The sequence below is a fragment of the Pseudophryne corroboree genome, chromosome 2, assembly GCF_028390025.1.
Source record: "Pseudophryne corroboree isolate aPseCor3 chromosome 2, aPseCor3.hap2, whole genome shotgun sequence".
Classification (NCBI taxonomy): Eukaryota; Metazoa; Chordata; class Amphibia; order Anura; family Myobatrachidae; genus Pseudophryne; species Pseudophryne corroboree.
In genome coordinates, this window is record NC_086445.1 from 72,003,072 (window position 1) to 72,075,160 (window position 72,089).

Here is a 72,089-nt window from a genome sequence, read left to right on the forward strand (position 1 = left end):
GGAGAGAATCATATGCAGTGACAGTAGACGACATGTCCGTAATCGTTGTCAGGTCCTTCAGTCCGGACCAGATGTCAGCATCAGCAGTCGCTCCAGACTGCCCTGCATCACCGCCAGCGGGTGGGCTCGGAATTCTGAGCCTTTTCCTCGCACCCCCAGTTGCGGGAGAATGTGAAGGAGGAGATGTTGACAGGTCGCGTTCCGCTTGACTTGACAATTTTCTCACCAGCAGGTCTTTGAACCCCAGCAGACTTGTGTCTGCCGGAAAGAGAGATCCAAGGTAGGTTTTAAATCTAGGATCGAGCACGGTGGCCAAAATGTAGTGCTCTGATTTCAACAGATTGACCACCCGTGAATCCTTGTTAAGCGAATTAAGGGCTCCATCCACAAGTCCCACATGCCTAGCGGAATCGCTCCCTTTTAGCTCCTCCTTCAATGCCTCCAGCTTCTTCTGCAAAAGCCTGATGAGGGGAATGACCTCACTCAGGCTGGCAGTGTCTGAACTGACTTCACGTGTGGCAAGTTCAAAAGGTTGCAGAACCTTGCACAACGTTGAAATCATTCTCCACTGCGCTTGAGACAGGTACATTCCACCTCCTATATCGTGCTCAATTGTATAGGCTTGAATGGCCTTTTGCTGCTCCTCCAACCTCTGAAGCATATATAGGGTTGAATTCCACCTCGTTACCACTTCTTGCTTCAGATGATGGCAGGGCAGGTTCAGGCGTTTTTGGTGGTGCTCCAGTCTTCTGTACGTGGTGCCTGTACGCCGAAAGTGTCCCGCAATTCTTCTGGCCACCGACAGCATCTCTTGCACGCCCCAGTCATTTTTTAAAAAATTCTGCACCACCAAATTCAAGGTATGTGCAAAACATGGGACGTGCTGGAATTTGCCCATATTTAATGCACACACAATATTGCTGGCGTTGTCCGATGCCACAAATCCCCAGGAGAGTCCAATTGGGGTAAGCCATTCTGCGATGATCTTCCTCAGTTGCCGTAAGAGGTTTTCAGCTGTGTGCGTATTCTGGAAACCGGTGATACAAAGCGTAGCCTGCCTAGGAAAGAGTTGGCGTTTGCGAGATGCTGCTACTGGTGCCGCCGCTGCTGTTCTTGCGGCGGGAGTCCATACATCTACCCAGTGGGCTGTCACAGTCATATAGTCCTGACCCTGCCCTGCTCCACTTGTCCACATGTCCGTGGTTAAGTGGACATTGGGTACAACTGCATTTTTTAGGACACTGGTGAGTCTTTTTCTGACGTCCGTGTACATTCTCGGTATCGCCTGCCTAGAGAAGTGGAACCTAGATGGTATTTGGTAACGGGGGCACACTACCTCAAGAAATTGAACAAAAGATATGGGTGCAGGGAGTTGGCGCTGGAAGGGGTAGGAAATGGAGCTGATGATTCAGCTGGGAAAATATGGGTATTTTTGAAAAAATGAAGAAAGATACTTATCTGGGTATTTTCAGTGTGTTTCTAATTTCTGAGGGAAGGATGACGTTTCCTCCACGGATAATGCAGTCAAACGGCGTGGTATTATGAAAAACACAAAGTAGCAAATTTTGAGTTTTTGGGAAGTCTCAATTGGGATGATGTACACTTTTTTCTTACAAGTGGGAGGATCTTTGGTAGGTGAATCGTACCTCACTTACACTAAGTGGGTGTGGTTTAAAGCACACAAAGGTTTCTTTAAAAAGAGAGACTTCTCGAAACGCGTTGGCTGGGAGGAGGGACTTGGTCCACCTGGATTGGAAACCTGCACGACCGGGGAAAGGTACGACCGTCTCAATTATTTAAGTTTCTTTGGTACCGGGCCAGTGAGCTATTGTGGATAGTCCTACCGGTTTCCCTGTCTGACGGTTCCTCCCTCGTGGCCAATACTGTCCCTGTATTTTATTTTATTTGTTTTCATTTACTTGTTTTTATCCAATAAACCCTTTTTAAATATGGGCGGCTGAATCAGCATTCTGATTGAATAAAAGAAACCTTGATGTGCAGACTGAATACGTGCTTTACAGTGAGTACCGGTACGCAGTACAGCTTACAAAGATACCTTGATGTGTTTATACCTACATCCTTTATTGTAAATTAGGTACGCTGAAAATTCCAGCATCCCTTTTGAGAAACCTTTATGTGCTTTAAACCACACCCTTTCGGATTATTCTCTGGGATTAATCCAGTGGTGCAAGAGAGAGGCAGCAGGTATATTCACTCATCAGGAGCGCCTCATTCATTCTACCAAATCTTTGTTCAAATTGTTCCATACCTCAAGAAATTGTCTAGTTCCCTGTGAACTAACGGCGGATACCGGACGCACGTCTAACACCAACATAGTTGTCAAGGCCTCAGTTATCCGCTTTGCAACAGGATGACTGCTGTGATATTTCATCTTCCTCGCAAAGGACTGTTGGACAGTCAATTGCTTGGTGGAAGTAGTAAAAGTGGGCTTACGACTTCCCCTCTGGGATGACCATCGACTCCCAGCAGCAACAACAGCAGCGCCAGCAGCAGTAGGCGTTACACGCAAGGATGCATCGGAGGAATCCCAGGCAGGAGAGGACTCATCAGAATTGCCAGTGACATGGCCTGCAGGACTATTGGCATTCCTGGGGAAGGAGGAAATTGACACTGAGGGAGTTGGTGGGGTGGTTTGCGTGAGCTTGGTTACAAGAGGAAGGGATTTACTGGTCAGTGGACTGCTTCCGCTGTCGCCCAAAGTTTTTGAACTTGTCACTGACTTATTATGAATGCGCTGCAGGTGACGTATAAGGGAGGATGTTCCGAGGTGGTTAACGTCCTTACCCCTACTTATTACAGCTTGACAAAGGCAACACACGGCTTGACAAATGTTGTCCGCATTTCTGTTGAAATACTTCCACACCGAAGAGCTGATTTTTTTGGTATTTTCACCAGGCATGTCAACGGCCATATTCCTCCCACGGACAACAGGTGTCTCCCCGGGTGCCTGACTTAAACAAACCACCTCACCATCAGAATCCTCCTTGTCAATTTCCTCCCCAGTGCCAGCAACACCCATATCCTCCTCATCCTGGTGTACTTCAACACTGACATCTTCAATCTGACTATTAGGAACTGGACTGCGGGTGCTCCTTCCAGCACTTGCAGGGGGCGTGCAAATGGTGGAAGGCGCATGCTCTTCACGTCCAGTGTTGGGAAGGTCAGGCATCGCAACCGACACAATTGGACTCTCCTTGTGGATTTGGGATTTCGAAGAACGCACAGTTCTTTGCGGTGCTTTTGCCAGCTTGAGTCTTTTCATTTTTCTAGCGAGAGGCTGAGTGCTTCCATCCTCATGTGAAGCTGAACCACTAGCCATGAACATAGGCCAGGGCCTCAGCCGTTCCTTGCCACTCCGTGTGGTAAATGGCATATTGGCAAGTTTACGCTTCTCCTCCGACAATTTTATTTTAGATTTTGGAGTCCTTTTTTTACTGATATTTGGTGTTTTGGATTTTACATGCTCTGTACTAAGACATTGGGCATCCGCCTTGGCAGACGACGTTGATGGCATTTCATCGTCTCGGCCATGACTAGTGGCAGCAGCTTCAGCACGAGGTGGAAGTGGATCTTGATCTTTCCCTATTTTTGGAACCTCAACATTTTTGTTCTCCATATTTTAATAGGCACAACTAAAAGGCACCTCAGGTAAACAATGGAGATGGATGGATACTAGTATACAATTATGGATGGACGAGCGACTGCCGACACAGAGGTAGCTACAGCCGTGGACTACCGTACTGTGTCTGCTGCTAATATAGACTGGATGATAATGAGATGAAATTAATATATATATATATATATAATATCACTAGTACTGCAGCCGGACAGGTATATATATTTATTATGTAATGACGGACCTGCTGGACACTGTCAGCTCAGCACCGCAGACTGCTACAGTAAGCTACTATAGTAGTATGTATCAAGAAGAAAGAAAAAAAAAACCACGGGTAGGTGGTATACAATTATGGATGGACGAGCGACTGCCGACACAGAGGTAGCTACAGCCGTGGACTACCGTACTGTGTCTGCTGCTAATATAGACTGGATGATAATGAGATGAAATTAATATATATATATATAATATCACTACACTAGTACTGCAGCCGGACAGGTATATATATTTATTATGTAATGACTGATGACGGACCTGCTGGACACTGTCAGCTCAGCACCGCAGACTGCTACAGTAAGCTACTATAGTAGTATGTATCAAGAAGAAAGAAAAAAAAAAACCACGGGTAGGTGGTATACAATTATGGATGGACGAGCGACTGCCGACACAGAGGTAGCTACAGCCGTGGACTACCGTACTGTGTCTGCTGCTAATATAGACTGGATGATAATGAGATGAAATTAATATATATATATATAATATCACTAGTACTGCAGCCGGACAGGTATATATATTTATTATGTAATGACGGACCTGCTGGACACTGTCAGCTCAGCACCGCAGACTGCTACAGTAAGCTACTATAGTAGTATGTATCAAGAAGAAAGAAAAAAAAAAACCACGGGTAGGTGGTATACAATTATGGATGGACGAGCGACTGCCGACACAGAGGTAGCTAAAGCCGTGGACTACCGTACTGTGTCTGCTGCTAATATAGACTGGATGATAATGAGATGAAATTAATATATATATATATATATAATATCACTAGTACTGCAGCCGGACAGGTATATATATTTATTATGTAATGACGGACCTGCTGGACACTGTCAGCTCAGCACCGCAGACTGCTACAGTAAGCTACTATAGTAGTATGTATCAAGAAGAAAGAAAAAAAAAACCACGGGTAGGTGGTATACAATTATGGATGGACGAGCGACTGCCGACACAGAGGTAGCTACAGCCGTGGACTACCCTACTGTGTCTGCTGCTAATATAGACTGGATGATAATGAGATGAAATTAATATATATATATATAATATCACTACACTAGTACTGCAGCCGGACAGGTATATATATTTATTATGTAATGACTGATGACGGACCTGATGGACACTGTCAGCTCAGCACCGCAGACTGCTACAGTAAGCTACTATAGTATGTATCAAGAAGAAAGAAAAAAAAAAACACGGGTAGGTGGTATACAATTATATATATATATACAATTATATATATATATTAAACTGGTGGTGATTAATTAAACTGGTGGTCAGGTCACTGGTCACACTATCAGCAACTTGCAAGTAGTACTCCTAAGCAGACAATCACAATATACTGGTGGTCAGTGTGGTCACAATGGCAGTGTGGCTGGCACTCTGGCAGCAAAAGTGTGCACTGTACGTTAAAATATGTACTCCTGCTCTCAGACTCTAACTGCTCCCCACTGTCTCCCCCACAAGTCAGATATACATATACAGTCACACTACACTTCAGCAAGTAGTAGTACTCCTAAAAATGCTCCCCAAAATTACTAAATACTGTGTCTCTCTCTACTCTAGTAGTCTCTTCTCTATAAACGGAGAGGACGCCAGCCACGTCCTCTCCCTATCAATCTCAATGCACGTGTGAAAATGGCGGCGACGCGCGGCTCCTTATATAGAATCCGAGTCTCGCGAGAATCCGACAGCGGGATGATGACGTTCGGGCGCGCTCGGGTTAACCGAGCAAGGCGGGAGGATCCGAGTCGCTCGGACCCGTGAGAAAAAAAGCTGAAGTTCGGGCGGGTTCGGATTCCGAGGAACCGAACCCGCTCATCTCTAAGCAAAAGCCCTGCTGCCAGGACAGGAGCTCTTTTGAGCAGTACTGCAAACGAATTGTGGCACTGTAGTTTCATCCTCCTTCTCCCAAGGAGAGGACCGGTGGGCTGATTGGTGTGTGGGGCCGCCTGTCATCTGTGGCCCCGCCTACCCCACCATCGCGTCACTAACTTAATGTACTTTGCCTTGAGTGCTGCGGCCGCCAGCCGCTAACAGGAGATAAGGTCCCGCCCCCACACCACCCGGCTGTCAGGAAGAGGAAGAGGTGTGCACATCGCGCGGACCTCAGAGGAAGAGACGGTGCGGCCACAGTGGATCCAGCAGGGTTGGTGAGTATGAGTCTTGTCTAATCTCTCTGACCTCTGCCTGCAAACGAAGTGCTCTTGTGATGGAACAGTTCTTTCACTCCCCACCACCCCGCCCCACCCACGTCACCCCCGCCCGCGGTATACTGTGAGTAACAGACACTGCTGTGCAGTGTAATGCGAGTATTGGATGATACTGGGCGTTGTAATGTAAGTAACAGACATCGCTGTGCGGTGTAATGTAAGTAATGGATGCATCTCTGCGGTGTAATGTGAGTAATGGATGCGTCTCTGCAGTGTAATTTGAGTAATGGACGCCTCTGTGCGGTGCAATGTGAGTAATGGATGCCTCTGTGCGGTATAATGTGAGTAATGGATGCCACTGTGCGGTGTAATGTGAGTAATGGATGCCTCTCTGCGGTATAATGTGAGTAACAGACACTACTGTGCGGTGTAATGTGAGTATTGGATGACACTGGGCGTTGTAAAGTAAGTAACAGACATCGCTGTGCGGTGTAATGTGAGTAATGGACGCGTCTTTGCGGTGTAATGTGAGTAATGGACGCCTCTGTGCGGTATAATGTGAGTAATGGACGCCTCTGTGTGGTATAATGTGAGTAATGGACGCCTCTGTCCGGTGTAATGTGAGTAATGAACGCCTCTGTGCGGTATAATGTGAGTAATGGACGCGTCTATGTGGTGTAATGTGAGTAATGGACGTATCTCTGCGCTGTAATGTGAGTAATGGACGCGTCCCTGCTGTGTAATGTGAGTAAAGGACGTCTCTGTGTTGTGTAATGTGAGTAATGGACGCGTCTCTGCGGTGTAATGTGAGTAATGGACGCCTCTGTGCGTTATAATGTGAGTAATGGACGCGTCTATGTGGTGGAATGTGAGTAATGGACGCGTCTCTGCAGTGTAATGTGAGTAATGGATGCCTCTGTGCGGTATAATGTGAGTAATGGACGCCTCTGTGCGGTATAATGTGAGTAATGGACGCGTCTATGTGGTATAATGTGAGTAATGGACGCCTCTGTCCGGTGTAATGTGAATAATGGACGCGTCTATGTGGTGTAATGTGAGTAATGAACGCATCTCTGCGGTGTAATGTGAGTAATGGACGCGTCTCTGCAGTGTAATGTGAGTAATGGACGTCTCTGTGTTGTGTAATGTGAGTAATGGACGCGTCTCTGCAGTGTAATGTGAGTAATGGACGCCTCTGTGCGGTATAATGTGAGTAATGGACGCGTCTATGTGGTGTAATGTGAGTAATGGACGCGTCTCTGCGGTGTAATGTGAGTAATGGACGCCTCTGTGCGGTATAATGTGAGTAATGGACGCCTCTGTGTGGTATAATGTGAGTAATGGACGCGTCTATGTGGTATAATGTGAGTAATGGACGCCTCTGTCCAGTGCAATGTGAATAATGGACACCTCTGTGCGGTATAATGTGAGTAATGGACGCGTCTATGTGGTGTATTGTGAGTAATGGACGCATCTCTGCAGTGTAATGTGAGTAATGGACGCGTCTCTGCGGTGTTATGTGAGTAATGGACGCCTCTGTGTGGTATAATGTGAGTAATGGACGCCTCTGTCCGGTGTAATGTGAATAATGGACGCGTCTATGTGGTGTAATGTGAGTAATGGACGCATCTCTGCGGTGTAATGAGAGTAATGGACGCGTCTCTGCGGTGTAATGTGAGTAATGGACGTCTCTGTGTTGTGTAATGTGAGTAATGGACGCGTCTCTGCGGTGTAATGTGAGTAATGGACGTCTCTGTGCGGTATAATGTGAGTAATGGACGCGTCTATGTGGTGTAATGTGAGTAATGGACGCGTCTCTGCGGTGTAATGTGAGTAATGGACGCCTCTGTGCGGTATAATGTGAGTAATGGACGCCTTTGTGCGGTATAATGTGAGTAATGGACGCGTCTATGTGGTATAATGTGAGTAATGGACGCCTCTGTCCGATGTAATGTGAATAATGGACACCTCTGTGCGGTATAATGTGAGTAATGGACGCGTCTATGTGGTGTATTGTGAGTAATGGACGCATCTCTGCAGTGTAATGTGAGTAATGGACGCGTCTCTGCGGTGTTATGTGAGTAATGGACGCCTCTGTGTTGTGTAATGTGAGTAATGGACGCGTCTCTGCGGTGCAATGTGAGTAATGGACGCCTCTGTGCGGTATAATGTGAGTAATGGACGCCTCTGTGTGGTATAATGTGAGTAATGGATGCGTCTATGTGGTGTAATGTGAGTAATGGACGCGTCTCTGCGGTGTTATGTGAGTAATGGACGCCTCTGTGTTGTGTAATGTGAGTAATGGACGCGTCTCTGCGGTGCAATGTGAGTAATGGACGCCTCTGTGCGGTATAATGTGAGTAATGGACGCCTCTGTGCGGTATAATGTGAGTAATGGATGCGTCTATGCGGTGTGATGTGAGTAATGGACGCCTCTGTGCGGTATAATGTGACTACGCTGTAATGTGAATAATGTGACGCCGCTGTATGGTGTAACGTGAGTAACGGAGGACGCTGGGTGTTATAATGTGAATAATGGACACCACAGAGCATTGCAATGTGAGTAACAGACATCACTGGGCGCTCTAATGTGAGCAACAGACATCACTGGGTGCTGTAATGTGAGTAACAGACCTCACTGGGCGCTGTAATGTGAGTAACGGACATCACTGGGTGCTGTAATGTGAGTAACAGACATCACTGGGCGCTGTAATGTGAGTAACAGACCTCACTGGGCGCTGTAATGTGAGTAACAGACATCACTGGGCGCTCTAATGTGAGTAACAGACGTCGCTGGGCGCAGTAATGTGAGTAACAAACATCACTGGGTGCTGTAATGTGAGTAACAGACCTCACTGGGCGCTGTAATGTGAGTAACAGACATCACTGGGTGCTGTAATGTGAGTAACGGACATCACTGGGCGCTGTAATGTGAGTAACAGACATCACTGGGCGCTGTAATGTGAGTAACAGACCTCACTGGGTGCTGTAATGTGAGTAACAGACATCACTGGGCGCTCTAATGTGAGTAACAGACATCACTGGGTGCTGTAATGTGAGTAACGGACATCACTGGGCGCTGTAATGTGAGTAACAGACATCACTGGGCGCTGTAATGTGAGTAACAGACCTCACTGGGCGCTGTAATGTGAGTAACAGACGTCGCTGGGCGCAGTAATGTGAGTAACAAACATCACTGGGTGCTCTAATGTGAGTAACAGACCTCACTGGGCGCTGTAATGTGAGTAACAGACATCACTGGGCGCTCTAATGTGAGCAACAGACATCACTGGGTGCTGTAATGTGAGTAACAGACCTCACTGGGCGCTGTATTGTGAGTAACAGACATCACTGGGTGCTGTAATGTGAGTAACGGACATCACTGGGCGCTGTAATGTGAGTAACAGACATCACTGGGCGCTGTAATGTGAGTAACAGACCTCACTGGGCGCTGTAATGTGAGTAACAGACATCACTGGGCGCTCTAATGTGAGTAACAGACATCACTGGGTGCTGTAATGTGAGTAACGGACATCACTGGGCGCTGTAATGTGAGTAACAGACATCACTGGGCGCTGTAATGTGAGTAACAGACCTCACTGGGCGCTGTAATGTGAGTAACAGACGTCGCTGGGCGCAGTAATGTGAGTAACAAACATCACTGGGTGCTCTAATGTGAGTAACAGACCTCACTGGGCGCTGTAATGTGAGTAACAGACATCACTGGGTGCTCTAATGTGAGCAACAGACATCACTGGGTGCTGTAATGTGAGTAACAGACCTCACTGGGCGCTGTATTGTGAGTAACAGACATCACTGGGCGCTCTAATGTGAGTAACAGACGTCGCTGGGCGCTGTAATGTGAGTAACAGACATCACTGGGCGCTGTAATGTGAGTAACAGACATCACTGGGCGCTGTAATGTGAGTAACAGACCTCACTGGGCGCTGTAATGTGAGTAACAGACATCACTGGGCGCTGTAATGTGAGTAACAGACATCACTGGGCGCTGGAATGTGAGTAACAGACATCACTGGGCGCTGCAATGTGAGTAACAGACATCACTGGGCGCTGTAATGTGAGTAACAGACATCACTGGGCGCTGCAATGTGAGTAACAGACATCACTGGGCGCTGCAATGTGAGTAACAGACATCACTGGGCGCTCTAATGTGAGTAACAGACATCACTGGGTGCTCTGATGTGAGTAACAGACATCACTGGGCGCTCTAATGTGAGTAACAGACATCACTGGGCGCTCTAATGTGAGTAACAGACATCACTGGACGCTGTAATGTGAGTAACAGACATCACTGGGCGCTGTAATGTGAGTAACAGACATCACTGGGCGCTCTAATGTGAGTAACAGACATCACTGGGCGCTCTAATGTGAGTAACAGACATCACTGGGCGCTCTAATGTGAGTAACAGACATCACTGGGCGCTCTAATGTGAGTAACGGACGTCGCTGGGCGCTGTAATATGAGTAACGAATGCTTCTGGGTGACGTAATGTGCATAAAGGATGCCACAGTGTGCTTTAATGTGACAGTGCTGTGCGGTGTAATGTGAATAATGTGACAGTGCTGTGCGGTGTAATGTGAATAATGTGACAGTGCTGTGCGGTGTAATGTGAATAATGTGACAGTGCTGTGCGGTGTAATGTGAATAATGTGACAGTGCTGTGCGGTGTAATGTGAATAATGTGACAGTGCTGTGCGGTGTAATGTGAACAACGGATGCCGCTGTGCGGTTTAATGTAAGTAACGAACGTCGCTGGGCGCTGTCATAAATAAATCTATCTACACACAGGGATGGGGGGAGATGTACTAAGCCTTGAAAAGTGATAAATTTAACGGTGATAATGTACCAGCCAATCAGCTCCTAACTGCCATGTTACACGCTGGGATTGAGAAATGACAGTTAGGAGCTGGTTGTTTGGTACTTTATCACCATGAAATTTATCACTTTTCAAGGCTTAGTACATCTGGCCCAAATAATTATCCAGTAAAGGAGCGCAGCACACCACACTCATTTCTTTTATTTAAAACCACTCAGTCCTGACTCAGAGCCGCTGAGGTTACCATACCACAAACAGACTGAGACCTCCCGCAATCAGCACCAGGTGAACTGCAGCTATTGGTTACAAGGGGGCTACCTAATCTGAATGTGACCACACAGACTGATCCCTCCTAACAGACCTCGGTCAAGCGGTCACACTCTGCTTAGAACAGCCCTATTATTTGAACAGCTTCACACTGTTCCTGCAAGTTACTGCCCCCCATACATCAACGGCCGTGATTCTCCAATCCGTCGCCACCGCCGATCTGCGATCCATTGAGAAATTGGGGAAATGACACGTTAAAAAAATACCTGATTTGCCGATCCCGACTGTTTTTTAGTAGGGAAGTGTGAGGTGTATCCAAACTGATGGCTAAATGTATTTTCTCATACGTCCTAGAGGATGCTGGGGTTACATCAAGAACCATGGGGTATTGACGGGATCCGCAGGAGACATGGGCACTTTAAAACTTTCAAATGGTGTGACCTGGCTCCTCCCTCTATGCCCCTCCTCCAGACTCCAGTTTAGATTCTGTGCCCAGTGAGACTGGATGCACTCTGAGGAGCTCTACTGAGTTTCTCTGAAAAGACTTTATGTTGTTCGTGGGACTGAGGGGAGAGAAGCAGACCTACTTCTGTGAGTTTCAAGGCTCTGCTTCTTTGGCTACAGGACACCATTAGCTCCTGAGGGTCTGAACGCTAGGTACGCCTAGATGCTCGTTCCCAGAGCCGCCGTCACCCCCCTTGCAGAGCCAGAAGTCAGAAGACAGGTGAGTAGAAGAAGATCAGAAGACTTCAGTGACGGCTTTTGAGGTACCGCACAGCGGCAGCGCTGCGCGCCATGCTCCCACAAACGCAGGCACTGTAGGGTGCAGGGCACGGGGGGGGGGGGGGGGCGGGGGCGCCCTGGGCAGCATATAAATCCTCAATACAGACTGGCAAACGATAATATGAGTGCCTAGGCACTATATCCAACCCCCGCCAGTATAAATATATTAAAGAAATAGCGGGGCTGAAGCGCGCCATTAAGTGGCGGGGCTTCCCCTCACAGCTCACATCAGCGCCATTTTCTCTCCACAGAGACGCTGGTCCTTCCAAAAAGACACTACTGTACAGAACAGGGTGAAAAACGTAGGGGGGACACAGATGGCTGGTGCAATATAAGTGAATAAAAAAGCACTATATATATATATATATATATATATATATATATAAAAGCGGTGAGCTGGTAAACTCCGTTTGTGGTTCCCTGACAGAATTTACTGAGGTCTATCCCTTATAGCCAGTGTCGACATGTATGAGGCTGCGTGCTCTGCCACAAACGGCTGTGGATATGACCCTGTCGGCACCACCGACTCCTGATGGTACTTGGTACATGTAAAAAAGTGTCTACAGGTCGGTAGATGTATGTTTTTCCCAAAAGAAAACTATGTGGGGGACACAGACGTGTGTGGGTGACCCTGTCGGCACCACCAATATCTGACTGGGTAGAAAAATTTGCATGAAAATATGATGCATGTCAGAAAGGGCTATACCTATATGTATATATGTATAGTAAGGTTACGTAAATCTGTCGCACACACACAGACGTAGTAATATTTATAGAGGGTGTCATATTCATAGAAATATTCCCCTCAGACCCCTTGGGGTCGCAAAAATGGTTTATTTGCCCAGTTACTACTCCCTGATGTCGACACGAATACTGTTTCTTAGGTCGACAGTAAGGTTTCCTGATTAGATCCACAATTTACTGTTCAGCATTCAGTACATGTTTCATACACATTATGAACGTATTAACGTCACTAGGGACCCTGCTGTACCTGATACAAGGATATATGTATATATTAGATATATCTGTGTGTATGTGGATGGATAAATGTATATACTGTATATATATTTATATATATAGAACTGTACAATGAATGCTGTGGTAAAGTTACTCATGTGCTGAGCGCTCTGTTAAAAAAACCCTGGGTCAGCCCTGACAAAGTGCTTTCAAATCCTCAAGAGGATTCCAAGTGTTTATTCTTTTCCCGCCGAGGATAGAATAAAATGTGAGTCGCCCCCTGTTCTGCACGGGGCCCTGTCACAAAGCCAGCAGATCGTATGCAGGATGCTACGTTATATTCTAGTTATGTGTCCACACGTGCGTTACTTAGACCTGCCATTACATATGCATGGGGCAGTAGTAGTATTCAAAAATGGTCGGTTACCTTGTCATCCGATATATATATATATATATCCTGGGGAGAGATGGGATACTCCTTACGTTGAGTCATATCAAGGACCCTGCAGCATACTTTCGTGCGACTGCAAGGGATATAGAACTCTTGGGTTTGCGGGCCAATTCCATGGCGGTCTCGGCTAGGAGGGCGTTGTGGATTCACCAATGGAATGCTGATGCTGACTCCGAGAAGAAAGGGAGTCTCTTCCCTATGAAGGTGAAGCCTGGTTTGGTGACGGCCTATTAAATTCGATCTCGGCAGATGCTGTTGGTAAGTCTACCTTCTTGCCCTATGTTCCCTCACAACGGATGATGAAGCATCATTGTCGGATGCAGTCATTTCGGGCCAATAGATACAGATTTCTCCTTTTTCTTGGCAGGTGGAGGTAGGAGAAAAGGGAAGAGGTCAGCAGCCTCTTCAAGATCACAGGTGCAGAAATCATCCTCTGTTTCTGCCACATCCACCGCATGACGCTGGGACTCTCTTGCGGGAGCCCACACAGCTGGGGACATGTCTAAAACTCTTTAGTCAGTCCTGGAACGGACTTGAACCCGTGGGTTTTAAGAATAGTGTCCCAAGAGTGCATACTAGAGTTTCCAGACGTTTCCCCTCACCGATTATTCAAATCGGCCTTTCCGATTCTTCTCCGGACAGGGAGGTAGTATGCGACGCAATACAAGGGTTGAGTCAGGATCAGGTCATTTTCCTGGTTTCCCCTGTCACAATAGGGAGAAGGCTGTTGTTCAAGCCTCTTCGTGCTCCCGAAACAAGAAGGATCGGTCAAACCAGTCCTAAATCTGAAATCCCTCAATTTCTACTTAAAGAAATTAAAATCCAAGATGGAATCTCTCAGGGCAGTGATCTCCAATCTGGAAAAAGGATATAGGAGGTATAATTACGGTTTGTCCTCCGCATTAGGTTTACCTGAGGTTTGCAATTCAGGATTGTCATTACCAATTTCACCAGGGGGATGGCGGTAATGATGGTTCTCCTTCGCTAGTAAGGAGTCACAATTATCCCGTACTGGGACGGTCTCCTGTTAACGGCGAGATCAAGAGATCAGTTGGTGCAAAATGTGGCACTCTCCCTGATAGTTCTTCAACAACATGGTTGGCTCATGACCTTGCCAGAACCACTGTCGGTCCCAACGACGCGGTTGTCGGTTTTGGGAATAATACTGGATACAGAATAACAGAGAGTTTTCTCTTCCAGTGGAAAAGGCTCTGAAGATCCAGAGTCTGGTCAGACCAGCAAGAGTGTCGATCCATCAAAACATTTGGCTGCTGGAAAAGATGGTTGCGGCCTAAGAGGCCATTCAGTTGGCAGGTTCCATGCCAGGGTGGTCTAGTGGGACCTGTTGGACAAGTGGTCCGGTTCCCGCCTACACATACACCGGAGGATAATCCTGTCTTCCAAGACCAGAATCTCACTCCTGGGGTGGCTGCGCAGTTCTCACCTCCTAGAGGGGCGCAGGATCGGGATCCAGGACTGGATCCTAGTGACCACGGATGCATACCTCCGAGGCTGGGGGGCAGTCACACAGGGGGAAAAAACTTCCAAGGAAGATGGTCAAGTTAGGAAACTTGTCACCACATAAACGGTCTAGAGTTAAGGGACGTTTACAACGGTTTTCAACGAACATAACACAGAGTAGTAATGGCAGCAGCCACAATGATATGGGGGAAAAAAACATACAAGCGCTCTGTCAGCGAGGTTCGTTCCAAGAGTGGACAACTGGGAAGAAGAAGTCTTCCTCAGCAGGAAGAATGGAGCCTCCAGCAAGAGGTCTTCACAGAAGTGACAAGTCATTGGGGAAATCCTCAAGTAGACAGGATGGCGTCTCGGCTCAACAAGAAGCTTCAGAGATATTGTTCCAGGTCGAGAGACCCTCAAGCAATAGCAGTGGATGCCCTAGTGACACCGTGGGTGTTTCGGTCGGTGTACGTGTTTCCTCCGCTTCCAATCATTCCAAAAGTGATGAAGATCATAAGAAGAACAAAGGTTCAAGCGATCCTCATTGTTCCAGATTGGCCAAGAGGGCTTAGTATCTAGATCTTCAGGAATTACTCATAGGAGATCCCTGGCCTCTTCCTCTGAGGGAGGATCTGTTACAGTAGGGGCCGTGCATGTTCCAAGACACCGCTAATTCGTTTGACGTCTTGGAGGTTGAACGCCGGATCCTAGCCCGAAAGGGTATTCCTAAGGAAGTCATCCCTACTCTTATTCAGGCCAGAAAAGGAGTAACGTCTAAACATTACCACCGTATTTGGAGAAAATACGTGTCTTGGTGTAAATCCTAGAAGGCTCCTACATAAGGATTTCAATTAGGACGTTTTCTCAGTTTTCTACAAGCCGGTGTGGATGTGGGCCGAAAGCTGGGCTCAATTAAAAGTTCGAATTTCGGCTTTATCAGTTTTCTTCCAAACACAATTGGCCTCACTTCCAGAAGTTGAGACTGTCGTGAAAGGCGTATTGCACATCCAACCTCCTTTTGTGCCCCCTGTGGCACCATAGGATCTTAACGTGGTGTTGCAGTTCCTTCAATCTCATTGGTTTGAACCTTTATAGGAGGTAGAGTTGAAATTCCTTACTTGGAAAGTGGTCATGCTGTTGGCTTTGGCATCCGCACGGCGGGTATCTGAATTGGCGGCCTTGTCTCACAAGAGCCTTTATTTGATCTTCCATGAAGATAGAGCAGAATAGAGGACTCGTCAACAGTTTTCTGCCGAAAGTGGTTTCATCGTTCCACTTGAACCAAACTATTGTGGTACCAGTGGCTACTGACGCCTTGCTGGAATCGAAGCCTCTCGATGTAATAAAAGCCTTGCAGTTTTATGTCGCCACAACGGCTCAATTTCAGAAAACAGAGGCTCTGTTTTTCTTGTATGCTCACATTAAAATTGGGGCTTCTGCTTCCAAGCAGTCTATTGCGCGCTGAATCTGTCACACGATTCAGCAGGCTCATTCTACGGCTGGATTGCCGTTACCGATATCGGTGAAGGCCCATTCTACCAGGAAGGTGGGCTCGTCCTGGGCGGCTGCCCAGGGGTCTCGGCATTACAACTTTGCTGAGCAGCTACTTGGTCGGGTACAACACCTTTGCGAAGTTCTACAAGTTTGATACCCTGGATAATGAGGACCTCATGTTTGGTCCATCGGTGCTGCAGAGTCATCCGCACTCTCCCGCCCGTTCTAGAGCTTTGGTATAAACCCCATGGTTCTTGATGTAACCCCAGCATCCTCTACGACGTATGAGAAAATAGGATTTTAATACCTACCGGTAAATCCTTTTCTCTTAGTCTGTAGAGGATGCTGGGCGCCCGTCCCAGTGTGTACTGTATCTGCAGTTATTGGCTGTGATTCCACACAGGTTGTGTTATGTTTTTGTCAGCATATTTCTGCAAATTCTTCATGCCGTTAGCTTGTGTTCTGTTGAATGCCACGTTCTTTGGCATGCTTGAGGTGTGAGCTGGTAAAATGCTCACCGTGGTTTAACAATAAATCCTTTCCTCGAAATGTCCGTCTCCCTGGGCACAGTTCCTTAAACTGGAGTCTGGAGGAGGGGCATAGAGGGAGGAGCAAGGTCACACCATTTGAAAGTCTTAAAGTGCCCATGTCTCCTGCGGATCCCGTCTATACCCCATGGTTCTTGATGTAACCCCAGCATCCTCTACGGACTAAGAGAAAAGGATTTACCGGTAGGTATTAAAATCCTATTATACATGCCACTCTAACACTACCTGCTTCGCCTCATTAACGAGGCGAAGTAAGAACTGACATCAACAAGATGTATTAACATCTTGTCTGCCTAGTGCTCCCTCCTCCAACGATGTTCCCCTAAGCACACAGCGCATCAGCTCAGTGCTGACGCACTGTGTCTCCATGTCCGGCCGGCTCCACTGTGCATGCGCGGTATCTCAGACTCACGCGAGATCCCCTACGCAGTCCGGAGCCGGCACCCGTGAAAGGATTTGCCCTTATATTCTTTAACCCTCGATGTGATGGCCTCTTAGACGTCTGGAGTATGAACTTTTAGCCACAAGGTACATGCACAACACAAGCAGTAAAAATTCACACTGTTTATTATGAAGTTAACAAAAGTATATAAGACAATGCATATGGGTGTAACTGACATGTCGTTACACTCCCATTGGCTCGTTAATAGTTACCAGGCAGAACAGAAAAGGCGGATGTCCATATATGGGTTTTCTACAAGTTTCTCAAACATTTAACAAAGTTTTTGTAACACAGTATATTTGGGTAGAAAGAACAAGTTTCATCTGGTATGGAACTGACCTTGGATGCCAGACCCACACAGGCCTGGTATCTGTATGAGAGACAAAGGCACCTAGCACAGGGCAGCACGCATCCATGCAAACACATAAGAGTTCATATAGCATGTTTTAACCCTTCACTAGGGAAATAGAAATATTCACTTTTACACTGTAACTATTATAAGGAAATTGATCATATAAAAAGTAATATTTACAAAGCACAGAAGAGTTAACCCTTCAATCCCCTCTTAGAATCATGATTATTATATGACATGATTCTTGAGTGAGGCTCCTTTCTTGTTCCTCCAGTTCTTGAGATATTGGACATAATCGTCGGGTCCCTCACTATCAGAGGAGGTGACAGGACTGGTGGTTATATCATAGTACATCAGGGCCTTATCAATGCCTTTGGAGGTAAGTTTCTTTCCACAGGGAATTACACAATAAACTATAATGCCTACAAGAATTAAGGTTACAAGTATGAATATGCTTATTTGCACAAGAGCCTGTTTCCAATTTTCAAACCATCCAAAATATTGGCTCCATGGGTTATCAATACCTGAATTTTTCTTAAGTTCTATGGATAAGGTTTCTAACTTGTTTATGGCTAAAGTAACCTTACCATTGGGACCAGTGTTGTCAGGAATATATGTACAACAGCCTTCCACCTTACTAATGTAAACACATGTACCGCCTTTTTCTGCTAGGATCATGTCAAGGGCCATTCTATTTTGAAATGTCATTTGGGAAGTGGCTTCTAGCTGTTCAGCTATACCTTTAAGAGCATCTTTGGTATCATTAACAAATCTTTGTTGATTATAATATATATAATTAATCCAGGCTACGTTTTTATTTACAGTTACTATAGGAAACAATGACTCAAAACCCGCAGCCACCTCATCTCTAGCTTTGAACTCATTTGGAACACCTCTTGGGACCCCTATAGCATCAATGTATACGTGGGGGTCAAAGCTACCTCCTGGGAGTGCTCTTTTCTTTCGATTAACAGGAGTATTAGAGGGAGGAGTGGGGTCATCGGTGATCATTAAAAAGGCTGAAAAAACAATTTTCCCGTTCTAGGGGTATATTAAGGGGCACTGTACCTAGGTGGGGCCTAGATTTGCCACAGACATAACAGTTGCTTTTATTGTGTTTGTTGTCAGCAAGTTTAGGGAACATGAAATAATCAAGGATGTATGTGGCTACGTGTGTATTGGAGGAATTGTACCACAAGGTGGGGACCCCATCTGTTTGTGTGATGTCGACTTCACATATTGTGAGGTGAATGAGGGCCAGTAGGGCTATCGAGATAGTCCCCAGGATAGAGATAGGGGGCAGGTTCTTCATCCTCTTCTGTTCTTCTTTCTTCGCTAGGTGGGAGGTCAGGGCTGTCTGCCCCGGTTCGTACCTCACTGGAATCACTTGCTTCCCTCTCTAGGTCTGGTCTAGGAACCTTTTTTACTCGGGATGCATGGATCCAGGCAGGACTTTCCTCTGTCAGGACTGCTGTTCGGGTAACTGCTACGACCTCTGTCTCTGGACCATAGGTGAAGTCTCCTGGGCTCTTGTTCCTGGGGAGCACCTTCACCACGACTCTGTCTCCGACTTTAAAGGGGTGTGTAGGTTCCTGTGGATTCAAAGGGTTTTTACAAACAACCTCATGTTCAATTTCATTCAGTTTTGTTATCAGGGACCTGACATACTCTTCCCTGATGAGTTCTAGATCTCCTTCCTGTATTACTAGTGGTTTCTTAGCCCAGGGTGTAGGAAAAGGGTCTACCCATTAGTATTTCAAAGGGTGAGTATCCTAGAGTTTTCTGTGGGGTATTCAAGATGCTGGTGTTTAGCTTTATTAGGGTTGTTCCTGAGGCAAGTGATGCATCTGCTAACATACTGGTCCACAAGTGATTTGGCATTAGTAACATAAAAATCATTGGTTAGTAGGAGGAGTGTTGTGGCTTCACCACGGTGACCAACACCACGGCACTGGGCAACGAGCAAAGGGGCACTGGACTGGGGTATACAGGGTTTCCCCTCTTTGCAGATTAATCCTGATTTAGGATTTTTTCTGCAGAATTGGGTAAGTTCAGTCGGAGAGATCAGCATTAGTCGCAGCAGCTTGAAGTTGAGTGAGCAGATGGACGTTGTCAAGGGAGGGACATGCTCTAGTGAGTGCAATGAGTTCTGCAGCTTGCGCGGACTGATAAGGTATTGGTAGGGTTTCCAACACAGTATCAGGGAGGGTGACAATGGCATAGCCAGCCTGGTATGTATTGTCATTGGGCCTACTACAGGAGCCGTCAACAAAAACTATGTCTGCGCCTGGTATGGGAACGGGAGACATGTCAAGTCTGGGAGAAGTTTCAGCTTCAATGGAAGCAGCACAGTCATGTAGGTCGGGTGGTTCATCCTCAGGACCTTTCAAGCTTAAAAGGGCATTGAGAATGGGTGTAGGGCCAGAAGAACTAGCAGTGTACTTGATGGTAAGGGTAGGGTTACTCAAAAGGAGTACTTCATATCCACTAAGGCGTTGTGCTGACATGTGCTGTGTGTGTAAGCCTTTAAGTATTGCCAGGACATCATGTGTGGTGTGGAGTACTGTGATGTGGCCTAAAGTGAGGGTAGTGGCCATTTCTGCAACCATTGCACAGGCTGCCAAAGCCCTGAGGCAGGCAGGCATACCTTGCACAGACACTGGCATGACTTTGGAAAAAAAATGCCACGGGGCGCAACTTCCCTCCATGAAACTGTGTGAGCACCCCCGCCATGGTTTTACAATTGTCCCTTGCATATAGATGGAAAGGTAGTACATAATTGGGGAGGCCAAGTGCCGGACTTTTCATCAACATACATTTTAAACTTTCATATGCAGTTAACATTTCTTGTGACCATTGTACAGTTTTAGGTTTGTCCTTCAGTGTGGCTTGTCTCAAAATGTTATCATAATAAGAGCAATCAGATATCCACTGTCTGCAGTAATTTACCATACCCAGGAAGGACAATAGTTCCTTCTGGGTAGTTGGGGTGACCAGGCCCAATACAGACTGTATGCGTTGTGGACTGATTTTCCTCTCTCCCTGAGTGAGCACAAAACCTAAGTAATCAACATGCTTTTTACACCATTGCATTTTTATTTTGGACACCTTGTGTCCACATTCACAAAGCCAGTTTAGTAATGAAACACCATCCACTCGGCAGGCCTCCTCAGTTTTACTACAGAGCAGCAGATCATCTGCATACTGTAGCAGGACTGAACCATGGTGAGGTTGCCAGGGCCTCAATGTGGCCTGGAGACAACAGGTGCGTCAATAATCTGCACCAGGTAAGTTGTTTACCCTCAAAAGAAAAGGCAAAAAGTAATTGTGTCTGTGAATCTACAGGTATGCTGAAAAAAAAGGCATTCTTCAAATCAATTACAGAGAAGAACGCAGCATCTGCAGGGATTGCAGAAATGAGTGAGTTTACATCTGGAACAATTAACTGATTGATCGCTCTGAGATTCTGTACAAATCTTATACTGCCATCAGCTTTGGCAACAGGGTTCACAGGAGTACAGTATGGTGATACAATATGTCTGAGAATACCCTGTTGTAAGAATTGCTGTATCATGGGGCGGAGACCTTCTATCTTTTCTGGTGAGAGGGGATACTGCATAGGTCAGAACACAAAACACTGGTTGTTGCACCGCTGTCCACTAAAAAGGGAATTTTACTTCCATTTATAATAAGTGGCAGCAGAGGTGAATATTTTTACTATGACGGGAGAGTTGAATAAAGGCTGGGATATCCTCCTCCGGGCCCCGTCAGTGCGCGGGGTCTTTGGAATGTTCCCTGACTGCGGGGTTGGTTCTGTCTGTCAAAGCGTCTGGAGTTCTGATAGGTATGAGTGAGTGCAGGTTTCTTTTTACATCAAAACACCCTGCAGCCTCTTTCTCATATAAATGTATAGCTGCGTCCTTTGCAAGCTTTGCGCAAATAAGATATACAGCCATCGAGGGTAATAGTGGGCTTGGGACAGTGTTTTACTATTATCTAAACTCTGGGTTATTGGTGCGTTAGGGATAGAGCTAGTGGACGCACCCTCCAGCAGTGGAGCTGGAGGCAATCCCATTTGGTGTGAAAGGGTTACTGCTGCCAAGAGATCTGTGTCTCCGAGCGCAGGATACATTGGAATGCAAAGGGGGGAGGCGAGAGGGATACAGTTTCTCACTGCTTCGCTTCTGTGCTATTGGGAACTGACATTTTTCTTAAATCTCCATATAGAAAGGGTAATTACTGCCTTCCCGTAGGAATGGGTCCTGTCCTGCTTTCTCTGTCCATCCCGCTAAATTATCCACCCATGGGTTAACTAAGTAATACTCTGAGGTAGAGTTACGGGCAACATACATCTTGCATGTCTCACCAGGGAGGGGCGGGGGATATGTAGTTTTTTACTCTGACTAGAGCCCATTGTCAGACAGTAATATAAATCAACAATACAACTTTAAAGGAAAATATCTAAAATTTACAACTCTACTATACATGCATCAGCTAACCAGTTAATTAGTCATTGACAATATCACAATATTATCTGTATAGTGAGAACATGAAATCTTTTGACGCGTACGATACTTACATTCGTACAAGATGTCAGAAAAATACAGCGTTTTAAACAGGAAGCAAGAAAAGTGTTTGAGTAAAGATATCTGGCAGACGAAAACTTACCAGCCGTCTGGACCAAATATAAGAACTTATCTCACTACAAACATACAAGAATAGACGATCAAATCGAGGTATAATCTACGTTACGTATAGACCCCAGGTCTATTTTTTTAAGTATCCCAGATACTGACGTCTTTGGAGAATTGCGCTTGGACCCCGGGTCCTTTCTCAGACGTATCTTTAAGTCCCAGACATTAAAGATTCTATGGTATCCCTGATACCTGTTTTATGCTTTTACATAAAACTTCGTAATATTAAGTCCCGGACTTAAATATTACCTTGTCACGTGTTCCCGGAACACTGACACGGATTCAGCTTCAGTGTATGACCGCAATCCTGTATGGCAAAGACAGACAATAAATTCTCTATCTTACCATTCAGGGACGATCACTGAATTCCGGACATAGCCCCCAGCTGAAAGGATTTGCCCTTATATTCTTTAACCCTCGATGTGATGGCCTCTTAGACGTCTGGAGTATGAACTTTTAGCCACAAGGTACATGCACAACACAAGCAGTAAAAATTCACACTGTTTATTATGAAGTTAACAAAAGTATATAAGACAATGCATATGGGTGTAACTGACATGTCGTTACACTCCCATTGGCTCGTTAATAGTTACCAGGCAGAACAGAAAAGGCGGATGTCCATATATGGGTTTTCTACAAGTTTCTCAAACATTTAACAAAGTTTTTGTAACACAGTATATTTGGGTAGAAAGAACAAGTTTCATCTGGTATGGAACTGACCTTGGATGCCAGACCCACACAGGCCTGGTATCTGTATGAGAGACAAAGGCACCTAGCACAGGGCAGCACGCATCCATGCAAACACATAAGAGTTCATATAGCATGTTTTAACCCTTCACTAGGGAAATAGAAATATTCACTTTTACACTGTAACTATTATAAGGAAATTGATCATATAAAAAGTAATATTTACAAAGCACAGAAGAGTTAACCCTTCAACCCGCCACAGCCAGGGACAACTCTATCCCTGCTGCGGTGTATGGGCATCGCCATCTGCAGCTGTCGAAACTGTTAGATAGCAGTGCCGATATGGACAGGGCTCTATCTTGGCTATAACGTGCACTGAGACTGCTTCTCCTCCATAACGGAGGGTAATACATTTACCACTATAATCTAAATTACCGTGTAAAAATGAAGCTGTCCAGTATTAGTGGGATACAACCCACCCAAATCCAAATCTTTCTGCACATGTTGTATCAGCCCCGCATGGTTTTGACCAGTTGTGTTCTTTCTGGCTTTGCTTGCAACTCTGAATCAGACCCCTGGGGTATATTTACTAAGATGGGAGTTCTATTTCAGATGGGATGTTGCCCATTTATCTAGCACCTTCTAGAAGATGATACCTGGTATCTGATTGGTTGCTATGGGCAACATCCCATCTGAAATAGAACTCCCATTTTAGTAAATTTACCCCATAGTGCTAGTTGCACCTCACGGCACAGACCACACCCCCATATCAGTAGTCACACCCCCTGCGGCAGCCCACAATAGGCCCTTTATAAATTTCAGCTCCAGGCCCATCAGGACCTTAATCTGGAACTGACCGCCAGAGTGCCGGTAGCGCCACTACAGCTATTCCCACTCCTGGGTGTACACGACAACCATAGAGTGGGAAAAGAATATGCTGCGCTATATAAGAAACTGTTAATAAATAAATAATAAATAAATAAAAAGAATCTGTGGCGAGCGCGGCAAGCACGCAAAGGGTTCCTGTCTATAGACAGACAGTTAAAAGAGTTAGACACTATATGGTCGACAGTCAAAAGTCAGACACCCAAAAAAAGTCCAATTTACTATCCATGTCACAAACTATTACCTTTTAGTAAAGTTGTGGCGAGCGAAGCGAGACACCGAGCCCGCAAGGGGCCGAATTTCACCAAATTTGGGTAGAATTTTTTTTAAAAACACACAATTTTTTTTCTTTGTGTCTGACTTTTCACCCTATCTGACTTTTGACTGTCGACCATATAGTGTCTAACTAATGACTGTCTATCTTTTAACTGTCTATGAGCTATACCACACCCGCCTGCAAAGGGCTTCGTTGCACTTGCCCCCCTGTCTGTATTCTGGCGGTCGGTATCCCGGCATCGGTATTCAGACCGCCGGAATCCCGTACCCAACTCCGGAAAGCGTAGTGTACCTGCCAGGAGTCTAGCATTGAGCACAGGTGAAATTACATATTTTTTTAAAAATAGAATGGAAATAGAGCGTACACGGTAGGTACTACGAGTAACATTTGGGACTGAGGACTTATAAAGCAAGGGATAAATAGGTAGTGCTGTCTATAGTTTATGTACAGCCCTGATGTAGATGGATCGGAGGACCCTGATTTAAATAGAAGAGACATATAATAGGATGGAGTGATGCAGGCAAGGAATACAGCCTAGGATAATGGATTTCCTCCTTATGTTCTGGTATTCGCTGTAGCTCACCTGCAAGCAACAATCTCAGCTGCTGAGCTACGTGACATGCCCCAAAGTCACAGCAACAGTATTACCCCTCTTTCTCCTGTCCTCCAAAACTTCAAGCTATCTTTGAAAACTCACCTCTGTGGCCGAGCTTGTCAAATTCCTAACACCCCTTGTTACCTTCCCTAAGCTGCTCTGTCTGATTACTGATTGCTAGCCCTCTACCCAGCTAACTCAGGGGTCTATTCATGAAGCAGAGAAAATAGTGGAGAAGTGAGCCTGTGGAGAAGTTGCCCATGGCAACCAGGGGCATAGCCAGAGCTTTGTGGGCCCCATAGCAACATTTTGAAGGGGTCCCCGTCCCAATGCTTCTAGAGAGACACTTCTCTGCAGCAACTATTAATTTTATGCCCTATAATAGTTAGAGATGAGCGGGTTCGGTTCCTCGGAATCCGAACCCGCCCGAACTTCAGCCTTTTTTGCACGGGTCCGAGCAGACTCGGATCCTCCCGCCTTGCTCGGTTAACCCGAGCGCGCCCGAACGTCATCATCCCGCTGTCGGATTCTCGCGAGACTCGGATTCTATATAAGCAGCCGCGCGTCGCCGCCATTTTCACACGTGCATTGAGATTGATAGGGAGAGGACGTGGCTGGCGTCCTCTCCGTTTAGATTAGATTAGAGAGACACTTGAGTTGATTGATTTACTACTAATTTTGGGGAGCATTAGGAGTACTCAGTACAGTGCAGAGTTTTGCTGATAGTGACCACCAATTTTATTTATAATCCGTTCTCTGCCTGAAAAAAAACGATACACAGTCACATACCAGCCTCAGTGTGCTGCATGATATATCATCTATGTATATCTGACTGTGCTGAGTGCTCACTGCTCACACAGCTTAATTGTGGGGGAGACTGGGGAGCAGTTATAGCAGGAGTACAGTGCACACTTTTGCTGCCAGTGACCACCAGTATATTGTCTGCCTGAAAAAGTTAAACACTCCTGTGGTGTTTTTTTTATTTTATTCTATAAACGCATTCTCCTGACAGTGTCCAGCAGGTCCGTCATTCATTATATTATATAAATATTTACCTACAGTAGTGTTATATTTTTTTTTTCATCTCTATCATCTTTATCATCTCTATATTAGCAGACGCAGTACGGTAGTGTCTCTCTGTGTCATCAGTGCTCGTCCATAATTGTATACCTACCTACCTGTGGTGGGGTTTTTTTTTCTATCTTCTTCATACTAGTAGTTTAGGAGTCTGCTGACAGTGTCCACCAGGTCCGTCATTATATTATATACCTACAGTAGTAATATATTTAGTATATTATCTATACTAGCAGATGCAGTACGGTAGGCCACGGCTGTGGCTATCTCTGTGTCGTCAGTGCTCGTCCATAATTGTATACCTACCTACCTGTGGTGGGTTTTTTTTTTCTATCTTCTTCATACTAGTAGTTTAGGAGTCTGCTGACAGTGTCCACCAGGTCCGTCATTATATTATATACCTACAGTAGTAATATATTTAGTATATTATCTATACTAGCAGACGCAGTACGGTAGTCCACGGCTGTGGCTATCTCTGTGTCGTCAGTGCTCGCCCATAATTGTATGCCTACCTACCTGTGGTGGGTTTTTTTTTTCTATCTTCTTCATACTAGTAGTTTAGGAGTCTGCTGACAGTGTCCACCAGGTCCGTCATTATATTATATACCTACAGTAGTAATAGTATATTATCTATACTAGCAGACGCAGTACGGTAGTCCACGGCTGTGGCTATCTCTGTGTCGTCAGTGCTCGTCCATAATTGTATACCTACCTACTGTGGTGGGGTTTTTTTTTCTATCTTCTTCATACTAGTAGTTTAGGAGTCTGCTGACAGTGTCCACCAGGTCCGTCATTATATTATATACCTACAGTAGTAATATATTTAGTATATTATCTATACTAGCAGACGCAGTACGGTAGGCCACGGCTGTGGCTATCTCTGTGTCGTCAGTGCTCGTCCATAATTGTATACCTACCTACCTGTGGTGGGGTTTTTTTTTCTATCTTCTTCATACTAGTAGTTTAGGAGTCTGCTGACAGTGTCCACCAGGTCCGTCATTATATTATATACCTACAGTAGTAATATATTTAGTATATTATCTATACTAGAAGACGCAGTACGGTAGGCCACGGCTGTGGCTATCTCTGTGTCGTCAGTGCTCGTCCATAATTGTATACCTACCTACCTGTGGTGGGGGTTTTTTTTCTATCTTCTTCATACTAGTAGTTTAGGAGTCTGCTGACAGTGTCCATCAGGTCCGTCATTATATTATATACCTACAGTAGTAATATATTTAGTATATTATCTATACTAGCAGACGCAGTACAGTAGGCCACAGCTGTGGCTATCTCTGTGTCGTCAGTGCTCGTCCATAATTGTATACCTACCTACCTGTGGTGGGTTTTTTTTTTCTATCTTCTTCATACTAGTAGTTTAGGAGTCTGCTGACAGTGTCCACCAGGTCCGTCGTTATATTATATACCTACAGTAGTAATATAATTAGTATATTATCTATACTAGCAGACGCAGTACGGTAGGCCACGGCTGTGGCTATCTCTGTGTCGTCAGTGCTCGTCCATAATTGTATACCTACCTACCTGTGGTGGGTTTTTTTTTCTATCTTCTTCATACTAGTAGTTTAGGAGTCTGCTGACAGTGTCCACCAGGTCCGTCATTATATTATATACCTACAGTAGTAATATAATTAGTATATTATCTATACTAGCAGACGCAGTACGGTAGGCCACGGCTGTGTCTATCTCTGTGTCGTCAGTGCTCGTCCATAATTGTATACCTACCTACCTGTGGTGGGGTTTTTTTTTCTATCTTCTTCATACTAGTAGTTTAGGAGTCTGCTGACAGTGTCCACCAGGTCCGTCATTATATTATATACCTGCAGTAGTAATATATTTAGTATATTATCTATACTAGCAGACGCAGTACGGTAGTCCACGGCTGTGGCTATCTCTGTGTCGTCAGTGCTCGTCCATAATTGTATACCTACCTACCTGTGGTGGTTTTTTTTTTCTATCTTCTTCATACTAGTAGTTTAGGAGTCTGCTGACAGTGTCCACCAGGTCCGTCATTATATTATATACCTACAGTAGTAATATATTTATTATATTATCTATACTAGCAGACGCAGTACGGTAGTCCACGGCTGTGGCTATCTCTGTGTCGTCAGTGCTCGTCCATAATTGTATACCTACCTACCTGTGGTGGGTTTTTTTTTTCTATCTTCTTCATACTAGTAGTTTAGGAGTCTGCTGACAGTGTCCACCAGGTCCGTCATTATATTATATATACCTACAGTAGTTATATATATATTTTTTTTATATCATTAATTATCATCTCTATACTAGCAGACGCAGTACGGTAGTCCACGGCTGTACCTACCTCTGTGTCGTCACTCGTCCATAATTGTATACCTACCTGTGGTGGGTTTTTTTTTTCTATCTTCTTCATACTAGTAGTTTAGCAGTCTGCTGACAGTGTCCACCAGGTCCGTCATTATATTATATACCTACAGTAGTAATATATTTATTATATTATCTATACTAGCAGACGCAGTACGGTAGTCCACGGCTGTTGCTACCTCTGTGTCGTCAGTGCTCGTCCATAATTGTATACCTACCTGTGGTGGGTTTTTTTTTTCTATCTTCTTCATACTAGTAGTTTAGCAGTCTGCTGACAGTGTCCACCAGGTCCATCATTATATTATATATACCTACAGTAGTTATATATATATATTTTTTTTAATATTATTAATTATCATCTCTATACTAGCAGACGCAGTACGGTAGTCCACGGCTGTAGCTACCTCTGTGTCGTCAGTCACTCGTCATCCATAAGTATACTATCCATCCATCTCCATTGTATACCTGAGGTGCCTTTTAGTTGTGCGCATTAAAATATGGAGAACAAAAATGTTGAGGTTCAAAAAATAGGGAAAGATCAAGATCCACTTCCACCTCGTGCTGAATCTGCTGCCACTAGTCATGGCCGAGACGATGAAATGCCATCAACGTCGTCTGCCAAGGCCGATGCCCAATGTCATAGTACAGAGCATGTAAAATCCAAAACACAAAAGATCAGTAAAAAAATGACTCAAAAATCAAAATTAAAATCGTCGGAGGAGAAGCGTAAACTTGCCAATATGCCATTTACCACACGGAGTGGCAAGGAACGGCTGAGGCCCTGGCCTAAGTTTATGGCTAGTGGTTCAACTTCACATGACTATGGAAGCCCTCATCCTCCCGCTAGAAAAATGAAAATAGTTAAGCTGGAAAGAGCACAGAAAAGAACTGTGTGCTCTGAGATGGTATCACAAATCCCCAAGGAGCGTCCAAGTGTGTCAGAGGTTGCGATGCCTGACCTTCCCAACACTGGACGGTAAGAGGTGGCTCCTTCCACCATTTGCACAACCCCTGCAAGTGGGGACAAATTAATACTCAGTGAGGAGGATTTACACTTTGAAAGGGGTGAGGAATCGGAGGATGATGATGAGGTGGACATCTTGCATCTGTAGAGCCAGTTTGTGCAAGGAGAGATTGATTGCTTCTTTTTTGGTGGGGTCCCAAACAAACCAGTCATTTCAGCCACAGTTGTATGGCAGACAATGTAGCTGAAATTATGGGTTTGTTAAAGTGTGTATGTCCTGTTTATACAATATAAGGGTGGGTGGGAGGGCCCAAGGACAAGTCTATCTTGCACCTCTTTTTCTTCTTTGCATCATGTGCTGTTTGGGGACTAGTTATTTTAAGTGCCATTCTGTCTGTAACTGCAGTGCCACTCCTAGATGGGCCAGGTGTTTGTGTCGGCCACTTGTGTCGCTTAGCTTGGCCATCCAGCTACCTCATTGCACCTCTTTTTCTTCTTTGCATCATGTGCTGTTTGGTGCCTATTTTTTAAATCTACCATCCTGTCTGCAACTGCAGTGCCACTCCTAGATGGCCCAAGTGTTTGTGCCGCACACTTGTGTCGCTTAGAATAGTCATACAGCTACCTCATTGCGTCGCTTTTTCTTCTTTGCATCATGTGCTGTTTGGGGACTAGTTTTTGAATAGTGCCATCTTGTCTGCAACTGCAGTGCCACTCCTAGATGGGCCAGGTGTTTGTGCCGCACACTTGTGTCGCTTAGAATAGTCATACAGACACCTTGGTGCAACTTTTAGGCCTAAAAACAATATTGTGAGGTGTGAGGTGTTCAGAATAGACTGGAAATGAGTGGAAATTAATGTTATTGAGGTTAATAATACCGTAGGAGCAAAATTACCCCCAAATTCTGTGATTTTAGCTGTTTTTATGTTTTTTTCCAAAAATCATCCAGACCCAAAACCAAAACCAAAACAAAAACACGAAAGGGTGGTTTTGGCAAAACCAAGCCAAAACCAAAACACGAAAATGGAATTAGAACCAAAACCAAAACACAAAACACGAAAAGTGCCAGCCGCCCTAGTTCATTTTCTGAACCATAGTAGAGCCTTATTTAATGTTCTGCCCCATACTAGTTCCCTAGTTTCTTTTATGAATCATAGTAGTGCTTATGTTCACCCTATGTCAAATTTCAGAGCTTCCAGTACACATTATGCCGCACAGTATCCCCAATTAACATTATAATATATAGTTCTCCCCATTCATATTGTGCCACATTACAGTGCCCCGGTTCATATTATATAACATTAAAATGCCCTCTTGTTCATTTTATACCACACTACAATGAGCAGGCCCAGGGGCATATTTATATATATTGCAGGCCCCAAGGAAAAAGTTTGAAAGGACCCCTACGTACCACCCAATGGCGAAAAATTTATATAACACATGTAACTGTGACAGGGAATGTGGGCCCCTCTCAGCTCTGGGCCCCATAGCAGCTGCTCTGCCTGCACTTATGGTAGCTACGCCCTTGATGGCAACCAATTAGCTACTCCGTACAATTGGATTGTATGCAAATTATAAATGTTACTTCAATGCTGATTGGTTGCCATGGGCAACTTCTCCACTGGCTCACTGCTCCACACTTTTTACTGCTTCACGAGTAGACCCCCTCAAAGCTTACATTTATTCTCTGTCAATGCTCAGGCAACTTCACACCTTTAAAACAACATTCCTGTATGATGGCCACGTGGATGTCCAGGAAAGGACAGACGTGTGCTCCTCAGCGGCGGTTGGCGGCCCATGTGCAGACTCCATTCAGGCCCCTCCTCTCTGCCGTGCAGCAGCCTCTGGCACACAATGACACAAAGGTCTCTGATAACATGGCACATATCATTTTCCCTGTTTCTAATCTCTATTGCTGCAGTGAAGGGTGGGCAGTGTGGACCATCTAGACCCAGGAACCTGTGTGCACTAAACACACTGCACCATTATAGATATGGCAATATTGCGGCTATTTCTTTCATATATAGATCCCATATATAGATCCCATGGTGAGTAAAGCAGCCTTTACACCTCCTGTCACAGCGACCTGCCATCATATTTGCTTAAATTGCTGATACCAGATATTGCTGTTACCAGAAAACGGGTAACCGTCCGCCAATATTTAGTGTCACCCTAATATATCACAGAAGGACCACAGCAGATATCCCTCCATTCCTGACTTTAGCCATGGCCCCCATAGGTTACTACTGGGATACGATGCTGCCATATTAACCAAGGAGGAAAGGGATCTAGGAGTCACTATTTCAGATGACTTAAAGGCAGGTAAGCAATGTAACAAGGCAATGAGGAAGGCTAGTCAGATGCTTGGCTGCATTGGGAGAGGAATCAGCAGCAGAAAGAAAGAAGTAATAATGCCACTGTATAGGTCATTGGTACGGCCTCATCTAGAATACTGTGTTCAATTCTGGAGGCCATATCTTCAAAAGGATATTAATACATTAGAGACTGTACAAAGAAGAGCAACTAAAATGGTGCATGGCCTACATCACAAAACATACCCAGAAAGACTAAGAAATCTCAATATGTATAGTTTGGAGCAGAGAAGGGAAAGGGGGGGACATGATAGAAACTTTCAAATATATCAAGGGTTTTAACAAAGTCCAGGATGGAAACATTCTCCAAATGAAGAGATGCAAAAGGACACGAGGACATGCACTGAGACTGGAGGGGGGGAGGTTCAGGGGAAATCTAAGGAAAAATGACTTCACAGAAAGGGTAGTGGACAAGTGGAATAGCCTCCCATCAGAGGTGGTAGAGACTAAGACAGTGGAGCAAATAAGGATCAAACAAGATTAGAGAAAAAAATAATGTAAAAAATTAAAAAAAAGGGGCAGACTAGATGGGCCAAGTGGTTCTTATCTGCCGTCAAATTCTATGTTTCTAAGATCCGGAATGAGAGGCATTCCCAAGCTTGGCCCCTACAGCCTATTGGCTATACTTCAGATAATTACCCGTCAGAGGGTTCCTCTGGAACACCTCCCGGCAATCACCACCACGCTGAACACATCACAGGGACTGGCTCCTTTAGGAGCCCCTGCAGGGGGAAGAGCGTTACATCCCGCCATAAACTTGCATTCCGCAAGGCGATTCTGAATGCAAATATCGTGTCCAGATCGCATTGCAAATGTGATTCTTGATAAATGGGCCCCAAATTGAGCTGTTCTGACAATGCAAGCTGTACAGTTCGCTCTCTTGTAGGATACAGAAAAATGATTGTTTTCCACTTCTAGTTACATTTTAAATAATGACGATATTTCAATAATTCTGTATTTCACTTTTAGAATTTTAGTTACCATGCGACAAGTGGTAAACATAACCATCATGGGTATTGTATAGAGACTCCGTATTTCCACATTCCCGCTGCCAATAGTAATTTCACTATAAAAACAGACTTGGGACACAACCCGTAGAATGTAAAATAATGCATTTAACCAGCAGTGGACATTGGAAACAAAATAGATAATGTATATTCCGTACAGTGAACGGCACCGTGTAAAATCTAACTGCTGACACCAGACAGATACATTACAGATAGAAAAGAATAATTCACGTACAGTACAATGGCAAATGAATGTGTATTTTTTTATGAATAAATTATAATACTATAGGTGTGTGGAACATTTAGGGGCCGATAAGGAGTTGAAATCAGGACGGCCACAGTTGCTCCTAGGTTGGAAATAAATGTGCATACTCGTCGTACGCAAGGGGTGGATTTCCCGCTAGACACGTGCGGCAGGTGCCTAGGGGCGGCACTTGTTGGGGGGCTGCACACCAGGCTAATGAGGCCAGGTGATTCTTTTTTCTTTGTCATTACGACTTATTTTCTTTATATTTTATTTTGCAACTGATGGGAGTAGGACAATGGTCAGCAAATTGTGGTCTGAAAGCTGGTAGTGGGGTGAGGTTGGAACTGCTTTGGTCGTCTGGCGGCATCCGGACTGGCTCCTAAAATCATTTGGGGGAAGTGACATGATTGGGGGGGGCGGCGGTAGGCAATAATGTGCCTAGGGGCAGCCTGACCCCTAAATCCACCCCTGGTCATACCGTATGTAGAGATGTGCACCCCTCTCTGCAGCCGGGCCTCCTTTAGCTGTACTCTTGGTATCACAGTTGTCATCATTATCAGTGACTGACTGCATTGATCCTACTATACAGTTTCTTGGGTACAAAAAGCATATGATAACAAAAAAGGGCATATTTATACATTGCCCACAGTTCTTCCCACATACCCTTAGTGCCATTTTCCAAGGTTAGATTGCCCCATTCTGGACCAGTTACGTCCCTCCATCCGCTGGAGATGCTGCTGTATTTCGTACGACTCTTGCGTGTGGTTGTGGAGCATGTGCAGTGCAAAGAGCTGTAAGATACGCTCAGCCAGGGCAGATAGAAGGGGTGTGCAACCAGTGCCACTGCCCAGTGTACAAGGCAGTGGGGGTGGCATCTTTTTCAGTGCCATCCTTCTGCTGTTTGTGGCATACCTGGAATGACACCAAGCAGCCTGGAGAGATGCTCAGTGGAGCCTCTTCAGGGCTTGCTAGTTGCCCAGCTACCTGGCAACTTCCGACACGGCCCACTCTCCTTGATGTCACATGTTCTGGGACCATTGGGCAGTACTGGCAGGCATAGGGCACCACAGTGCACTGCTACGGCCCTATACTCAGCAAGCAGACTTGTACTTAGCTACTGTATGCATCAACCCCTTAGTGTTGAAATTACGGTCTCAAAGACTATGACTATTTTGCGTAGCATTATATTAAACTAAGCATAATGGGGTGAAATGAAGACATAAACGTAGATATTGGTGATACGTTTGCAGTGTGCGATGGACATGCAGCCCCCTGGATGCCCTTCTTGACCCACATTTGTCCCTCTTTTTCCAGGACAATCCCTGACATTTTTCCACCTGAATATATTTCAAAATGTGGTTCCCAAAGAATTGATCTGGAGCAGTGGTGGTAGGCTCATGGTAGGTCCATCTACATCCTTGGTACCAGTTGTAGGATGCCAGTGATCACAATGAAGATGGAGTCCACTGGTCATAATCTTTGGAGTAAGATCAGATTTTATAGGGATCGGTTATCTCTTAGATATCTGCGTTGTACAAATCATACTTACTGGCCTATCACATCGCATTTCAGGGTGATTGTCAAAGTGACAGCTATGTATGTGGCGCTAAAGGGGGGCTCCATCTGAGAGGCATGCCATAAAATTGACTTATGCCAAACTCTAAATGAGCCCCAAAGCAGTGAAATATTTGGTACATGCAAGTTTTGAAAGCCACGTGCAGCTGTTAAAGAAGAAAATAAAACTGCCATAGTCACAGAAAGAGCCTTTACAGAGGGCCACTAAAGGTGATTACACACTAGGCAATGTGCTCCGTGAGTGACATAGTCTAGTGTGTCCCATCCCGGCCCAGGCCGCCCGACTGCGGGCATACTCATTGTGCAGTATGGCTAGCAAAACACACAGTGACATCATGGCTTAGCCGGGCTGTACATGCAGCTTTGGACAATGATTCCTAATTGAGTTGCATGTACTAACTGACACTGAGGGTCGTTAACAACCCACGGGGCTGCACATCGGCCATCGTCAGCTGCACGCACAATGGGGGTCATTCTGAGTTGATCGCTCGCTAGCTACTTTTTGCAGGGCTGCGATCAGATAGTCGCCGCCTATAGGGGAGTGTATTTTCACTTTGCAAGTGTGCGAACGCCTGTGCAGCCGAGCTCTGCAAAAAAAATTTGTGCAGTTTCTGAGTAGGTCTGAACTTACTTAGCCTTTGCGATCACTGCAGCCTGTCCGATCCCGGAAATTGCCGCCAGACACACGCCCTGCAAACGATTGGACGCGCCTGCGCTTTCCCAAACACTCCCAGAAAATGGTCAGTTGCCACCCACAAACACCCTCTTCCTGTCAATCTCCTTGCGATCGGCTGTGCGAATGGATTCTTCATTAAATCCATCGCTCAGCAACAATCCGCTTTGTACCCGTACGACGCGCCTGCGTATTGCGGTGCATATGCATGCGCAGTAGTGACCTGATCGCTGCGCTGAAAAAAAACGGCAGCGTGCGAACAGGTCGGAATGACCCCCTATGTGTGATATAGTAAAGTATATCGCCCAGGAGTGGGCAAAATGAACAATATTGTTTACTAGATCGCTAAGTGCGTATGCACTAAATGTGTGATCAGTATGTTTCCCGAAACTCTGTAATACTGACTGCTCACCACCATTCAAAGCAAAATCTGTGCATGCCCCCAAACCCCCAGGCTGTGGACAGCCTACTGTAGTTCTGCAAACAATGGCAGTAGCCGACAGTGGCTGCCACATGCAGAAGCAGCTATACTGCGTTTGCTCATTGTAGTGACCCCCGACAGAGTGACCCTAAGCCCATACATATCACTCACATAGTAAGTGTCAGTTGGGTTATTACAATTTTCTATAACGCTGAAAGTGGATAAATCAATGGGGCCATATAGGATACATCCAAGGATACTAAAAGAGCTTAAAGGGGTGCTGGTAGCACCATTAACAGAATATTCAACCAGTCACTAGCTACAGGAGTAATTCCAGAGGAATGGAAAAGAGCGAACTTAGTCCCACTGCACAAAAGTGGAAGCAAGGAAGAGGCAAGCAACTACTGATCAGTGGGGGTCATTCCGAGTTGTTCGCTCATTAAAAATCTTCGCATCGCAGCGATTTTCCGCTTAATGCGCATGCGCAATGTCCGCACTGCGACTGCGCCAAGTAAATTTGCTATGCAGTTAGGAATTTTACTCACGGCTTTTTCATCGTTCTGGCGATCGTAATGTGATTGACAGGAAATGGGTGTTACTGGGCGGAAACAGGCCGTTTTATGGGCGTGTGGGGAAAAACGCTACCGTTTCCGGAAAAAACGCGGGAGTGGCTGGAGAAACGGGGGAGTGTCTGGGCGAACGCTGGGTGTGTTTGTGACGTCAAACCAGGAACGACAAGCACTGAACTGATCGCAGATGCCGAGTAAGTCTGGAGCTACTCAGAAACTGCTACGAGGTGTGTAATCGCAATATTGCGATTACATCGTTCGCTATTTTAAGATGCTAAGATTCACTCCCAGTAGGCGGCGGCTTAGCATGAGCAAATCTGCTAAAATCCGCTTGCGAGCGAACAACTCGGAATGACCCCCAGTGAGCCTTACATCAGTAGTAGGGAAATTGATGGAAACACTCTTAAAAGAAAGAGTTGTAGATTATCTCAAATACAGCAATTTACAGGATCCCAAACAGCATGGATTCACTCGGGGGGAGATCATGTCAAACAAACCTTATTTGACACTGTCCCACATCGCAGACTGGTAAATAAACTCGAAAACTTGGGATTGGATACTAAGATGGTTGAATGGATAAGATCTTGGTTGCAGGATAACAAACAGAGAGTTGTAGTAAATGGAGTGCATTCACAGGAGGGAAATGTTATCAGTGGAGTACCCCAGGGATCTGTACTTGGACCAGTGCTTTTTAATATCTTTATTGGTGACATTGCAAATGGCATTAAAGGGAAAGTATGCCTTTTCGCAAATTACACAATGGTATGCAACAGGGTAGACACACCAGGAGGGGGTAAAACAAATGATTGAGGATCTAGGTAGACTAGAGGAATGGTCAAGAGTCTGGCAATTACAGTTTAATGCCAAAAAATGCTAAATCATTCACTTGGGTCTCAAAAATCCAAAGGCTAAATATACTGTAGTATTAATTTAAAGGCAGGTAAGCAATGTAACAAAGCAATAAGGAAGGGTCTTAACAAAGTCCAGGAGGGAAACATTCTCCAAGTGAAGAGAAGCAATAGGACACGAGGACATGCACTGAGACTGGAGGGGAAGGTAGGTTCAGGGGAAATCTGAGGAAAAATTACTTCACAGAAAGGGTAGTGGACAAGTGGAATAGCCTCCCATCTGAGGTGGTAGAGGTATGACTGTAGAGAAATTTAAACATGCATGGGATAGACATAAGGATTAGAAATAAGGATCAAATAAGGTTTGAGATAAAAATATGGTAAAAAAGGGGCAGACTACATGTGCCAAGTGGTTCTTATCTGCCGTCAAATTCTATGTTTCTATATTTCTGTGTTTCTACAATGCTTATTCTGCTCCTTTTAAATGATGCCTACTTATGGAAATAAAAATGCCCCTTTTCACATTCTTTTTAAGGTATCACTTTTAATGTCACTTTTATTTTAATACTGACTGCTGGCGTTTAGTAATATCCAGCAGCTGAAAATTGACTTTCCATTTTAAAGCTCTTTTGAAACATTTCAACAGCACTTTAGCTAATGACACTGTAGGTGAACGTCCTGTGGCTTGGATCAATACTGCATATTTTTGGAACCGTATGTACTCCATTTCTATCCTTTAAGCTTAAATATCCGCCACAGGTAAACAAATGCACTGAATGGTATCTGGGAATAATGCCTGGTGCTAGCAGTACATCTGCCGTTCGCTGTGATCATATTATAAACCATTGATCTCATCTAGATCCATTTGCTTTAGTCTTCTATGATCAGCAGAAAAGTAATTATTAAATACAGCTACAATATCGTATTATTAGGCATTTATAAAACCTTTCAATTACATTTCCAGCTTGTTCTAAAACTACAAATAACTTATGACTTTGCTAATTCTTGGAGGTAGGCGGTTAATTTTAAACCCTTACCCTAAAGAACATTGGGGCAGATGTATTAACCTGGAGAAGGCATAAGGAAGTGATAAACCAGTGAGATGTGCAAGGTGATAAAGGCACCAGCCAATCAGATCCTAACTATTCATTTACATATTAGAGCTGATTGGCTGGTGTGTTTATCACCTTGTACATATCACTGGTTTATCACTTATGCCGTCTCCAGGTTTATACATCTGCCCCAATATTCTACAGACTGAGCAATTGTGTCAGCATGGATGCGCACTGATGGAGTAATACCTGCATTGGCATAAGGCAATCTAGCTAAATCCTGCTGCAGCCAATGAGAACCCCTGTGGTGCAGCCGTGGAATACCAGATCTCTGGGTCTGTGGTGCCTGCTTGTAAGGAGTCCTGTGAGCCGAGCTACCGGGGAGGAGGAGGCTGTACCATGGGTGAGGGGGTGGCCTCACAGAGGAGGAAGAGGAGGAGGAGGGGAGTCCCAGAGACGGAGGTGGTATGATAGGGGCAGGAGGAGGAGCATGGCACTGCAGCACTATGTAAGATCCGAGGTGAGGCCGGCCGCCGGGACCACCAGGGAGCAGGAGGGGCTGTGCAATGTGTGCATTACAGGAGAAGGCTGCCGCTGCTCTTTCCCTGCTCTACACAGAGTTGCAGCAAAAGTATAATCTGGGCACACCTACTATATACTGTACCTGCTATAAGTGAATCACAGTCGCAGTGCACCACACGCTGACACAGAAGAACATTATCTTAATGAATACACCAGAATTTGCTGTATGAACAATTCTAATAAATTCTACAATGTAACATGGAGTAATAATAAGGTTTATTATGTACTATAAACGCGCACATTATATAAATGGGCGCGGAGTCTTTTGTGCCGGTTGTTATTCCTGCCACCCCCACAAGGAGGTCTGGACTTAGATGTGGAATGGAGATGGACTTAGATGTTGAATGTCCTATCCCTCGGGCACCTGACTCATGAGATGTTATATCACATTAATGCAGATCTTAGCATTTTGATGATGTCACAACACGCCGCCACCACCTACAGTCACGTTTGCATACTCCTTTCCCAGCTCTTTTGGCCGCTATCACACAGGTGTTGCAGTGGTAGTAGCTATGGGATGGTGGTGTTGGAGTTGCAGCTTGTGCAGCGGTAGGCTTGAGATGGTGGTGGTGAGGGACGCGATGGTGAGAGTGCTGGAGCTGCGGGTGGAGGGCGTGATGTTGAGTGGCGGGACTTCCACGCATTTCTCAATATCTACGAGAATGAAATAAAGGAGACATCATGTTACTATTACTCTTTTTCTTTCATTTCTAATACAACATAGAGACAGATATATGCCCTGCAATAGGGGACTATAGCATGGTGGTAGCACCTGACAAATACACATATATAAAACATCCATTTTCAATGGAGATAATACTTTTCTCTCATGAGGTAAAACTATGGACTTATTAGTGTGTGCTGTGGTGTTATTATATAGATACAGTGTCTAGTTATTATTATTACCTCTTTCAATAGTCGCCTTCTTTTTTCTGCAGCTGCAATAATAAGGGAGAGTGGTTAGTGAGAGACCGTACCTCTATTCCTGGGAACGCTAAGTCCCAGAGACCCCCCAATGTATCAGCACACTGTCTTCCTTGTATAAAGGAGAAGCAGAATGCCCCTCCCGCTACACAATGACAAGTATCTGTACTGAGAAGTAACTAGTGTACCACTGTCTGTACTTAGTAAAAGGAGATTGTAGTAAAGAAATGGGACGGGTACTGCATGTACTGATTGTTATATACAGCGCTACAGCATTCCTCCATACATGATAAGGAGCAGATCCGGCGCATTTGCCCAAAAAGGGGGCATGGCCTAGACAAAAGAGGGCGTGGCTGTACTGGAATGCTGCAATTGTGTTACGCCTCTGCTGGCCATGCCCCCACCCTCTCTGCCTCCCTATTACTGTCATGTATAAGACTTCCCCACGGAATACTCCATCACTCAAACTGTCCTATAATGAGTCAGGTCTTACTGACATCACAGCAACCTCCCAACTGTCCCGCATTCAGCAGGACAGTACCAATTCCCAAGTACCAAACATGCATTAGGTCCTAAAGCACCACACCCAGAAAAGCCGGATACATGGTAAGTATTATTTTGGCTGCATCATATAACTGGAAGCCAGAATATCTAAGTGTTTGGTTATACCTGTGGCCGGCAAGTGCAAAACCGGGCGCATCTCACACTGGGGCAGATGTATTAACCTGGAGACGGCATAAGGAAGTGATAAACCAGTGATATGTGCAAGGTGATAAACGCACCAGCCAGTCAGCTCCTGTCAATTTGCATATTGGAGCTGATTGGCTGGTGCGTTTATCACCTTGCACTTACTGTAGAGGAGTTGTTTTTAGGGTATTCTCCAAAAGTTGGGACTCTCCCCATTCGGTGGACACTGGCAGACCCAGATATTAGCCTTCCAGCAGCTGGTCCCTGCTCCAGCTCCACATGACTGGTATACAGTTTTATATTTTCATTGGTGGATTGCTCTGGCTCCTGAACTCGGATCCCCAAGTCCCCAGCACCTCCTGACAGGTGGGACTCTCTGGTATTTTTATCCCAGTGAAAGCTAAGAAATCAATTTCTAGGAACTGGAGATATCTGCAGTCAAGCAAGCTGCCCTAAATACCACCTACCACCCTGGAAGTCATGTACCGGGGCCCCTTCATTCAGCCCAATGCCCCTTCTACAGTTTAGTGTTCTCCCTCCCGCCCCATCTACCACCATCTGTGCAGTAAAGGAGTAATTAGTAGAAAGGAGTGCTCCAGGTCCTACATGCTGAGCGTAAGATAGAACACCCCCTACCACCTGCGGGACATCGAAGCTGCCGCTGAAAGCACCCCCAGGGGATTTTTTTTTGGGGGGGGGCTTTTATATATATATATATATATATATATATATATATACATACACCAGTGATGAGCCAGTGGCACTCAGGTGTAATTATCAAAATTTATATTGTTACAGTGTTACAACATACCAGCGTTTCAGAGGGCATAGCCCCTTTATCAAGGTGGAATAGGCTTTATAAAAGAGGCGGTCAGTCATCCGTGAAATTCGCAGATGACACCACTGTCATTAGCCTAATCAAGGATGGGGACAAGTCAGCATATTGGGATGAGGTGGACAAGTTGGCCCTGTGTTGTTGTAAGAACAATCTAGAGCTTAATCCACTTATAACAATAGAGATGGTTGTGGATTATAGGAGGGGTTCAGTCACTGTGCCCCCACTTACAATAGCTGGCAATATTGTATCTATGGTGGGCTCATTTAAGTTCTTGGGGGTCAATAATCTCACAGGGACCTTAAGTGGGGGATTAATATTGATGCAGTTGTCAAAAAGGCTCAGCAAAGACTATTTTTTACGGCAGCTGAAAAAATGTAGCCTCCCACGTGAGTTGCTGATGCTGTTCTATTCGGCCATAATGGAATCTGTGATATGCTCGTCGGTTGTGGTATGGTTTGGTTCAGCAACTGAACATGATAGGTTTAGGCTCCAAAGAATTGTGAGAACCGCAGAAAGGATAATTGGGGCAAGTCTGCCATCTGTTCAGGAATTGCATTTATTAAGGGTGGTGAAACGCGCTAGCAATATTATAAAGGATGAGACACATCCGGGCGGGTCTCTGTTTCAGTTGCTTCCATCAGGTAGGCGCTATGGGGGTCATTCCGAGTTAATCGCTAGCTGCCGTTGTTCGCAGCGTAGCGATCAGGCAAAAAAACGGGTTTTCTGCGCATGTGTATGGGCCGCCTTGCGCACGCGCGAAGTACTTTCACACAAAACTATGCAGTTTCACACAAGGTCTAGCGACGCTTTTCAGTCGCACTGCTGGCCGCAGAGTGATTGACAGGAAGTGGGTGTTTCTGGGTGGTAACTGGCCGTTTTCAGGGAGTGAGTGAAAAAAAGCAGACGTATCAGATAAAAACACAGGAGTGGCTGGGGAAACGTAGGCATGGCTGGCCGAATGCAGGGCGTGTTTGTGACGTCAAAACAGGAACTAAACAGTCCGAAGAGATCGCTAGCTAGGAGTAAGTCTGGAGCTACTCTAAAACTGCACAATCTTTTTTTGTAGCAATTCTGCGAACCTTTCGGTTGCACTTCTGCTAAGCTAAGATACACTCCCAGAGGGCGGCGGCTTAGCATTTGCACTGCTGCCATAGCAGCTAGCAAGCGATCAACTCGGAATGAGGGCCATAGAGCGCATCCTGTAAAAACTGTCAGACACAAAAACATCTTTTTCCCTCACTCAATTCGTTTGTTAAATAATTGTTGAATTATGTAATTCTTCTAAAACATCGCTGCTTTAGCTCTGTTTGTTTTAATGATTGTGTGTGGACTGTTTTTATTTTATGTTGGTATGTTGAATACAGTATTTGTGTTTTTTGTGGCTTGCAGTTGACCTGAGACAAATTCCAATTGTACTGTTGTATAACTGGCCAATAAATTTGATTCTGATTCTGAATTATGTGCTAAAAGTGTTTGCTGAATACGAGGCTACCCCATTAGGCTCCTAAAAATGAATGAGCCTGTTATAAAAAAACATGCTGAAAGTTGAAACTAGTGTTCCTGCATGTGTAACGGGCCCTTTATTGATGATGAATAGGCCCCTTTAAATGAAACAACTGACCACAATTAGCTAGATTGCTTACATCAGTAGTTGTCACTAGCTAAGGCTGCAAAAGTAGAGTACAAAAGAACTGTATAATAAAATAACTGCACAAAAAATGAGCAACAAGCAGCTTAAAGAACTGAAATATGATGATGTGATTGGTGAGAAAGCAGATAATGGAATGGAGGAGAGAAAAGATCGACCCTTTTAGAAGACAACACTATGGGGGTCAGTCCAAGTTGTTAATTTGCTAGCTACTTTTAGCAGCCGTGCAAACGCATAGTCGCCGCCCACGGGGGAGTGTATTTTTGCTTTGCAAGTGTGCGAACGTCTTAGCAACTGAGCGCAGCAAAAACATTTTGTGCAGTTTCTGAGTAGCTCTGGACTTACTCAGCCCTTGCGATCACTCCAGTCTTTTTGGTGCCGGAATTGACGTCAGACACCCGCCCTGCAAACGCCTGGACACGTCTGCGTTTTCCCAAACACTCCCAGAAAACGGTCAGTTGACACCCATAAACGCCCTCTTTCTGTCAATCACCTTGCGATCGGCTGTGCGAATGGAATCTTCACTAAATCCATCACCCAGCACCGATCTGCTTTGTACCCGTACGGCGCACCTGCGCATTGCGGTGCATACGCATGCGCAGTAGTGACCTGATCGCTGCGAAAAATGGTAACATGTGAACAAGTCAGAATGACCCCCTATGTGTGATATAGTAAAGTAGTTTTGCCATTTTTTACCTGATCGCTGAGCTGCGAAAAATCGGCAGCGAGCGATCAACTCCGAATGACCCCCTATAACTAAGAAATTTAGGCCACCATTTGTTTAATAATGAAGCTTATCATTTTAAAGTCGCAATCATTTACACGGCAAAACCAGGTTGGTTTTGCCATGTAAGTAATTGCCAGTTGCCACTTGAAAAAAGCAGGGGAACTCTACCAAAATCTCTCACTTTCTGAATCTCACACCTTATTATATTCCCCCCATTAACTCTCATCTAAATTTGGATGAATTTGCGCCGCCACTGTAATCAAGTAAAAGAACATTAACAGTCATGTGCTCAGTCGGACATATCACAAGATCATGAAACTTTACATCACTTGTATTTGAACCAAGAGTACAGCAGGTATAACAGCAACATAGAGATACTGTAGAGAAAGCATATCATATATATGTCCGTTTTCATGTACAGTGCATCCGGAAAGTATTCACAGCGCTTCACTTTTTCCACATTTTGTTATGTTACAGCCTTATTCCACAATGGAATACATTTATTTTTCCCCTCAAAATTCTACACACAATACCCCATAATGACAACTTGACAAAAAGTTTTTTTGAGATTTTTGCAAATTTATTAAAAATAAAAAACTACATGTACATAAGTATTCACAGCCTTTGCTCAATACTTTGTTGATGCACCTTTGGCAGCAATTACAGCCTCAAGTCTTTATCAATATGATTCCACAAGCTTGGCACACCTATCTTCCTCTTTGCAGCACCTCTCAGGCTCTATCAGGTTGGATGGGAAGCATCGGTGCACAGCCATTTTCAGATTTCTCCAGAGATGTTCTATTGGATTCAAGTCTGGGCTCTGGCTGGGCCACTCAAGAACATTCACAGAGTTGTCCTGAAGCCACTCCTTTGATATATTGGTTGTGTGCTTAGGGTCGTTGTCCTGCTGAAAGATGAACCGTCGCCCCAGTCAGAGATCAAGAGCGCTCTGGAGCAGGTTTTCATCCAGGATGTCGCTGTGCATTAATCTTTACCTCTATCCTGACTAGTCTCCCAGTTCCTGCCGCTGAGACACATCCACACAGCATGATGCTGCCACCACCATGATTCACTGTAGGGATGGTATTGGCCTGGTGATGAGCGGTGCCTGGTTTCCTTCAAACATGACACCTGGCCAGTGGTAAACGCAGGATTTGCATGGGGGGGTTTCCAGAACTGGGTGGAGCCAATCACGGGGGTGGGGACTGAGATGACCCAGTATATGCTGGGTCCGTAAAACTAGTGTGTCTGTGTATATATATATATATATATATATATATACACATACACACATATATATATACCGTATATATATATATATATATATATATATATATATACATATACACATATACATAGCATATTGCACATGCATACATATATATATATATATATATACACACACACACACACACACACACACACAGTACATGTATATATACACATGTATATATATATATCATATGTGTGTGTGTTTATATGTATGTATATACATGTGTATATATATGCATGCACATGGATATATACTGTATGTACTATAATAAAAATAAAGTAAACTTTTATTAAGCACTTACAAGTGCCACCAGGAAGACAGCAGGCTGCAGAGGACCCTGACAGCCACTAATAATACTCATGCAGCAAAAAAAAAAAAAAAAAAATTGGGTGGAGGGGGGTTTCTGGGTGCTCGGAAACCCCCCCTGGGTGCGCCACTGCTGGCATTCACGCCAAAGAGTTCAATCTTTGTCTCATCAAACCAGAGAATTTTGTTTCTCATGGTCTGAGAGTCCTTCAGGTGCATTTTGGCAAACTCCAGGCGGGCTGCCATGTGCTTTTTACTATGGAATGGCTTCCGTCTGTCCACTCTACCATACAGGCCTGATAGGTGGAATGTTGCAGAGATTTTCTGAAAGGTTCTCCTCTCTCCACAGAGGAATGCTGTAGCTCTGATAGAGTGACCATCGGGCTCTTGGTCACCTCCGTGACTAGGGCCCTTCTCCCCCGATCGCTCAGTTTAGACAGCCGGTCACTTCTAGGAAGAGTCCTGGTGGTTCCGAGCTTCTTCCATTTATGGATGATGGAGGCCACTGTGCTCATTGGGACCTTCAAAGCAGCAGATATATTTCTGTACCATTCCCCAGATTTGTGCCCTGAGACAATCCTGATCTACAGACAGTTCCTTTGACTTCATGCTTGGTTTGTGCTCAGACATGCACTGTCAAGTGTGGGACTTTATATAGACAGGTGTTTGCCTTTCCAAATCATGTCCAATCAACTGAATTTACCACAGGTGGACTCCAATTAAGCTGTAGGAACATCTTATGGATGATCAGTGGAAACAGGATGCACCTGAGCTCAATTTTGAGCTTCATGGCAAAGGCTGTGAATACTTATGTACATGTGATTTCTTAGTTTTCAATTTTTATTAAATTTTGCAAAAATCTAAAAAAAAAAAAATTCCACTTTGTCATTATGGGGTATTGGGGGTAATTCTGAGTTGATCGCAGCAGAAACTTTGTTAGCAGTTGGGCAAAACCATGTGCACTGCAGGGGAGGCAGATATAACATGTGCAGAGAGAGTTAGATTTGGGTGGGTTATTTTGTTTCTGTGCAGGGTAAATACTGGTGGCTTTATTTTTACACTGCAATTTAGATTTCAGATTGAACACACCCCACCCAAATCTAACTCTCTCTGCACATGTTGTATCTGTCCCCCCTGCAGTGTACATGGTTTTGCCCAACTGCTAACAAAGTTCCTGCTGCGATCAACTCAGAATTACCCCCATTGTGTATAGAATTTTGAGGACAAAAATGAATTTATTCCATTTTGGAATAAGGCTGTAACATAACAAAATGTGGAAAAAGTGAAGCGCTGTGAATAATTTACAGATGCACTTTAAGTGCTCGTATGTATATTTATATTCTGCAAGCTCTTAGAATTACTGGTGAGTGTGATGAAACATCAGCTGCAACCAGGGGCGGATTGGGTTGGAAAAACCAGCTTGGGAAATTTCTAGAAGCAGCCGTAATGGGGATGGGGTCCGTAGAGGGGGTGGGGTCTGGTGATGGACAGGGCAAACAATTAGGGAATCAAATTTGATGGCCAGGTAGGAGATAAATCAAACTTCCAATTAGCGTTGAAAATTTTAATATCAGAAAGGCTAAAAACGTAATAACTGACTGACCTACGACACTACAGGCGTGCTCAGATGTCACATAGGTAAAGCCATTCAAAAATGGCGTAAAAGAATAAATATTTGTTTTATTCACATATTGCATTGAATTAAAAAGGCATGTGACCCAAGTTTGGTAAATATAAGAGCTCTCACTTCCTATTCTTGCAGGGTTTTACACGGGTACAACCCAGGTTGAAGGGCAGTGTAAACGGGTTGCTGGGTCGATGCGATCCGCTATTGTTCACTGTATGGGAGCAGGCAGCACTTGACGTCATCTACACGGCAGTATGCCATGTTGGGGCCACCAGCTGAAAGGGGTCTTAAGCAGGCCGCACCCAGGAAGTACCTGTGCACAAGTCCCGGGTGAGACCCTGCTAAATGCAATGTGTAGTGACACAGTTTCAACTTTACCTATAACATAAAAGTGTGTTAATATTTCATAGATGCCCATGCACACATACACACACAAAGCAAGTTTCTGATAATATGTCAAAGGTGCACCGACTGAAGAGGGGTATGGTCTCTTGGGGAAAGGACGTGGCCACACAATTGTACCCCCAAATCAAATTATGTTACACAGTAGTGCCCCTTACTCACATTACAATGCATAGTAGTGTCCCTTATTCACACAGAATTCCCCCTTATACACTTTACACCACACATTACAGCCCTTTTTTTAACATCAAGCTACGCAGTAGTGTCCCTTAATTACGTTTAGTCACATAATTCATCTCCTTATACATTATACCACACAATAATGCTCATTACACACGTAACACCACACACTAGAGCCCCTTATTCACATTACGCTACAGTAGTACCCCTTATACACATTATAAAACACATTACTGCTCCTTACACATTATGCACACACAGTAGTAGTACCCCTTACACCTAATATCTGCACAATAGTAGCTCTGTGTCCCTGCTCTCACTGTTCCAAGGGGATGCAATCAGGATAGCGACAGACGGGATCCTGGCGCTCAAAATACCGACAACAGCCGGAACACCGGCGTCGAAATACAGACAGGACTCGAGATCCTAGCGTCTAAATACAGACGCCTGGAATCACGATCCTTCTTTCAGCTGGACGCGATTGGGGGGGGGGGGGGGTTAGGTTTTATATTACAATAATTTATTCATCCTGTGTCTTCATTTAAATAAGAGGATGGCAGACTAAAATACATTGTTTACTGGACCACTCCTGCTACATTAATAGTACCCCTTGGTATTATATGGATAATTTTACTTTCAAAATTTTAGTTTCTTACCACCCACCTCCCACACACTCACCCGGCCACTGTCTATTACCACCCCCCCCCCCACACACTCGCACGGCCGCTGTCCCACTTCCCAAGTGCTCACCCAGAAGCTGCTGTCCCACCACAGTATCCTCACCAGCCGGCTCCTCAGTCAATGCCCGGCCGGCACTCGGCGGCAGCACAGACAAGGTGAGGACTCGGAGAATGACAGCCCGGGATCTAGTGAAGGAGGCGGAGGACTTCAATAAACGCTAAGTGTGGGCAGTGCGCATAGGAAATGACCACGCAATGGCGTCTCCTGACACACACTGGCGACCAGTGACATCTACTGCGCATGTCTGTACAGCACCCGCGGCATGCGTAGTACAAAGAAACAGATATTGCGGATAATAGAGGCCTTTGCGGCGACTGCTTGCTAACGTAATCACTGTGATGCGGAAGGAGAGATGGTGCATGACGGCGCTAGCAGAATTTATAGCGCACCGGTAAGGAGCGTACCTTCTAGCCCTAACGCGGTGACCTTTGATGCATCCTGCCCTCCGGCTTTAATGAGCTTCGCTCGTGCGCAGAAGTTATAATTGCGGCAGCCATGCGTGGGGGGGAACAGCCAATGAGGGGAGCAAGGGACCCGGCTGATCCGGGGGCCAGGCGTTCCAATCCGCCCCTGGCTGCAACCACTGCAAGCGCTTTATGTCTGTGAGGGATCTAAAGTCTACCAAGGGAGTGTTGCGCTATTTTGTTTTTTCAAATATAATTAGTTTATGTGATTTTTTTTTTTAAATATAAAAAAATGCAGAAAAAGTAACAGCACCTGTAAGTCATAATTTCTACTGTTCTGGGAATGTCATTGTTTTTTAAATATTTTAATCAAATGTCTTTGTTTGCACCCTGTAATTTCTCCATCTTCGTTCTGTAGCATAGGAATAAACCGCATTGTCAAGAGAAATGATCAGAAAAATAATAATAAAAGTCAAAATCTGGTGAAGAAAAAAACTTTTTGAATGGTGTCTTCTTATGTCCATTTAGATAATAGAGATAAAACATTTCCCCCAAAAAAAGGTTCTGGCTCAAATTAATGCAGCTCATTAGACCAACGGGTTTGTTGAATCAGGCATGACATGGGTAACAGAGTGCTGGGCATACCCACGGCGTGACAAAAATGGTGGCGGGGGGGCAGATCAGCATCTCGGTCAGCAAATCAAAATACAGTTGAAAGGGGATGTAGTTACTGTATGTGACGGTCACAACCAGGGCCGTCTTTTCATATGGGCTCAATGGGTTCTTGCCCACGGGCCCCAGGAGTATAAGGGCCATAGGCTGATAGCTGAGAGTCCCCTCTTTCCAGGGGTACCAAGATTTTTGAAAATCGGCCCTGTGGAACCGGAGATATCTGACATGAAAGCAGTGGTCCCCAACCAAGCCTGTTAATTGCTCTTCCCAGCCAGATATCCCGGGTTTTGTGTGACTTAGAGTATTTCTGACGATATAAGCCAAAAGATGGGACTCTCCCCTTTTGGTGCACACTGGCAGATTGTCTGTACTATGCCCTGAACCGGAGATATCAGCCTTCAAGCAGCTGGTCCGTGCTCCAGCTCCACACGCCTAATATGCAGTTTTAGGTTTTCGTTGGTGAATTGCTCTGGCTCCTGAACTCTGATCCCCAAGTCCCCAGAACCTCCTGAAAGGTGGGACTCTCTAGTTTTTTATCCCATTCAAAGCTAAGAAATATATTTCCAGGAACTTGAGATATCTGCAATCAAGCAAGCTGCCCTCCCACTGGAAAATTATAAATATTAAGCCCACTCCACTATCCACCCTTCCTCTACATATTAAACACCCCCTACCACCCTGGAAGTCATGTACCAGGGCCCCTTCATTCAGCCCAATGCCCCATTTTACAGTTTAGCCACATCTGTGCAGTAAAGGAGTAATTAGCAGAAATTACTGTTCCAGGTCCTACATGCTGAACGGAAGATAGAACACCCCCTACCGCTCACGGGACATCAAAGCTGCCGCTGATAGCACCTCCCACTCCTACCGCTGGAGGATGAGTAGGGGGCCCAGTGCATTGCTGTGCCCAGGGGCCTACACTGCTGTTAAGACGGCCCTGGTCACAACACCTCCCCCTACATCTGTCAGATATCTGTTACACTATCAGATATTCAGCTATGTAATAACTTACCTATGCTCAAATAGGAACAAATAACCCAGCTTGGCGAACCACGAAAATGTGACTGAACAGCATGATGTATCCCATCGCCCAGTATTTTACCGAATGTGCATCAGTTGTGCACTACTTGTGTGATAATGTACAGCTGTTGTGCACTACTTGTGTGATAATGTACAGCTGTTGTACAGCAGTGTGCACTACTTGTGTGATAATGTACAGCTGTTGTACAGCAGTGTGCACTACTTGTGTGATAATGTACAGCTTTTGTGCACTACTTGTGTGATAATGTACAGCTGTTGTACAGCAGTGTGCACTACTTGTGTGATAATGTGCAGTTGTGTGCACTACTTGTGTGATAATGTACAGCTGTTGTGCACTACTTGTGTGATAATGTACAGCTGTGTGTTGTGCACTACATGTGCAATAATGTGCATCGGTTTTGCCCTGCGTTCGGCCAGCCACCCCTACGTTTCCCCAGACACTCCTGTGTTTTTATCCGACACGCCTGCGTTTTTACACACACTCCCCGAAAACGGTCAGTTACCACCCAGAAACACCCACTTCCTGTCAATCACTCTGCGGCCAGCAGCGCAACTGAAAAGCGTCGCTAGACCTTGTGTGAAACTGCATCGGCTTTTGTGAAAGTACGTCGCGCGTGCGCACTGCGCCCCATACACATACACAGAAGTGCCACTTTTTTACCTAATCGCTGCGCTGCGAACGAAAGCTCGGAATGACCCCCAATGTGCAGCTTTTTGCATTACTTGTGTCATAATGTGCAGCTGTTGTGCACTACTTGTGTGATAATGTGCAGCTGCTGTGCACTATTTGTGTGATAATGTGCAGCTGTTTTGCACTACTAATGCGATAATGTGCAACTGTTTTGCACTACTTGTATGATAATGTGCATTTGTTTTGCACTAGTTGCGTGATAGTGTACAGCTGTTGTTTACTACTTGTGTGATAATATACAGCTGTTGCGCACTAATTGTGCGATAATGTACAGCTGTTGTGCACTACTTGTGCGATAATGTGCATCAGTTTTGCACTACTTGTGCGATAATGTGCATCGGTTTTGCACTACTTGTGCGATAATGTGCATCTGTCACATTATGCCACACACCGTAATGCCCATTACACATTATGCCATACACCATAATGCCCATTACACATTATGCCACACACTGTAATGCCTTATATCAGTTTTGCACTACTTGTGAGATAATGTGCATTTGTCACTTTATTTCACACACCGTAATGCCCATTACACATTATGCCATAAACCGTAATGCCCATTACACATTATGCCACACACTGTAATGCCTTACATCGGTTTTGCACTACTTGTGCGATAATGTGCATCTGTCACTTTATGCCACACATCGTAATGCCCATTACACATTATGCCAGACACTGCAACACCCATTACACATTATGCCACACACCGTAATGCCCATTACACATTATGCCACACACTGTAATGCCTTACATATTATACCACACCCAGTAATGCCTATTATATATTATGCCACACACAGTAATGCCTATTACATATTATGCCACACGCAGTTATGCCGCTGACACCATTTTATGTCCCACACACAAAAATGCCCCTTATAAATTATGCCCCAGTTGTGGGCTGGTGGTACTGCTACCACCACAATATTCCTAATGGTACTCCGTACCACCCCATACCACCCTACTTTCAGCACTGCATGACTGTGACACAAGTACTAATCCTAAACCCACAGTACACTACAACCATATCTGTAAGACGCCTGATGGACATAATTCAGCTGTAACTGGATTCAGCACTGCATTATCTGCCAACCTCAGAGGTCTGACTGGTGGGACACGTGGAATAATTTCTCATTATATTACACATTGTAGCATCTATTTTACTTTCATTTTTTTACTGAAATACAGTATGTGTTTCTTGTAACGCACACAGCAGTCTCCTCAGTACTGTGAATTAGGATTAAACCTAACTAATGAACACATTTTCACCTTCCAGATGTCGTCCTGTCTCTTGCTTTATAGATTCATTTGTTTCCTCTAATACTTCCTCTTTCTATCATCCTATCCTATAGCAAACATCTGGTAACATTAGTTGGAATGCATCTTCTGCAGGTCTGTTAACAGCTCCAAACACTTTGAACAGCTGGGACGGAAGTATAGAAAATCCCCTTTTGACCATAACATGAATCAAAAGAATTTCAACATTGTCTATCCAAAAATATATCTCCTTCAAATTCTCCTCTTTTTGCTTAGTGTTGGCGATATTTATCATAACTGGCCCCTCGCTTTTTGTAATGTGATTGCGAAGTTTCAGCTGCAGGGAACACATAAGATTTTTGTAACAAAAAAAATAAAATACATAAACTTCACACGTCAGATGCATCCGCACGCCACTCAAGCACACTTATCTTAGTAAATAAAGACACAACAACCGTAATTGGCGTGAAAGGGGTCAGCTTTTTATTTTGACTGAGAGGAAGGCCTATTAATACTAAAACTAAAAATGTAGACTTCCCTCTCTAACTAAGGTGGCGGGGAGAAGAACGGTTAAACATGATAAACAACTTAATAAGGGTGATCCACATTATATGACAAAATAGAGCAATAAACATATGTGTGTGAGGGGGCCTTCTGCCCCAGATGTTCCAGGATCGGCCTCCTGCCTCCATCCCGAGCAATAAAAACATATGTGTGAGGGGGCCTTCTGCCCCAGATGTTCCGGGATCGGCCTCCTGCCTCCATCCCAGGCATCGGAAATCCAAAATCCAAGGCCAGGGGTCGACCTTCTGCCACTACCCCTGCCCACCAACAGTTGTAGGGACGGAGGTACGCTCCGCCCCTATGGGGTAAAAAATTGGGCCTCCGGCCCCGATATCCACACATGTTTATGGTCTATCATATGGGCCCACCAGGTACGGTGGTGCCCATCAATTAATACTAAGACTATAAAATACCTAAAAGTTCACCCGAACTTACTAACAATAAACTCCTTCAGTTACGCTAAAATAACCAGAAACCGGCCAACTGCCAGGTTACCAACCTGCCACCGCCACCTGAACTAAACTCAAACTTGAAGAAAAACAGAACATGAAGCTAAAAAGACCTCAAAACCCGGCGTACCAGATCATTGCCATCCACGGCCGACAAGCCATACAAAGTGCGGATCTAGCCGCCTGCCTGCAAAAGAAGGGTGTGACTAGTAATAAACGAAACATAGTATGGGGAAAATGGGTAACCTAACCTGCGTACCTATCAGAGGGGGGGGGGGGGGGGTTGGGGGTCGCCCAATTTGACTTGAGGCAAAAACAAAACTTCGTCAGCCGGCAAAAGCCGCAATTAAAACCAACGATAAAACAAAAATTCCTCAAGGCCCCCGCAGTCGCAAAGCGCAACTGCGACGAGCAGCTAATCCTCAAATGGGCGCACTGGGAGGACAAGGCCTGATATAGCGCCTGACTGCACCAGACCTCCCCCTACCAGTGCCCGGACGTTGACTTCGGACCCACCCGCCACAGCAGCAGCTGAAACAGTGCCGATGCGGAAAGAGTGAGCCCCATGGTCGTCCGGAGGTAGACCCAGGTATAAAATACAACGCTCCAAAACCGACCGAAATTGAAATGCGGTCAACAGGGAACCGTCAAAAGGACGAGCCACCTGGAAGGCATGGGAGGCCGTACGGGCGAATAAGACCGGGCCGCGATAACTGGACAAATGCCCCGCACACGAGCCCGACCCATTCGAACTCACAGCCCCCCGCCGACTACGTCAGTCTTGGAGCACTGAATCCCACACCATAAACCGTCGGGGCGCATGACGACGCGGGCCGCCAGCATGGGCGAGGCAGAAGTCAGAGAAACGGACACCAGCTCACCCACCCTGAGCGCACCGTGAAAGGTCACCGGAAAGGCCGTCATGAAGAGGCGAACCTTGTACCCCCAAGGAGCAAAGACGCCGTAGGGATCCCAAAATTCGCCTCAGCAAAGACCCAGTGAGCGGTCGGCGAGTGTCCGGCCGGGGCGAGATCGCCCAAGCCCATTCCCTCAACACCCTCCGAAGGAAAAAGGACTTAGTAAAGTCCTCCTCCCCCCAAAAGCTGCAGAAAGAAAGGTATGCTCGCAAGAACCTTAACCCAACATACGCCTGTGAAATCCCGTTGGTGTACAAAAAACTCCAGATGTGAGTTGCAGGAAGTCGTGAGAGGTCGTACCACAATGGCCTCTCACCAGAAGGTAGCGACTCGATCGCTCCCAGACGGCCCGATAAGCCGCGAAGGTTGCAGGGGCCAACAACCTGTGGGCTAAATCCTCCAATCCGGTCAGATAACCTGCCACACATAAGGCAGACATGAGTCCCCATGGATTAGAGCTGCAGGAGCCAAGCGCCTAAAATGCTGGCCGTCGCCTGAGAAAGGGCATCAGCAATTCCATTATGCATTCCCGGGCCAGGCTTGGCTCGCAACATCATATTGGTCACCAATCACAGCAAGACTATCTGTGCAAGGAGCCGCAGGACAGGCAAGGGCGTGACTTCTGTCGGGTTATAGCAAAAACCACGCCCAAGCCGTCGCACCACAAGATAACCTGTTAGTTACGCAGGGCATGCAACCAGAATGGGAAAAATACTAGCATGTTTGTCGTGAGGTGCTCGCTAAACCAGGCATGCGGCCAAGGAGACGCATACCAGCAGCCAGCAAATTAAGCCCCTAAAACCAAAGGCATCGGAGACGTACGTGAAAAGAATCCAGGGACGCGCTGGACACGACCGCCTCTTGGCAAATACGGACGCCTGTGAAACGAACTAGAAATTCGTCCAAAATAGGTAACTCCCGGCGGATGTCGAGTGATAATTTAAGAAAGTGAGGCGGGCGTCTAAATCCCAACTGTCCCCTGTCCCAAATGTCTACAGAAAAACATAATCATGAGGATAACCTTTCCAGCAAAATTAAACAGGCCCAATAATGATGGAGCCTGGGGCAGAGTAAGGTTGCCCGCAGAGGGACAATGGAAGGATACCACCGGGGAGACGCAACACCTTGTTCACGGGGAGCCTACAGAGACCACTAACCGTATCAATCTGAATCCCGAGGTAAACCATGGAGGCTAAATGAGCCTCTGCCTTCCCTAAAGCAAACGTAACACCGAAGTGTGCGAAAGGGGGGGTGCAAATGCCGGCGCGGCGATCGGAGGCCGTTGGGCCGATAAAAAAGAAAATCGTCCCAGTAGTGAGAAATTTACCGCTCGCCCATCGCCAGCTCCAGACACCAGTGGAGGAAAGAACTAATTCTGTGGAAGTATGCGCCAGAAAGAGAACCATCCCCAGGGAGTCATAGAGCGATGTAGTAGCCATCGACCAGTTCGAAGCCCCTAAATCGAAGGGCGAAAGGGTGTAGCGGGAGGAGTCGAAACCCTGACTCAATGTCCAATTGACACATCACTGCCCCTGGACCAAACGACCGAATGGTGTCTATGGCCGAGTAAAAAGATAGGTAAATGACCCTACACGGATAATAAGGGATAGCATCAGGAACCGATGACCCGAGAGGACAGGAAAGATGTTGGATGAGCCAAAATTTTCGTGCGGTCTTCTTGGGCACAATGCCTACGGGGAACAAGACCTGGTACGGGGGAGGTTCCTGGAAAGGGCCTATCATCCTGGCCAACGACACTTCAGCCTCAACCTTCCGCCGGAGCACGTCCGGAAACTCCCGAGTGTAAGAAACTCCCGAGCGGGTACTGTCGCAGCCAGGGCATGAGCGCCCGAAATCTGAGTGGGGTGGGGGCCGTGGCCAGCGCCTGGGGACAGGTCTGCGTGCCGGAATTACCCCCGTGCCCTGTACTGGGGCAGTCCTTGATCCCGTGGCCTCCGCCACAGCTGAATGCAGTAGTGGCAAAAAACGACCCCGCCGCCCCAAGTCGCATTGGGCAGTATTGAAAGCGAAGCATATGCCATGCCCCGCGCGCAGAAAGCCGGCAGAACGAGAGGCAGGTCGTTGAGGCCATCGTCTCGCTATACCGCCTACCTAAGCGCCGGCGGAACCCTGCGTCAGCTCCGCGCAGAATTCCACCTACTTACCGAAGGTAAAGATCCGCCGCCCATGCTGTTTGCGCTGGAAGTCCTAATTGGAAACGTCGCCAAGCCGACCCTGTGTACTGATGGTACAGAACGTGTATAAGGAACTGATAGCGCACGAAGGTATGTGTTAGTCCGGCACGTAGCTAAGTAACATGACGCGTCGCTAAACATGCATATAACCCAATTTGGGTAGGAGCGCGAAGCGCCCTTGCTACCCGGCCGTTTACGTAGCTAAAAGCAAGGCTTCATGAGCATCGCTAGTAAGAGCAAAATATTGACGTATTGGCCCTTACGGATCCGGTACCGGACCCGGGGCCCGAGCCCATGCTGTACTGCCGAGTTAGCGCTGTGAAAGTTGCCCGGCTCCACCTTGCGAGCTGAAGAGGTTGAACACCGGCGCTCGCGCCATTTGCTACACCTGACCGTGCAAACCGAGGACGTGTAGGCAAGGAAGGAGTCCGTGACCCGACGCTTGCGCCTAATGTGCATGCTGGCAAAAACTTACGCACATTGTTACCTTCGCTAGAGGAGCAGGACTGAGTACTTGATCCCAAGCCGCTACGGGGGTAACCGCGCTCCCCTCGGACCCGGCAGGGTCCAATGGAGACTCGCCTGCACGAGGGGGAACTCCATCCGATCCAGCAGGCTCCAGACGACTTGTAGATGCACCGACCGACCCATTCCCGATCCGACGACCACTGCTGGGGAGACAAAAAGACATTGTGCCCCTGCTCCCCCACTGGTCCCACAGCCGCCGGGAGCGGTGCTGGCGGGGCGACCATCGCACCAGAGGACAGGAGCGGGGTAAGAGTACGCGCAATGCCATACACCAAAGAAGCAGTGGGCCGCCCCCCGTCCTCCGGTTACGGGGGATAACAATGGAGCCACCGCCGACACGATAGCGGCACAAATGGCGGACAATACGGTGGCGTCCACCAAGGATGCGGGCGCCGCGGCAGGCGCTCTAAGATCAAACCCGACACGCGAGTCGAGCGCCCCACGAGAGGTTTGCAAACCTCACGTCGGGAGCAAGGACCCGTATGAGCCCGCCCTTGCAGGTATCACGGCACCTACGTCCTGCTGCGATAAAACCCCGGCCGAACCGCCTGTGCCGAGACCTCCTCCTATCCCGAGCATTGGCCTCAGGATGGGAAACCGGAGAGTCATAACTGCTAGAGAGAGTAAGCTTCTTTTTAGGGTTAATTTTGTAGGGAGCCAATTAATCTCCCATTATATTACCGGATTGTGGGAGGAAACTGGAGTACCCAGAGGAAACCCACGCAAGTATAGGGAGAATATACAAACTCCACACATTTAGAGCCATGGTGGTAATGAACCCATGACCTCACAGCTTTGAGGCAGTAATACTAACCATTACACCATCCGTTGTGCAGGACTGTCGGACTGAGGGCCATCCACTGCAGTGTCGTAAGGAGATGTCCAAAATGCAGGTAGGGGCCAGATCGCTCACAACTCGCCTGCGCACGCCGCCCCCGGAAGGGGCGAGTGACCGGCAGCTGAGACCGGCAGAAGAGACACACGAGCCAAACCGGAAAGGGGGTTGGCGCCGCGGGTCCCAAACCATGGCAGGAGATGCCAGGTGGCCCGTACCATGCGGGCGGACGCGGCACGCCCCCACCTGACGGGCCCTGCAATGTTGACCATCGGCAACAGCCCATACGCAGCCGCAGAGCGAGCGTGTCGCCTCGCCCTGTCGCGGGAGGGCACTGACCGGGAGGGGAACGTAGTTAGCAGCACCAGAGGGAGTAGGCCTCATCTGGGCCCCCCTGGTGATTGAATGAGTGCCGGCACGCACGTGCTGGCCAGACCCCTCACGTCCGGCGGCCCAGGGGATTAGTGTGCTGAGCCATGCAAGAAAATGAGGGCGCCGAGCCACATGAAGGGAGCGCTGTCTCCCCCCCCGCCGCGCGCGACTCACGCGGCCGCTAGCTCCACGTGTGGCGGGTTCAGGGATGGGATTATTGAGCCACATGACAATAAATAGAGGCTGCCCCCCTGGCAGGAGGGAGCCGCATGGAGGGAGAGCTGTCCCCTCCCGTCCCCCACCCGCGCGGCCGCCAGCTCCACGGGCGTCGGGTTCAGGGACGGGAGTATTGACCCACGCTAAAAATTCAATAAGTTTGCCCCCCCCCCCCTGACAGGAGGGAGCCGCCGAGCCGAATGGAGAGAGCACCCCCCCGCGCGACTTGCACGGCCGCCAGCTCCACGTGCGGCGGGTTCAGGGACGGGAGAACACCGTCCCTGTAAGTCCGCCTCAGATGCTCCCAGACCCCCCGCCGCTCCGTCCGCCGCCGCGGCCAGCGACGAGGACAGAGACGGAGAGCGCGGATGCAGCTGCAGCGGGTCTACCCCGGGCCTCACGGACCACAGCAGAGTCCGTGAGCCGGGCGGAGGAAGGCCGTGCTGCTCAAAGGTCAAGCAGTGCACCTTTTCGGCCCTTGTAAAAAGGAGAGTGGGGAGGGGAAAAGCCCCCTGTAGCACAAGGCAGGAAAGGTAGAAGATATAGGAGAAAGCAGGGAGAGAATAGAAGGAGGTGTAGGGAAAGATCAGAGAGAGGATAGTTAGGAAATAAAAGCATAATAAAATAATGAAGGAATAATAAAGCAGCTGTACTTGACTAGAGAGAGGATAGTTAGGAAATAAAAGGATAATAAAGTAATGAAGGAATAATAAAGCAGCTGTACTTATCAGTCTCACGGAAAACCAGGAAGAGACAGGGTGTCTTAGGTCTGAAGACTATATGTAAGTCAGACCAACCCCTATACCGAATCCAGCCAATCACAATCCAGGCAGGTTTTCTTCAGTTCCTCCCATAAAAATGTAACCCCTTCCGTGCCAGAGTGATGCATTAAGAAGCGTGCCGCATGCACATCCGGCGAGTTTATGCTGTCTCGGCCACATTCATGACCTACGCAGTCTTTCTGTTAATTCTAAGGTTGCCACTTGTCCAATTGTCACCCATGTAGTCAGATTTTAGAAAGCTGCTCTGACTGATTAATATCCTTCATTTATATGACACCACAAGGGTTGCTATCATGGGCATTTTAAGAGATAAGAGGGCCCGTGTGCCGGCTCCGTATGTGTCCCAACCTCACTGGCTTTGTGCCAGAGTCTACTGCGCATGCACAGTGCTCCACAAATATGGCGCCCATGCCTTGTTCCCGAGTACATCTCTATTGTACAATTGCAAATCACTGGGAAAATGGCCGCTGTGCCATTTTCCCAGAGATTTCTGTCTGCAGCTTCGGCTGCCAAGGAACCCAGGGTGGGTAAGTATAATTTTAAGAGTGCAGGTTGTGCAGTGATGCCCCCCATCCCCTGTTCTCAGGGGCCAATGTGTACCACACACCTTGCACCCAACTATAGCTATGCCAAGGGTTGTAATGAAAAGGGTGTGGTCCGTATGTATTCTAATATAATAATAATAATAATAATAATAATAATAATAATAATATTCCATAATTCTGATATACTAAATAATACTGTAGACTACAGTATTGACCAAAATTTAAAAAGTTACATATTCATATGAAGCCAGGATGTGCGCAGACCCATGTGTTTTGGTCTTGGTTCTAAATCATCGTTATGTTTTTGGTTTTGGTAAAACCACGCTCAAGTGTTTTGGTTTTGGATCTGGATTTATTAAAAATATATATAAACAGCTAAAATGAAGTAATTTGGACCTGTTTTTGTTCTAACAGTATTATTAACATCAATAACATTAATTTCCAGTCATTTCCAGTGTGAAAAGACACCTGAAACCGCAGGAAATATTATTGCATTAATATACTACGGGGCTAAATTAATGTATATTTTGATTCAGTATGGGATCCTGGTAGTCATGAGGCCGACGCCGAGGTCCCGACAGCTGGAATCCTGGCTTCAAGCGCAGTGAGTCCCCTCGCAGGCTCCGTGCACTTGCCACGCATCGGGCCCAGTGGCAAGCTATTCTATTCCTGCCTCCCCTCAGGGAATACCGGCCTTCCGTCTGGATTTTGAGCGCTGGCATTTCCCCGGCTGTTGAGATTCCGGCGTCGGTATCCTGACCACCAGGATCCCAACAGGCGGTAACTTAACCGCATCCCATATATTCATATTAAGATTGCAATATTACATATTCATTATATTAAGTTGCCGATGTTAATTGATTGCTAATGGGACCAAATTAAAAATGTTTTTGTAACAGGCAATAATTTATATGCCACTATACATGAAGCTATATCACAAAATAATCATTACTTGCCCATTCTTTAAAAGAATTGTGCCCACGTAAAACAAGTATTAATTTTTTGCTTATTAATTCAAATTACTGTATAATGATTGCAATTTTAAGAAATATTTAGCGGCATATGGAAATCTGATGGTTTTCAAAAACATTGGAAAAAAACACCAGAAAAATTTCAATTTGACAAACTGTCCTTTAGTAAATATACCTCCATGCTTTGCACCGTCTAGCGTTATAGATTATAGATATTGTTACATGCACCTTATTACTGTAAAGAATACATCTAAAAAAACATTGGATTCTATCATGCCTAATAAAGATATTACCATTAATTAAAGATTGGCATGGATTTGTTATTGTATTGTGATGCCAGTTTATACCCAGCCAAAAGATTTGAGCAAGACACCAACATGTTCTGTGTGATCCCAGTTTGTTCAGGTTGCGGAATCTCGTCTGCCGCATAAAAACAAATGTTATCCTTATGTTAATTCATTGTGCTATCTCCAAAATCATATTAAAACATGATGGAACACAAAGATATTTTATTACAGTCATTCAGTCGCAAACAGTTTTCCTGCAGAACGACTTCAGCACTGTGCCAAGAAGGGTTTCCTGAAATTCAAAAACACTTTAATTACTATACTGTACGTATTCCAAGCCATGAATGTCTTTTAAGTATATAGTCATGGATATAATACCAAAACCATTAGACTAAAAATAAACCGCAGATTGCAATTTTTTATTTTTATTTTAACAACTTAATTCTACGTTGAAGCAATCATCTCTTTTTGATTAATGCATGTGCTTTCCATTCTATTTTCAGCTTGCCAATATTCCTACTATATAAGAACAATAGGAACAGTCTGAGATGTAGCAAACCTCAAGAGATAAAACGGAGAGAGATAAAGTACCAACCAGCTTCTGTCACTTTTCTAAGTTGATACTTTCTCTCTCTCTCTCTCTCTCTCTCTCTCTCTCTCTCTCTCTCTCTCTCTCTCTCTCTCTCTCTCTCTCTCTCTCTCTCTCTCTCTCTCACTCCAAGGTTTCATACATCTCTGCCTAAATCTGAAATACAGCATAACATGAAAGCTTCAAAACATTGTATACTAGTCTGTAACACTCACTACAGTCAGAGGCGAGTTTGTGCACTTAAAACAACATTCAGAAATACTGTGGCTTCATGCTATAACTTAAGTAGGAACAATGGGGATAATTCAGACCTGATTGCTAGGCTGCGTTTTCGCACAGCGGGTGACCAGGTACAAACTGCGCATGCGTATGCACCGCAATGCACAGGCGCGTTGCACAGGTACAAAGTGGATCACCGCTCAGCTATGGGCTTGTGCGACGGATCCGTTCGCACGGGCGATCGCAAGGAGGTTGACAGGAACAAGGCGTTTGTGGGTGTCAACTGACCGTTTTCAGGGAGTGTCTGGAAAAATGCAGGCGTGTCCATGCGTTTGCAGGGAGGGTTCCTGATGTCAATTCCGGTCCTGGACAGGCTAATGTGATTGCAGCGGCTGAGTAAGTCCCGGGCTGCGCAGAGACTGCACAAGATCTGTTTGTACAGTTCTGCTACACATGCGTTCGCACACTTGCACAGCTAAAATACACTCCCATTCTAGGCGGTGACTATCTGATCGCAGCAGTGCAAAAATCGCCTGCTAGCGATCAGGTCTGAATTAGGCCCAATGTACAGACAGACAGTGGTGGATCTCCCACTAGGTACGTGCCTAGGGATGACACTTGCTGTGGGGGCTCAGTATGCTCACTTTCAGGAGAGCCCTGCTAGGCTCATGTCCAGATGAGGCCACAATTTTTTTCCCCTTCCTGTCATTGCAATTTTTTTTTTTTTTTTTTTTGTATCTTGTGGGGCAGGAGGGGGCAATGATCAGCAAATTGTGGTGGTGGTGGTGGAGTAGGAGTGAGCTGGTGAGTTGCTGCTGCTTTGGCCGTCGGGAGCCCTCAACATGAAAGGAGCAGTGATATGATAGGGGTCAACCAATAATGTTGTGCCTAGTGGCAGCTCGACCCCTAAATTTGCCATTGTAGACAGACAGGGCCAAACTGGGAAGAGACAGAAAATGTTCAGTCAGTATGCCACCATGTGGTTGGCGAGGCCAAACTGGTAAGAGGTGTGATACCCCTGGCTCCACTGAACATTGTAAATTACGAGGCTGCCACTAGGTGGAGCTGCAATGTGCCAAATAGAGACAAACCAGCAACAGAACAGTGAGTCGATGGTTGCACATGTGCAGTGGAGCTGAAGAGACGCCAATGAATGGAGCAGGAGATCGGGGTGAGGTGCCACAGGAGAGAAACTGGAAAAGTAATGATGCTGACGTGGTGCAAGGTGCCAAGTCCCACTGATAGTACCCTCTGATAGTGTGCTGGTGACCGCTGCAGAAGCATCTACAGAGTGGAGCTGAGATCTGGAGACAGTGTGTCAGCACTAGGAGCCGCAGCTGAAATCTGGAGGCTGTGTAGGTAGAAGCTGTAAAAAGTGGACGTTTCTACTGAGAGCTGTTAAGCAACATTAAGAACTACAGTATTGGTTGATACTGAGAACTATTGAAAGATATTGAAATTATATTAAGAAATATATTGAAAATACTGTGTAACCCTAACTTAAGAGACTGAGCTGTGTGGGATATATGTGCCCTGTTTGACCTACTATTGAATTTGTGAGTCTAATGGTGCCCATACAATTGTGAGATAATCGGTGCTAACCTTCGATTTTGACTGCATCTGTGAGAGAAATCGAAGGATTGTATGCACATTTTAGGTACCTTTTGAAGCGATGCGCAGGCACGCCGGTCGAATTTCACGTCTCAAGATAGTATGTGCTGCACTTAATATTTATCGAATCACAGTGCGATCGCATGTGTTTTTAAAAACATGCTATATATTGCACTGCGATGGGAACCCGCCGGGAGCGGCCAGAGGCCGCTCCCACTCGGCGGTGACGTGCCCATCACGTGATTACCATGCAATCTATCGCATGATCACATGGTAATCACTTTGGCAGTTCAGGTGCGATTTCATCGCACCTGAACTGCCGGTGCGATGCCCCGTGATGTCGCGGGGCATCGCACAAGTGTATGGGCACCATAACAGTGTAAAGTCATTTTGTGAGAGAAACTTAAGTTGATTAAAAAGCAACTTTGTGCCTGAGCTATTGATGCTGTGAGGTGCTGAAGATAACTGCTATTAAAAATGGAACTGTGTTTATTTTGTTTTATCATTAGAAATGCAAAGCTACTGTTTCTCTGGGATCAAGAAAGACCAGCATTAGATGTTAATCCTATTACTTTTGCCTATTACTGTCCAGCAACAGAGTACTCAAATGACAGAACTTTGTGATCACTTTAAATTGAATGACTGATCAGGCTGGAGTTTTTGCTAGTCCACTGAGTAACAATCCATTTTTTATTTAATGATATACAGTATGTTTTTTGTTTTTTAAGGTGAGTTAGAATATTAAAGTAATTGAGAAACTGTATATTGCCATGTTATATCCAAAGAGGTGCTGCAGTAGTTAAGATAAAAAATCCAATTTACCTATTAGAGGTATTGCTCACTGCCTAAATACCTCTGTATTGCAAACTACTGTCTTACATTTGCATATTTCTTTTGTGGCAAAATTGTCTTACAGATGGAGCCATGCTAGCCTGGATGCTGTGAGCGTTCCCATCTGGTCGAGCGCGCGCCCGTGGCGGAGACGCGCCCCATTCACTTTACTGTGATCGCTCGGGACTCATGTACTTTTATCACCTTTTAATAAACGCACTTGCTTATTCTGTTTATCAAGACTGTCATGTTATGTCATTTCACTCTGTGTATGGGGCTTCCCTCCCTGCTACAGCCTGAGGTAAATAATGTTTTGGAGTTGTGGCAGAGAGTGGACGATCCACTGGAGCTGCCATTTCAGCTGTAAGTCCATCTACCCTTAACTTATATATGCCAATCTCAGCACCTGGGGTACCACAGAGGCAGGGAAAAATATGTACAGCCTGGTGACAGCTGCATGCTGCCATTTTGGATGCCATCATGGTGCAGGCATGGCCAATCTGGTTAGAGGTACAGCAAAGTATATTCCACCAGCACACCACCAATTTGTAGGCCATTATAATGTAGAAGTATACACGGTTGGCATGTGAGAGAAAGGCTCTTGCTGTAGGTATTGTGTGGTGCCCTGAAACCCTCATCCACATCATACACACTGACAGTGTTGTGTGTAGTTGTAGAAAAAGAAAATAAACAAGTATTTCAAAGTCGGCCGCTAAGATGGGCTCTAATCACCAAGCAGCTGTATAAAACACAGGTCAACCCCATGAAATATGGACACCAAAACCAGAAAAAAACACCGCCCTTCTTTGAGGAAAGAAATAAAATTACAAGTGAAGTGAAATTGAATTCAATAATATTTATTAAATATAGTAATAAATAATATATTATTTTTCAATTTATATAGAAAAACACCTATTTTAGTGTATACTATCTATTGAAAAAGGTTTATGCATACATTAAAAATGTATATAGCAACTAATAAGTGCGAAAAAAGTATATAGCAAAAAGCATGAAGCAATGGCAAGTGATAGTCACCCCTTAATTTTTGAGTATTCCACGTCCGCACTGTGGTGGTATTGCTGAGTGTGTCCTGTTCCTTAAATAGGACCTTGAAACGTGAGCTCAGTCACAATTTGTGGATGGTGGGTCCTGGCTGTATGTTGCTGTCCCAGCTTAGGGTACGGGGTCCTACAATCAGCAGGTGGCAAATGCTGTAATAGCAGGAGTCCCCCGTAGCAAAGAATCTGCAGCTGTATTACTATTGACCCTGGGATTCACCATCCATATTCAGCATAATGATGAAGGTCTGGTTCAGGTCACGAAGAATGAGTCCAAATGGAAAGAATCCGAGTGGAAATCCTATGAATGTCCTGGGGTGCCGCTGGTGTGTGTAGTTGTGTCTACTGATGTTAGGTGCGTGTAGCTCCAAATTCACACGCAAAGCAGACAAAGGGCTTTATTAACTGTATTGGGGTTAGTAGTAAATCCATTGAAAAGGTGGAAATTTGCACTTGGATTGACACATGGGGGTATATTCAAATGAAGTCGAAAGCTGCCGTCTGTCGAAAAGACGGCAGTTTTCAACTTTTTTAGGTCAGAGGGGGTTCCGACCTATTCAATTTAACCCCAAATTATTTGACAAGTCAAGGAATTCGACTTGTCGAAAAGCACGTGGATCAGCGGAATAGCTGCCAATCCGCGTGCTTCTGTCGAAAACTTTTCGACCATCTCAATTCGACTTTAAAAAAACTAAATTGAGATGTGGGAGCAGAGAAGGGGGAGAGGAGGAGACGAGGAGGAGACGGGGGAGAGCCGCGGGCAGACAGGGGAGAGCAGCGCTACAGCAGCGGCTTTAGCAGCGTAGCTGGAGGATGTGTCACCGCCTTGCTTGCTGGAGCTGGGTGGACGCTACCGTGAGTGGCGGCTGTGACACATCCTCCGGCTACGCTGCTGTAGCCGCTGCTCTCCCCCGTCTGCCCGCGGTTCTACCCCGTCTCAGCTCCCGCATCTCAATTCGACTTTTTTTAAAGTCGAATTGAGATGGGCATTGAATAGCCCTGGTCGGATCCATTCCGACAAATGAATGTCGGAATGGATCCGACTTCAATTGTATATACCCCACGGTGTGATACAATGGGTGCAAATGCAAATTTCCATTTTTTGTAGGCAGGCTAATGTTGGCTGATTTTGCATGAAACACCCAAGTTGTCTGCATGTCTTAAATTTGCCTCACTGCAGTGCAACATGGCTTTGACAAGGTGCAAAACTGCACCGTCCACCTTAATTTATTCTTAATGCTAAATGACTAATCAGGACAGTCCAACAAAACTGTGCAACCTGAATCGGGCCAGATATTCTTTTTCTTTTAAGACATCACAATGTTTCCGCAGTGTCGTATAAGGAATATACTTTTTATATCTACAATACAGTGTAAATTGCCATTTAGGAACAGCATACACCAATAAAATGACAGAATGAGCACATAGACGAGGGTAGGGTAGCTCGCTATCTTGCATGGCCATCTTTGGAAAGTTGTAGGAAGGGGAGGAATTCTGTCAGTTAAGCCTGTACACCTGATGACGCAGTAGTACATCGCGTGGATGTATTAATTATTGCATGCAGAGACAGAGCTTGCGAGAAAGTTCTGTCCCTGCGATGCCTCTCCGCAACATTGGGGTATTTTTCATAAAAAATACCCCGATGTCCTGCTGCGCGTGCACCGCCATCCATCGCTACTGACGCCGCCGTCTTATACTTACTAGTCCCAGGAGCCGGTGTCCGCTGCTCCAGGAGGCTGCCGTCGTCGGATCCTGCTGCTGTGTGTGAACCCTGGTGCTGTAAAGTGAGCTGCCACTTTGCAGCATCACTTTACAGCACAGGGGTCACAGCGCAGCAGATGGACGACCCGATGCCCAACAGCGCTCTCCAGAGCACCGATCCCCAGCCCCTGGGACAGGTTGTGTTTGTCTCTATTAGTGAGCAGAGAAAGCTGGGCAGAAGTATGGATCTCGCAGTGCTGCCCTGTGATTTTGCCAGCCTGGCCTGGCGTTAATATCACAGGGCACACCTAAGTCACTGAACGGACTTTTGAGACAAAAGACAAGGAGCACAGGTTGCATGGTGGATAGTGCTAAGGAAGGAACAAGTAGAAAGAGGGCCCTGTCCACGAGAGATTAGATACTTGGGGGCGGCATGCGCAGTTACAGGGTGAGCTGGGAAGAAGCGCAGTTCATGGGCGGATAGGTAAGAGAAGATTTAGGAGGAGGGCCGGTGACAGGCAGTCTTATTGCTGCCTGGTCTTGTTCACTGATGTTAATCTAAGTTGCTGCCAGATCCTGGAATTATGGGGTTTGCTTGGACCTTGACTATACACCTCTGTCTGTGACCCTTGACCCTATCTTAAATCTAAACTATTTTTCTCCTTGGAAATCTGAGCAAACCAGTGAATTATAAAGGTTCTTCTTCACCCAACCAGCACCAACGTAAAATTACAGTAACTGCACACACATTTAATAAATATACCCTCTTCCCCCAACCAACACCTACAATAACCTAATAGCATTTTATATATATATACAGGTGGAGTATCCCTTATCCAAAATGCTTGTGACCAGAAGTATTTTGGATATGGGATTTTTCCGTATTTTGGAATAATTGCATACCATAATGACATATGATGGCGATGGGACCTAAGTCTAAGCACAGAATGCATTTATGTTTCATGTACACCTTATACACACAGCCTGAAGGTCATTTAATACAATATTTTTAATAACTTTGTGTATTAAACAAAGTTTGTGTACATTGTGCCATCAGAAAACAAAGATTTCACTATCTCAGTCTTACTCAAAAAATTCTGTATTTCGGAATATTCTGTGTTTCGGAATATTTGGATATGGGATATTCAACCTGTATATATATACATTGAGAGAGAGAGAGAGAGGGTGGGAGGGGTGGGCTGGCGGCGTTTGGCCACCATTTTAGGGGCACGGTCTGGGCAACGCAGGTATGCCCAGAAAGTGTGGGGGGCGGGCCACGGCAGCTGCGTGACGTCACACGCAGCCACCGCAACCTGGACAGCGACGAGTAGCTCCCTGCCAGCACACAGGAGTTGCGCTGATTGAGAGCTACTCTTCAAGTACAAAAGCATCACTGCTGTGCGATGCTTTTGTACTTGTGTGTGTGTGTGTGTGGGGGGGGGGTTTCAGGCCTGACATGTGGGGCGGACTAGCTCTGTGCTGGGCGTCCCCCCGCATGTCAGGGAAACTGATAGTATATGTGCTAATTTTAGCACATCTACGATCAGATCTGAATTAGGCCCATAGAGCGGTCGCCATGGTTGCGGAGATCTGCACATGCTCAGTAGAGTCTGCGCTGCCAGAGAGGTGGGAGCTTTCTCTATGGGGGGCGGGGCAGATGTATTAACCTGCAGAAGGAAGTGATAAACCAGTGATACAAGTATATAAACTCAAAGTATGATAGATAGATAGATAGATAGATAGATAGATAGATAGATAGATAGATAGATAGATAGATAGATAGATACGATAGCTCTCATATCTCCCAACTGTATTTTCTATTGCTGACCGAGGTGCTGAAAAGGGGGAATGGTCTCATAACAGTGGGGTGAGGTGTCACAGGAAATGCCAAGGCCACAAACCACACCCCCATCATTTTTGTCACGCTGGGTTCATGGCCAGCGATCTTTTACCCATGTCATGCCTGATTCAACAAACCCGTTGGTTTAAGGAGCAGCATTAAAGACGGAACCTTTTTTGGGGACAATGTTTTATCTCTATTTTCTAAATGGTTTAACGGACATAAGAAGGCACCAATCACAAAGTTTTTCCTTCACAAGGGAGGTCATTCCGAGTTGTTCGCTCGCAAGGCGATTTTAGCAGAGTTACACACGCTAAGCCGCCGCCTACTGGGAGTGAATCTTAGCATCTTAAAATTGCGAACGACGTATTCGCAATTTTGCGATTACTAACTTCTTAGCAGTTTCTGAGTAGCTTCAGACTGACTCGGCATCTGCGATCAGTTCAGTGCTTGTCGTTCCTGGTTTGACGTCACAAACACACCCAGCGTTCGCCCAGACACTCCTCCGTTTCTCCAGCCACTCCTGCGTTTTTTCCGGAAACGGTAGCGTTTTTTCCCACACGCCCATAAAACGTCCTGTTTCCGCCCAGAAACACCCATTTCCTGTCAATCACACTACAATCGCCTGAGCGAAGAAAAAGCCGTGAGTAAAAATCCTAACTTCATAGCAAATTTACTTGGCGCAGTCGCAGTGCGGACATTGTGCATGCGCACTAAGCGGAAAATCGCTGCGATGCGATGAAATTTACCGAGCGAACAACTCGGTATGAGGAACAAGGTTTTGACGTTTATGATTATTTTTAAAATCATTTCTCTTGACAATGCGGTTTATTGCTGTGCTACAGAACATAGAAGGAGAAATTACAGGGTGCAAACAAAAACATTTCACAAATATATATGAATAAAAATGCCATTTCCAAAACAGCAGAAATTATGACTTAAAGGTTCTCTTACTTTTTCTGCATTTTTTATATTTAAAAATAAATAAATCACATAAAGTCATTATATTTTTAAAACAAAAAAATAGAGCAACACTCCCTCCCTTGGTAGATCCCCCACAGACACAAAGCGCTTTCAGTGGTTACAGCTGATGTTTCATCACACTCGCTAGGCACACTACACAAACATTCCCCGGTATTGCTCTCGCGGTCTCCAGGCGTCAGGGCAGCAAGGAGGGGGGTGCAGATGGTGCTGCTGCACAGGGCGGAGTGCCTTGAGGACGACACCCTTGCAGCCTGTACATCTGGCTAGCAGGGTGCAGTATGGCACCCTGTAGCCACTTTCACTGCTGCAGTGCCGGCTGCTGTATTCTTTGAAATTCCGGTCACGCACCTCGTAGACTGTACAGCCACTCCGAGCATCTTTAACAGAAACGGTGAAAAAAGATTCCCATTTGAGTTTCAATGGGAAAAATAAATGATTGAATTTGATCTGTATTTATGTATGTATTTAATTACTTTTTGTATGGAACATGCCGTATTCACATTTATTAATAATGGGCAAGACACTATTATATGTGCACAGTATATGATACGCTTTCTCTACAGTATCGCTATGTTGCTGTTATACCTGCTGTACTCCTGGTGTAAATACAAGTGATGTAAAGCTTCATGATCTTGAGATATGTCCGACTGAGCATGTAAATGTTATTGGGTTTTTTCTTGCTTACAGTGGCGGCGCAAATTCATCCAAATTTAAATGAGATTTAGTGGGGGGAATATAATAAGGTGTGAGATTCAGAAAATGAGAGATTTTGGTAGAGTTCCCCTGCTTTTTTAAAGTGGCAATTATTTACATGGCAAAATCAACCTGGTTTTGCCGTGTAAATGATTGCCACTTTAAAATAATAAGCTTCATTATTAAACAAATGGTGGCCTAAATTTCTTAGTTATAGTGTTGTCTTGTAAAGGGGTCGGTCTTTTCTTCTCCTCCATTTCATTATCTTCTTTCTCACCAATCACAAAATCATACTGTATTTCTGTTCTTTAAGCTGCTTGTTGCTCATTTTTTGTGCAGTTATTTTATTATGTTGTTGTATTGTACTCTACTTTTGCAGCCTTAGCTAGTGACAACTACTGATGGACGCTATCTAGCTATTGTGGTCAGTTGTTTCATGTTAAGGGGCCTATTCATCATCAATAAAAGGCCCGTTACACATGCAGGAACACTAGTTTCAGCATGTTTTTTTGTAACAGGCTCATTCATTATTAGGAGCCTAATGGGGTAGCCTCGTATTCAGCAAACACTTTTAGCACATAGATGCCACTTTTTATTAGTGTAACACCTTCTAACACTTTAACTGCTCCTTCTCACTAGTGTTATGGCGTGGGGCGACCTAGTTGTGCTGACTCTTGTGTCTTGTGCTCTGGACTTGAACCTTAGGAATGTTAGGGACCCACCCGATTAGGTCACCTGGCCGTGCTAGGTGAGCCCACATTATTGGGCAAAAATTATGCTAAGAACCTTAATTTTACAACATGTTAATTTGCAGATTTTTTTTAAATTGTACTGATTACCACTGTTCTTAGTGTGTAGTGTGCACTTGTATTTTCTCTTTTTCTTTCTGTGTGTCACTGCAAGTCTTAGCATGGTAGCACCATTGGTACATTGAATCCCAGAGTCCTACTCCTTCACATGGGAAGGGGGTCTGGGGTTGCAAAGAGAGATCCTCTCGTCAGGTCATGCATGCATATTCGGCTATCATGGGGGTGGTAAGTAAAGCCCCCTAAACACTGGGCGATGTGTATGGGCGATGTGAAGGATCTCGTTCAGCAATGAATGATAAATTGTTCATATTGCTCAGTATGTATGCATCAATGATGAACGATGCGCGGCCCCGCAATCTTTCATCGTTGATCTATCATCGTTTAAACATGCAAGTCAATTTGGACGATATAGATGTAATGTACTCACATATTGTCCAAACTGACCTTTGATATCGGCCAGTGTATAGGCAAAATCGACCATTGATGCATACCCTCCAACATGACCCATTCCATTAGGTACAAAATGCTCTGTTCCTGGACTTTTTAGCAGTGGCAGTTACAGAGGTGGGGCTGCAGCACAGACAGAAATTCAAACAGGGGAGCCACACCACCTGCCAGTGAGTCCCACAAAGCGATGTCTAGCAGTGATTGGAGTGGCAGTTGGTGTGGCTCCCCTATTTGAATTTTGGACTGTGCTACAGCCCCACCTCTGTAACTGCCACTGGCTAGAAAGTCCAGGAACAGAGCATTTTGTACCTAATGGAATGGGTCATGTTGGAGGGTATGTTGATGTATCGCTGAACGATATATCGATGGTCGATTACATCGCCCAGTGTGTGGGGGGGGGGGGGGGGGGGGGCTCTACACTGCTACTTTGGTAGCAGTGTTAATGATTGCGGGGACAACTGCTTTTCGGAGGAGCAGCTGTCCCTAAACCGGAACAATATTGAATTGCGCTCCGGTAATTACTGTAAATATCCACTGCCGCAACTCCTCTTCCGGCATCTTATGATCACTAAGTCTTAGCATTAACCTGCTCATCTTCAATATTTGTTAAGTCTAAAAAAGTAATTCTCTGCTTAGAAGGTCAATCTCAATCACACACTCTTACTGTTACTATTAATATTATTTTA